At 43.3% G+C, this 72,089-nt stretch overlaps 3 protein-coding genes across 3 annotated transcripts; 2 read left to right on the top strand and 1 right to left on the bottom strand.

Moving 5' to 3' along the window:
* Positions 1–36,285: 36,285 nt before the first annotated feature.
* On the top strand, positions 36,286–45,368 carry LOC140371528 (alpha-tectorin-like). Its single transcript, XM_072458698.1, has 9 exons — positions 36,286–36,410; positions 36,526–36,588; positions 37,120–37,298; positions 37,899–38,027; positions 38,254–38,441; positions 39,264–39,412; positions 42,309–42,554; positions 42,736–42,889; positions 45,348–45,368. The coding sequence occupies exons 1-9, from the start codon at positions 36,286–36,288 to the stop codon at positions 45,366–45,368; spliced, it is 1,254 nt and encodes a 417-aa protein (XP_072314799.1).
* Positions 45,369–46,800: 1,432 nt separating this feature from the next.
* LOC140371527 (low affinity immunoglobulin gamma Fc region receptor III-A-like) lies at positions 46,801–51,504 on the bottom strand. The gene is made up of 5 exons (XM_072458697.1): positions 51,468–51,504; positions 50,943–51,227; positions 47,983–48,240; positions 46,983–47,120; positions 46,801–46,886 (listed from the first exon to the last, which is right to left on the bottom strand). Exons 1-5 carry the CDS (start codon positions 51,502–51,504, stop codon positions 46,801–46,803), a joined length of 804 nt encoding a protein of 267 aa, XP_072314798.1.
* Positions 51,505–52,107: 603 nt separating this feature from the next.
* Positions 52,108–53,052, top strand: LOC140371526 (uncharacterized; the record flags this gene model as incomplete). Its single annotated transcript, XM_072458696.1, has 1 exon — positions 52,108–53,052. A coding segment is annotated over one exon (945 nt), but the record flags the coding sequence as incomplete, so codon positions are not given.
* Positions 53,053–72,089: the final 19,037 nt, after the last annotated feature.

The raw sequence follows: 72,089 nt of genomic DNA, 5'->3' as shown, positions 1-72,089 counted from the left end.
TGGAAAAGACCGGGCAAGATGAGAGTAAAAAAGAAGCCTTTCAGGTGATAATCAGGTACTCGTCAGTGATGAGGGGGCTGCAGCAGCTAACAATAGGATTCATATGGCCCATCCCCAGGCTGTTGGGGGTAACAAAGAAAGGTCGTACAAATAGATAAACAGGACAGGAGGCTCTTACTCACACCCGTCTTGCATTTAGTCAATTACTGTATCGAGTCAGTAGTTTCAGTTGAATGAAAATAAGCCTAAACAACTAAAGTACATTTCAAACTTCATTTATGGAGATTTTTAAGGAGATTTTCTGCTTTTGTATCTCTAATTTGAGTTATTTTTCCACCATTGATCAAGGCAAGACACAAGTGGAGCTCGTTTAACACAAAATAATAATGTTTTTTGGTTTTGATGTTATTTTTCATAGAAAACATCTAAAAGGAGTAAGATATATGAATGACTGAAGGGCAAACCCTGCGAGAGTCAGACTGACCTTTGACCTTTGTGTAGAGCAGTACAGCAGCCACAGAGAGGATCACGACCGACAGAGCCACGATCAGAAGCACGTTTCTGAGAAAGACGCCTGAAACACCACGATGTGATGTATATTTATCAAATCAGACACTTATTATTGTCCCAGAGGAAAAGTGCAGAGCGTGAACAGCCCAAAGTAAAGGACAAACACACGAATCTCATCCTCGATAACGGCAGGAACTAAAACTGTGGAAACTTTACTAACAAACTTTACAACAAAAGTATCAGTGCGGCTTATGAACCAACTACAATTGTTCCTTTATAACTGTCTGAAAACATTTTAGTTTCAGTTCATAAATATAAAGTCACCGTGGATCAAAAAACAGATTTTAGATTTAATCAACTTAAAGGTCCCATAACATGCAAAATCGACTTTTCAGAGCTTTTAACCTTCTTACATTGCTATTTGTGCTTCATATATGTCCCCAGAGTGTTATTTTTGATTGATTCCTGCAGTTTTTAGCAATACAGACTATCTCCTTTCCTCGAATCTCTAAACTGACGGGGGGTGGATGCAAGACCGCGTCATACCCACAGGCACGCGTGACCATCCCCCCCCCTCCCCCTTCTCCACCCCCCTCCCCCTCCCACCTGCCGCCTCCCGCCCCCTTCCCCCCGGCTCCGCGCTGAGGGGGGAAGGGGGGGAAGGTTTATGTGGCAGTTGATGCAGAAACCGGGAAAATAAACGGAGAGAAGTTCTATCCGATACCGAGAAACCCGGAAATAAGAGCGCGATAGACATAGACTTTATTTTTATATTTATATTTATATATATATATATATATATATATATATATATATATATATATATATATATATATATATATATATATATATATATATATATATATATATATATATATATATATATATATATATATATATATATATATATATATATATATATATATATATATATATATATATATATATATATATATATATATATATATATATATATATATATATATATATATATATATATATATATATATATATATATATATATATATAGATATATCTGTTCTGCGCACACTGTAGAATTAACATCAGTTTTATTTAGGCTCATAGTAGACTCTTCTGTTGATCTGAAGCTCTATCGGTCACTCACTCGCACGGCAGGAGCGGCGCACGGCGGAGCTGACAGCTGTTCAGCCCGGTGGAGGTGACTGAACCCCGGGCATGCAGACTGACGCACCGCTGTCTGCGCTGGAGCTCCGGATATATAAGTCTATCTGTTCTGCGCACGCTGTAGAATTAACATCAGTTTAGTACACACTTTGTTGATCTGAAGTTTTATCGGTTGTCACTCACTCGCGCGCGGACGGAGCTGCTCGCGGCGCAGGGAGCTGACAGCTGTTCAGCCCGGTGTAGGTGACCGAACCCCGGGCATGCAGCCTCACGCACCGCCTGCCTGCGCTGGAGCTCCGGAGCATAAACGCTGTAGAATAATAAGTTTTATTCAGGCGTAGAGCTTTTGGTTAAGGTCCTATCTGGAAGACAGGAAGTACTTTGTTGAAATTGGTAGCTGTGTCTCAGACCACATGACCCTGACCTGTGGAGTGCCCCAAAGGTCAGTCCTGGGTCCCCTTCTGTTCAACCTCTACATGCTGCCGTTAGGTCAGTTGATACACAGTGAAAATGTGTCCTATCACAATGAAGCAGACGACACTCAGATCTATGTTTCACTATCGGCAGGTGAATATGGACCAGTAGATTCACTCTGTCACTGCATCCAACAGATCAGTTTGTGGATGCAAAACAACTTTCTCCAGCTGAACTCAGACAAGACTGAAATCATCGTTTTTGGCCCACAGAAACAAAGAGAAAGTGTTAGCGGTCACCTCCAGAGTCTCGCTCTAAAACCTACAAACCAAGTTAGAAATCTGGGGGTAATAATGGACTCAGACTTGAACTTTAATAGCCACGTCAAATCAATAACATCAGCAGCTTTTTACCATCTAAAAAACATTGCCAAAATCAAAAATATAGTGTCAAAACCAGATTTAGAGAGACTTATCCATGCGTTTGTCTCCAGTAGATTAGACTACTGTAACGGCCTGCTCACTGGTCTCTCCAAACGAGCTGTAAAACAGCTGCAGTACATCCAGAACGCTGCTGCTCGGGTCCTGACTAGAACCAGGAAGTATGATCACATTAGTCCTGTTCTCAGATCTCTGCACTGGCTCCCTGTGGCTCAGAGAATAGACTTTAAAGCAGCTCTGCTTGTGTACAAGTCTCTCCATGGCCTAGCACCAAAGTACATCTTGGATATGTTAGTGCCATATGAACCATCTCGGACTCTGAGGACCTCAGGGACCGGCCTCTTGCTGGTGCCAGAGTCAGGACTAAACATGGACCGGCCTCCTGCTGGTGCCAGAGTCAGGACTAAACATGGACCGGCCTCCTGCTGGTGCCAGAGTCAGGACTAAACATGGACCGGCCTCCTGCTGGTGCCCAGAGTCAGGACTAAACATGGACCGGCCTCCTGCTGGTGCCAGAGTCAGGACTAAACATGGACCGGCCTCCTGCTGGTTCCAGAGTCAGGACTAAACATGGACCGGCCTCCTGCTGGTGCCAGAGTCAGGACTAAACATGGACCGGCCTCCTGCTGGTGCCAGAGTCAGGACTAAACATGGACCGGCCTCCTGCTGGTGCCCAGAGTCAGGACTAAACATGGACCGGCCTCCTGCTGGTGCCAGAGTCAGGACTAAACATGGACCGGCCTCCTGCTGGTGCCAGAGTCAGGACTAAACATGGGGAATCTGCGTTTCAGTTTTATGCAGCTAAAATCTGGAACAGTCTTCCTGAAGATGTGAGACAGGCTTCTACTCTGACAATGTTCAAATCTAAGCTAAAAACAGTTTTGTTTAGCTGCGCATATGACTGAAACAATTTTTTCTTTGCACTCTTCTCTTTTGTTTGTGATTTTATTAGTTTAGAAAATCAGTTGGATTGATAATTTTTAATTGTTAATTTTATTGTATTTCTGTAATTTCTTTGTGATTTGAATGCATTTTTCCTGCTGTGAAGCACTTTGAATTGCCTTGTGTATGAAATGTGCTCTACAAATAAACTTGCCTTGCCTTGATCAAAATTGGGACTTGTGAACCATGGGACCAGTGGGCTTGGAGATATCTGGAAGAGTCGTGATTTAGGCATAAAATATGGATCTGAGTTGATCGCAGCTTTTCTAAATATTGACCTCTGTGTAGCTCATCCAAGGAGTTTGTGGACTCTGAAAGCTCTGGGGGCTCCATAATGTACGTTTGAGATCACTTTCCACGCTCTATCAGTGCAAAGAAACGCAACAAGTGACGGCCAAGGGGCGGCAACGTATGACAAGGGGACCGGCCCCGTCGTCTTTCACCGCCGCTAGAATCAAAAACGTGATTATTGAGTTAGTTTGTTTACACCCCCACCGTCTCCGGGTTGGGCGGGGCACACACGCTCTCGCTGAGACTACGTCACGGGTTGGGCTGGGGAGCCAGATCGCTCTTCGCAAGGGTGGGGGCGAATATCAAACCAAGCCGTCTGCATTTCCGGGTTGGTGAGGGGGTCCAAGGTCTGGGTGATATTTCTATTATGTTAAGGGTGTTGCACAACCCTTATTATTATCAATTATACACTTAGGATAGACTACGAAACGTGAAAAAAGGCATGTTATGGCACCTTTAAATAGTAGAGAGTACCTGCAGGTGCTCAGTGGGGGGCAGTAGAAACTACCTGCAGGTGATCAGTGGGGGGGCTCTAGAAAATGCCTGCAGGTGCTCAGTGGGGGGCAGTAGAGAGTACCTGCAGGTGCTCAGTGGGGGGCAGTAGAGACTGCTTTCAGGTGCTCAGTGGGGGCAGTAGAGAGTGCTTTCAGGTGCTCAGTGGGGGCAGTACAGACTGCTTTCAGGTGCTCAGTGGGGGCAGTAGAGAGTGCTTGCAGGTGATCAGTGGGGGCAGTAGAGAGTGCTTGCAGGTGCTCAGTGGGGGCAGTAGAGAGTACCTGCAGGTGCTCAGTGGGGGGCAGTAGAGAGTACCTGCAGGTGCTCAGTGGGGGGCAGTAGAGTGTACCTGCAGGTGCTCCAGTGGTTGGCGTCTCCGCTGATGGACCGTCTCTGTCTCTAGGTGGCGTTGTTGACAAACCTAAACATAAACCTTATTATTAAAGGTGCATTATTAGTTTTCTGGTGGAGGGTCCATCACCTGCTCGTCTCCTTTGTCTGTAATGTTCCGCAGTATGGCATTAAATACTTACACCATCTTGCATTTATTCAATTACTGACATTTTTATCTCTAGAAAAACTTGGCCCTGTGGCTCTGCCTGTGTGTCTCCATGGATACAGATGGATTTAATGCCATACTGTGGATCATTCCAGGAAAAACAATAACATTTCCATGGAGACAAGAAGGTTTTTTTTTTTTTTTTCCAAGACTGAAGCACATTTCCCCTATTTTTTCATATATTTCTTGTTGTGTTTCTTACATTAGTCTTTATCTTCCTGGTTTGGTTTTGCCGTCCCATCTCGTGCGTCAGAGCGAGCACGTTCCTCGCTCCGTTCTGCCGCCCCCTGCTGGCTCGCATGCTTAGGTAGCTTCTTGTTAGCTTTAGCTGTTGTTAGGCCTGGTGGGATCGGTGGTCCTATTTTCCTTTTCCTTCTGGCTTTAGGTAGGTTTTTTTGTACTTTTTCAATTAGAGGCATCGACACCGGCTCCTACGGCCCTGTACGGGGCCCGCTGTGGCTCCTGTTTGTTCTGTTTTCTTCTTTTGCAAGTGTTCTGTATTTGTGTTTTACTCCTGCTTCAATAAAAAGGAGGTGAAACCAGAAGTTAAATCAACCTTTATAAATATATTTGCTCTTTTTTGAATCATAACGAGGACAAAATAGATTGTTTTAAATAAGGCCGTAACTGGAGAGCCGCGGCGCGGTCAAATTGCCGCGCAGTTTCAGGGACCGCGGCATTTCCCTTATAGCCCGTTTAACCCTAACCCTAACCTTAACCTTAACCTTAACCCTAATCTTAACCCGGTGCAGTCTAAAACGGCGCTAAAACGCGGTCAAATAGCGGCGGACGGCCGGCACAAAAACAACATGGCAGTATCGGCCGCGCGCCGCGGCACTGCAGACACTCCTTTTAAATAAACAAACAAATGTATTCAAAAAGAAGACATGATGAATTTCCCAAATGCAGGTTTTGGACCCTTCACCAGAAAACGTTAATAACAAGTCACAAATCAGACAAATCAATATTTTTAGTCTCACCTGGAGATTGAGGGAGTAAAGTGAGGATCTGTGTGGCGTCTCTGACCTCACACTTCAGAGTCTGATAAAACTGAGGAAGAGGAAACTCGTCTTTGAAGGAGACAGAAGTCCAACATTCAGAGCCACATGACCCAGAGTGAGACATCTGCAGATCTTTGTGATCATCGGTCACTTCTTGGTCGTTGTTGAGCCATTTCACTAAATGAACACTGTTCGGAAAACCTCTTTTAACAGAGCAGTTAAAGGTCACTCTGTCCTCCTCTTTCCTCTGAGACACTGGAGAGAAAAATAACACAGAAAAAGAGAAGAACAAGCTTTAAACTGAATTAGGAAAAGGTTGTGAGTTCACAAACTCTTGAGAATTCATCTTGTTTGACTCCCACTGATTCTTTTGTTGTCCACACCAGTGGTAAACGAGCCAGTCACATGGCCTTTAGGGCCCGGAGGCGGGACTGGAGCCAATCACATGGCCTTTTGGGCCCGGAGGCGGGATTGGAGCCAATCACATGGCATTTAGGGCCCGGAGGCGGGACTGGAGCCAGTCACATGGCCTTTTGGGCCCGGAGGCGGGACTGGAGCCAATCACATGGCCTTTTGGGCCCGGAGGCGGGACTGGAGCCAATCACATGGCCTTTAGGGCCCGGAGGCGGGACTGGGACTGAGAGCCACACTTCAGCCAATTTTAGGAGAAATACATTATACTATTTGTGTTTCAAAATGGTGCACACAATAGCACTTTGTACATTTGTGGATGAGAAAGAGCTTTTCTGAACTTGATTTAACACAATTTAGATGTTTTTGCTTCTTCTGCTGTTGTGACGCTTCGACCAATCAGCATGAAGTATTTGTTTAACTTCTTGACAGCTTTCAGCGAGAGTCTTCCCAGACTGATTCATGTGAGGAACTGTAATAAAATGTAAATATATGATTATATTTCTGTGTATGTATATTATCTGCTACATTTACTACATTTGTGAAAGTGTAAAGATGGGGCAAAGGAATGTTTACCCCAGGGAGGGGTGTAGGACCCCAGGGGAGTTAGGTAAACATCCCCCAAGCTCTTATCTCTAAGGAAGAAAGACAGTTGTAAAAACAAGTGATGTGAAGTTAACCAATGAGAATGTGACCCGCCTATTATGTCTAAATCCATAATGTGAAATAAAACTACCTGCAAGAGAAAAAACGTCGTGAGACTGAGGAGGGTTGCCAGGCTACTTACAACAGCCTTGGCGACCCGGCCTGAGGTTTTCTCCCTTGCAAGCTGCACAAAGTCTGACGTTTCTGTATCGTTTTATATTCTAAGTTGAATTGTGTTCTCTGTGTAATAAGGAATAGCACTGGTTTATGTCTAATGTCTTGACAGGAACTCAAGAATCGCACTGCTTTCTGAACACTCTGAAACACTCAAACTGCATCTGGGGTAAAAAGTCCAGAAAGTAAAACGTCTGTATTCTCTGTTCTGTAAACTCTAAATTATTCTAATAAACTGGCAGTGACACAATACTCACAGAATGCGACTGACAGAAAGTTATAGTTGTCCTGTTCGGAGGCTCCATTGTAGTTTCTGCAGATGTACTCTCCGACCTGTTCCTCTGTGACGTTGTGTAAAAGCAGGGAGCAGTTCTGTAGGAGCCTCACAGATGGACTCAGTCCCTCCTCCCTCTGTCCTCCTCTGATCAGGACTGAGCGACCGCTCTGAGTAAAGGAGGTCCAGTTTGTGGATGGACACTGGCTCTGATCTTGACTCTCACAGGACAAAGTGACGTCGTCTCCTTCTTTCACAATAACAAGCAGATATGCCCCAGAGACTGAAATAAAACAATGGACATTTGGACATGAACATTTTAGGAAAAGTTATGTTAATTTGAACTGGACAGAAGTGATTTTGAGGCGTCTCATTCTGTAGCAAAAGAAGATTGAAATCTGAGCTGAGATTGGCCTTATGAAGAAAATGTATAATTAAGGTCAATTTCATGTTTTAAGAAAACATTGGTTATGTTTGGATGACGTCATCGGCAGCAGACCCCTGCGAGCCGGGCCGTTACCATGGAAACACACCTTTAACATGCTCTTGAGCACCTTTAGTTTGGCATCACATGTTTTAGAACAATATTTAAAGGTGCCATAACATGCTTTTTTCACGTTTCGTAGTCTATCCTAAGTGTATAATTGATAATAATAAGGGTTGTGCAACACCCTTAACATAATAGAAATATCACCCAGACCTTGGACCCCCTCACCAACCCGGAAATGCAGACGGCTTGGTTTGATATTCGCCCCCACCCTTGCGAAGAGCGATCTGGCTCCCCCGCCCAACCCGTGACGTAGTCTCAGAGCTGTGTGCTGCGCGCTGCGCTGCTCCTGCCGAGCGACTGAGTGAGAAACGATAGAACTTCTGATCAACACTACTTTGAGCCTAAATATATAAAGCCTAAAGAGCCTAAATATGGTGTTTATTCTACAGCTTGCGCAGAACAGATATATCTATAGATATATAAAAGTCTTACGTCCATCGCGCTCTTATTTCCTGGTTTTTCGGTATCGGATAGAACTTCTCTCGTTTATTTTCCTGCAACTGCCACATAAACCTTCACCACTGTGATAATAGTAAAGAGTGCAGTCATTAATGACGTTTTGGGCCTCTTTGAGCCGTGTTTCGTCGTAAGGGGGAGGGGGGATAATGACGCATGCCTGTGATTATGACGCGGTCTTGTAGACACCCCCCGTCAGTTTGGAGATTCAAGGAAAGGAGATAGTCTGTAATATAGCTAAACACTGCGGGAATAAATAAAAAAAACACTCTGGGTACATATATGAAGCACAAATAGCAATGTAAGAAGGTTAAAAGCTCTGAAAAGTCGATTTTGCATGTAATGGGACCTTTAAGGACTCTCTGACGTTTCCCACAGCCCTGAGTTTTGGCTCCATCTACTGGCTCAATGCCACATCACAGATAGAGAAAACGTCATGTGTCGGGGAAATGTGGCCGTGTCAGGGCACTGGACCCCCGGGGGTCCCAAAACATGAGCTGGGGGTCGCGAGATCATTTCATAATGTAATAGTGTCAGATAACATATGAAACTACTAAAATAAATACAAATACAGCACATTTCTTAAAAGACTTGTGAGGGCCCCGAGCCGGTTGTCTGGTTATTTGACGGGCCCCGCCCTGAAAATGTGGGAACTCCTGTGTTAGTGGTGTTTTTGACACTCGGAGGAGAGAAGATTTTCAAACTCGTGAGAAGGAAGTGAAATGTTTTAACAATGTTAGAACATGTGTAAACGCTCTAAAAACATAATATGTCCTTCAACAGAAGCGACCCGAGACGCCCCAAAGTGTTCTGGCCTTAAGGAACTCTCTCAGGAGGAACTAACGAGTAGTTAGTAGTAGTTTACAGTCACGTCCATTGAACCATGAAGTGTGAACTGTCCGATTCAACCTTCTTCTGTCACGTTCTGAAATGCAGTTTAAAGTTTATTACATTATTATGAAACTAGATATATTTTTCTCTCTCATATTAATGCATCTGTGGCTGTTCCACAAAAGTGTCTGATTGTACGCGTCAGGCATTTGTGGAGATGTTTGTCTTGTTTTGACCTTTCAGGAGATGTTTGTCTTGTTTTGACCTTTCAGGTCCAGACTGAGCTGCAACAGTTTTATCAGTGGCGGGCCGTGGGTCTGGGGCTTGGGCCTTCAGTCAGGTCATACACAGTCCCACCCGAATGAATCCACCTCTTATTACCATCATTATGACGCCCTGGCTCTAGACACTACACATTTAGACAGAAACGCAGTCTAACCAGGCGTTGTGACACCTTGAATTGCATGGGAAGAGTACAAAACAGTACAGTTCAACTAAGTTCAATATTTCCCTATTGTTCTTCACCTTTTCATTGTGCAGCTTCGTTGCCAGGGCAACGCCGCGCTTGTTCATTAAGATGTAGATCCACTCGTCCCCAAAACATTTCCAAAGCACCATTGCTTGTAAGTGCCCAGCCGTACTTTTGGAGTCTTGTTGACCAAATCGATCACTTGCTAAAGGCATTTCCAGCTGTGCAGTTTGGTGCTTCTTTGGTGATGGTACTTGTAGTTGGAACGTTGAAAGTGGTGAACGAACTCGCCTGTAACAGGCTTTGCAGTGTCGGCGTCAGACCACCTCTCCTCACAATGTCTCACTTTTCTTGAAAAGTTAGTTGTTATAATTAGATTAGAGAAAGCAGATTTTAGATCCCTGGCAACACATGATGGCTGAATATGATTGGATAAAAGATCTAACATAAAGACCAGCCTCCAAATCTCAACCTGGGGGAGAAGCAGTGCAACCAAGAGGAAAGCCATGAAATGAAGAGTAAAACTCTTTAAGTTAAAATGTAATAAATATTTGTGGAAAATGTATACATTAAAAAAAAAATTCTGATTATGTTTAGGCTAGCAGAGAAGGAATTGTGGCCCTGATGGCCCACTGAGTTTTATAACCCAGTTTAAACCAGAGCTGAACACATTTTAAGTGTTATTTACAGTATAACAACAAAAATATTACAATAGACAATCCTTTTAATACAACTTTATGCCACGGACAAAGCAATTGTAAAGCAGGACCTTTAGTTAGTTAGTCATTGTCTATAATGAGTCAAAAAAGTGATTCATTCAGCCTTAATATGACTCAAATCTTATTGTACGAATAAAAGACGAACATAAAGTCAGCTCTAGTGCCGTCTGTGGAGCACAAGAACATCACAGAACTGAAGAAGCTACTTTGACGAGGGAAGAAACGATTGAACTCTTTGTCCAGTTTAAAGAGCGTATTTTCTCCTGCTGAATCCAAATAAAGATGTTCGATCATTTACCAAACGGGCCGAGACTCACCTGAGAGAACCTGGAGGAGAACCATGAGGAGAACCATGAGGAGAACCAGAACCATCCTGGACCAGACCATCACTGCTGCTGCTGCTGCTGCTGCTTCTGCTGCTGCTCCGTCTTAAGATAAAAGAATTTGTTTTCATGCAACACTTCTTGCTCTTCTTCCTTCAAACACTTCCTCAAAATCCTTCCTGTTTAAAGCAGTTCCTGATACAGGTGAGCAACATTTCTCGTATTTAATTTTTTCACATACTTGGTAATTATTGTGAAATTCTGTGTATTATGTTGGACACTAAATTGTACAGGACTCATTTTATTTGGTAAATGTGCAATGGCTGAAGCCATTGCGAGTGTCTGCATTCTTGTGAAACGCGTCCTGCACAGTTACAACATCTTTGCTTCCCTCTGCAGATCGCTGCTGTATGCCCAAAACGCTGGCACTTAAAGCAACGTAGGGGCGGTGGAACATATGGCCTGACGCCATAGCTCACGTATCCAAGGAACACATTACTAGGCAGGCATTAGGCTTAGCATTAGCATTAGAAATTCACTTTTGCAAATACTGAAAAAAGTACAGTATGTACAAATGTCAAAAGCAATAGCCCTCCTAAGACGGTGAAAGCGATCGTATAGAGGTACAACTTGTTGAAATCGGTGAAAGTGTTAAGGAGGTGAAACGGGTCAAAAATCCAACAATCCTAAAATACAAGAACATAGTGTCTGCTTTATGACATAAGCAGACACTCAAAGGAACCACGTTTTCTGTTAGATGTTCATTAGGTTGATTCAGACTAGTGCAAAGTAAAACAGGCTGTGCTTCACAGACAGATTCAGTCAGATTCTTTGTACGATTCCTCACAGCTTTCACTGGCTCCTACTCATGTAAACATGATTGGCCCTGATCCGTTTCATCCATGGAAGAGTTCTCTGTGCTCAAATCTATGACAGAATTCACTTGTTCATCAACTGTATTTGTTTCTGAGGCACATGACTACACACCAACAGCTGAGGTCAGATTATAACCAAAATGAGCTGTTGTTGTTGTTTTATGGCGGTTGGTATCCAAGTGTTGCATTACCGCCAGACTTTATTCTTTAGACTTAATTTTTCAGAGTCCGACCGGCTTCATTCCAGGACTGATTCTTCTTCATCTTCCTCTCCTTTGATGTTCGGTGCTTTGTCGAAGTTTAGTCCATACAGACTGCGGGAGGCGAGGATCGTTCTCAAGTTCTTTATTTGATGAAAACATGGAAAAACAGGCAAAACAGTTGCGTGTTGTTCGTCTTGAGATTGAGATTCGACCCGTCACAAGAATTAGCTGTGTTTTATATAGCTGCTGCTTGGGTCTGATAAACTGGCCTGACGTTGATATGACGTCCGCTTTAAGATTGTTTAGACTAGTCCACAGATAATCAGAAAATACACAGAAAGTTCATCGTGACCCATATGCCGTAAGATCGTCGTGACTCATGATAAACAGGACACAGACATGACAATAATTTGATCAATATCCACAATTCCCCCTTTTGATCACATCCACATGTGATCACACTAAAGAGGCGCCAGAAGCAACCTCACAAAATAACAGAACGTAAACCCCCCAAAAACATACTAATTGTTTAAAAATCATATTAAATCATTGTATAATATTGCAACTCAATAAAAGAAAACATGTATTAAACATAACCCATCATGGACACAAAATGGTGTAAGACAAGGAGCATCCCCAGTTAGTGTAAACACATGGTGGGATGTAGTAATCAGATTCTGGAAAAAGTCTAGGAGTCTTGTCACTATCAGAGTTAGATTTGTGTTTGGCAGAGTAATAGCGTATGTAATCAGGGTCAAAAGATAAGCGGGTTGTCCAGTAAGAGCAGATGCAATCAAGCGTTCTATAAGTGATCTAAGACAGCATAGCATCCAATCATAATCAATACACAGGCAATAACAATAATGGTGAAAAACAGAAACAGTGCCAGCCCAAGGCCCAAAGATGTGGTATAACCAGGGAGACCACAAGGGGCAAGGGTGGTGGTAGATGATTCTGGCTTGACATGGGTTGACTTATATTCATCCTTTGCCGTCTTTGAAATTGGCCAGGTTGGTTTGGGGCCATTTGGTGTTGACCTCTTTGTGTTTGCCCTTGGGGGCAGTCTTGAGCCCAATGTCCAGTTCCAAAGCAGTTTAAGCACTGATCAGGAGTCACGCTGAACCTGTTTTGTCCTCTTCCAGCTCCTGCCCCACGTCCTCTTCCATGAGAGAATGAATTACGTTCACGTCCTTGATTGTAGATGATTTCTGAAGCAGGTGTGTTGTTCATTGGTCCTGTGGCGGATGGGACTGCCTGTGGTTGTGCCATAATGGGTTGTACTTGTCCCATGACCATTTTAACCGCCATAGCAATCTGTTGGGCACTGTCTGACACTGGATTATCTTCTGTTGCCACAGCCATTACCTTGGCAGACTTAATTTCCTTCTTTTTATCATTCACCTCTTCTTGGAGCTTTTTGAGTTGTAATTTGATCTTTGCCATTTTCATTTTTTCCATATCCTCATTCCGTCCTTTTTTTTCCTTCAGGTACTTAGCAACGTGATGTTGGCAGTTGGCATCAAACTCTTTTTCTGTCTTTGAGTAAAGACCAACAACGTCAGCCAAATGATCCTGGACACATTTGGGTAGTCCTTTCACCAGAGTAGAAAAGAACATGAGAGTGTTGCCAGTACCAGGTTGTATGGGCTCTCCAGTTGCATCATGGAACTGTGCTTTAGCTCTTTGCTTATATGTAAAGTAGTCTTCACCATTTTTCATTTCCAGAGCCAACAGTGCGTCAGGAAGGCAGGTGGGATACATTCCTTTAAGTACCTGAGTTAACTGAGGCTTTATGGTGGCAAATGATGTGGATGCTCTAACTGGAGCATGAATATGTTTGGATACTTCAGAACGGATCCTGGCCGCCGTATTCTCATCTGTTGCTCTTATAAGAATTGCAGATACATCTCCCCAGCAAAGTGTTTCTCCTGCAGTATTCGTGGTCAATGCTCTGAGGAAGGCCGGCGCACCTTGTGTCAGTTCGGGCAGTTTTAACATCAGCCCTTCTAGATCTTTCAGTGCGAATGGTTGGTACACTTCTTGGTTACTTGCAGTCATTCGGAGAGGTGCAACGAGAGGAGGAGCCTCTTCAGTGCTAGAAAATTCATCCTCTTCCTCCTTGGGACCCTTGTGGACGGGGAGCGGGTTAAGTTCTCCACTCAAGATAGCGTTGTCGTATCCATGCTCATCCACCATTCCTGTGTATGCTCCCACCACATATTGATGTGGTGTTGACACAAATGGGTCTGAACTCGTTTTCTTCTGTTGTTCCACTCCTCTTTGAATGTGGAGTTTCTGCTGTACTTGCTTCTTACTTTCAGCTTCTATTAGCCCAGTTCCTAGGACTGTTTCCCCCTTTTGTCCAAGTTTTTTTCCTTTTTGTTTCCTGCGTAGATCAGCCGCCACTTCCCGTTCCTTTTCTTCCAGTAGTCGTTGTAATCTTCTTTCTTCATCTGTGTCCGAAGCCAACCCAGGTGGTGACCATGCATTGGTGGCAAGTTGTTCTTTTTGAGCCACTGTTTGCTCGAGCATGAATTTGGAGATGTGATTTTGGCTGGAAACCAATGTTGTCAGAGCTAACACCTGTTCCTTCAAATCCTGCATCTGTCTTTGTTCTTGAGTGGGTTCTGACGGGACCATAGTTAGAGTACCCGAGACTACAGCATGTTTCGTTGGCAGCAGTGGTATGGTTCTGGTTGTACCTTTTATCATAGATGAATCCATGGATGAGCCCTGCAGGAGAGGAACCGCTGGAGTAGAAGTGTGGGGGGCTGTTTTTTCTTGTTCCGTTTCTGTCATAATTTTCTTCAGTTCTTTTGCTAGTTGTGCATATGCGCTATGATGTTCGTTTCCAGAGGAGGGGCACTGCAGTTCTCCTTTGGCCAGAGGTGGGGGGGCGCTATAGCTGTGACGTCGACCTTGTACCCCAGTCTGCTCGCTCTCTTCCTCTGTTCTAGAGTCTTCATCTTTGTTTTTCACGCCAAAAGGGATGCGCTTATTGGCTCTGTTTTTTTGTTTCATTTTGTTTTTTATGATTGTTTGATGCTCTTCTGGTTTCACCTGAATATTAGCCAAAAATAGTCTCTCTCTTCTGATTAAAATGTCTTTTGCCATTTTATGTAGTTTCACTGAAAATGATAATTTTTCTTCATGTTCTTTCAGTTTCTTTTTGTCAACAGTTTTTCCTTTCACTGTCCAAATTTGATGTGTTTTGTAATGCAGGACCTTAGATTGATGATATTCATGAATACAATTCCATTGTTGTTCTGTGGGAGGAGCCACAGCTTCATCACTGTAATTAATCAATTTTTTCTCAGCATATTTTTGGAAGAGGTTCTTCATTCGTGTAGTTTGCTTTTTTGCTTCCTTTGGGTTTTGTTCATTTGCACGGATTGTGTTTTCAAGATCCTTCAAAAATGTATTCATTTTGACTGGAATAAGGTTCATTTTATTTAATTTATCTGTATCTTAATTTAAAATGTTTGATTATTATTATTATTTGATAATAAAAAAGTGTGGCAGTCAGTGGTATTTCAAAAAGAAACAAAACAATACAACTAATAATAATAACTATTATTATTATAATTTGAACAATAATTATAAGAATAATAATGAAATGAAATATGTTTAGGGAAAAAATGATATTGAAATTAAAATTTAAAATTAAAGATTTAAAATAAAAATAAAAAATCGAACAAAAAAATAATTAAATTTAAAAAAAAATAAAATTTAAAATGTAAATAGAATGCAAACTTGAAAAAATAAAATTAACTAAATAAATAAAAATTCCACCTAGCCACAGAGGGTAGTTAATCTTGTCAGTAGAATGCTTTAAGCCAAGTAATAGCTTTCTTAGTTCCCTTTAGTTACCTACACGTCCCACGTTTTATTTTTATTTTTATTTTTTTTTCCGGAGTCCAACTCCCTTTTAAATCAGTCCAACTGATTGTACGTACTTTTACACGTCCAACGTGTTTTGGAGTCCCACTCCTCTTTAAATCAGTCCAACTGATTGTCTAAACTAATGAGCTAACATTCACTAAATTCATACTTCACAAAATTTAGGTCTAGTTTTGGCAAATTTAGCATTTTCAATGTGCAGATTTTTGTAATAAATACAAGAGGTTTCTGCCTTACTTTTGTTGAATGTCCCAGTCACAATTGTGAGTCAAAAATAAACTGGCAATCCACTCCTCTTGTCTCTCTTTCGGCTCGGTCCTTGTTCTCCCATAATTCCCAGCTGAACCGTTACTGGACGCTCTGCGTCGTCAGCCGACATCCAGAAGAGAATCGTTTAGAGCAAAATTCAGATGTTTCCTTTCCAAGCACGATGAGAGACCCGCATCCTCCACCAATTCTGTCGAAGTTTAGTCTATACAGACTGCGGGAGGCGAGGATCGTTCTCAAGTTCTTTATTTGATGAAAACATGGAAAAACAGGCAAAACAGTTGCGTGTTGTTCGTCTTGCAGCTGAGATTCGACCCGTCACAAGAATTAGCTGTGTTTTATATAGCTGCTGCTTGGGTCTGATAAACTGGCCTGACGTTGATATGACGTCCGCTTTAAGATTGTTTAGACTAGTCCACAGATAATCAGAAAATACACAGAAAGTTCATCGTGACCCATATGCCGTAAGATCGTCGTGACTCATGATAAACAGGACACAGACGTGACAATAATTTGATCAATATCCACAGCTTCAGCTTTATTCTTTAGGCTTTGATATTTCCACTGATGTCGTTGCTTGGCAGCCGTGCATCTACTAGACTGGGCGAGGACAGGAGACCACCCCCACCTCTAGTTCTTCACTCTGATCACACTGATTTCCCAAAAGTAGACTTCCGTCACTCTGACTCCCATTTGGTGCTTTTAGCCTGTTTTCTATTTCTGCCCATTCAAGCTCTTTTGTTCCAAGGAATCTTCCTGCAGCTTTAGCAATGAGCCTGATCCTTTCAGTTCTGCTTTGAGTTTGAGCAGCACAGTTTTTAACATCCACCATAAAGAGTACAAAATCCTCTCTATCCACAACCAAGGTATTCTCCTTAATTTTGGAATCTGCACACTTGGAACCTGCACACTTGAAATCTGCACACTTGGAACCTCCACACTTGGAACCTCCACACTTGGAACCTCCACACTTGGAACCTGCACACTTGGAACCTCCACACTTGGAACCTCCACACTTGGAACCTCCACACTTGGAACCTCCACACTTGGAACCTCCACACTTGGAACCTGCACACTTGAAATCTGCACACTTGGAACTTCCACACTTGGAACCTCCACACTTGGAACCTCCACACTTGGAACTTCCACACTTGAAACCTTCACACTTTGCGGGCTTCCCTCACTTCGCTCCGGCTGTGAGCAGCGCTGGCTCCTCTCTGTATTTACTTTAACCTCGTTACTTGACACTTTCTTGACTGCATCCGCATAGGATATACCTTGAGAGTCCTTCATTTTCTGCACCTCAGCAGCTCTTTTGCTAAACTTGCATCCCCCGTAGGCAAAGCTATGTTCTTCCCCACAGTTACAGCACTTGAGCTTCGCTCCTTCGTCACACTTCCCATACTCGTAATCTCCTGCACATTTAAGAATAAGATATTCCTTTAAGATAAGGTAAGATAAGATAATCCTTTATTGTCCCACATGGGGAAATTTCATTGATGCAACGCAGGTAGATACAGAGGAAAAGAACATATCACTTATAGGAAGTTTGAAAAACACTCTCAGTAGAAGATCTCCTATAAACAAAAACTCCCATAGACAAAACCTCCCATTACCCAACAAGGGATGGAGGGGAAAAAATAATAAAGATAAAATAAATAAATAAATAATTAAATACATAAATACCATTGCATGTCATCACGACAGTAATTGCACATGAATATGTGTTACGACGGCACATAGATTGCACATGAATTTCACAGTAATTGCACATGAATCACAACAGTAATTGCACATATGACAGAATTGCACATGGTTAGGTCAGTATTGCGAGTGTTCAGGACTAACAGTGTTTGTTATAAAGTCTGACAGCAGCAGAAGGAAAGACCTACGGAACGTCTCCTTCACACAGCGAGGGTGGATCAGTCTCTCACTGAAGCTGCTCTCCAGAGCGGAGGGAGTGTCCTGCAGGGGGTGAGACTCATGGTCCAGCATAGATGTGAATCTAGCCAGGACCCTTCTGTCCCCCACCTCCTGCACCGAGTCCAGAGCACAGCTCAGGACGGAGCTGGACTTCTTGATGACTTTGTCCAGCCTCTTCCTCTCCCTCTCTGTGATGCTGCTGCTCCAGCAGGCCACACCTACAGGAGCTGATGCCACCACAGAGTCATAGAAGGTCTTCAGGAGTGGCCCTGTCACTCCAAAAGACCTGAGTCTCCTCAGGAGGTAGAGCCGACTCTGGCTCTTCCTGTACAGTTCGTCTGTGTTATGAGTCCAGTCCAGTTTGTGGTTCAGATGAACACCCAGGTACTTGTATGAGTCACTCTCTCAATGTCCCTTCCCTGGATATTCACTGGTGAGGGGGCAGTGGGGTGGCGTCTGCGGAAGTCCACCAACATCTCCTTGGTCTTCCCCGCGTTGATGAGGAGGTGGTTCCGCTGACACCAGTCCACAAAGTCCTGCTCCAGTCCCTGTACTCCGCATCATCGTTGATGGAAGAGTCATCAGAGAACCTCTGCAGGACATATCTGTCCGTGTCGTGTCTGAAGTCTGCAGTGTAAAGGGCGCAAGGACAGTGCCCTGGGGCGCCCCCACACTGCAGGTCCGAGTGTCAGACACACAGTCCCGGGCTCTCACAAACTGGGGTCGGTCTGTGAGGTGGTCCAGGATCCACTCTGCCAGGTCATACTCCACACCAGCCGTCTCCAGCTTGTCCCTCAGGAGCAGCGGCTGGATGGTGTTGAAGGCGCTGGAAAGATCGAAGAACAGGATCCTCACAGAGCTGCCAGGCTTTTCCAGGTGAGAGAGAGAGCGGTGCAGCAGGGAGATGACGGCGTCCTCCACTCCGACGCCAGACCGATATGCAAACTGCAGCGGGTCTATGGCTGAGCTCACGGTGGAGCGGAGGTGGTCCAGGACCAGCCGCTCCAGTGTCTTCATCAGGTGGGACGTGAGAGCCACAGACCTGTGATACCACCCTCAGCCTCAGGCTCATGTTGAAGACATGCTCCATAACTCCACACAGTTCATCTGCGCAGGACTTAAGGAGCCTGGGGCTGATGCCATCAGGTCCTGCTGCCTTCCTCACTTTAATCCTCTTCAGCTCACTCCTCACCTGTGCTGCTGTGACAGTCAGTGGTTGGCAGGGGGACTGTGTGCTGGGGGGATGGGTGAGTCCAGGCGAGTGAGCATGCAGCTGTGCAGGGGGAGGGGCGGGTGACCGATCAAATCTCAAGAAGTGAGCATTTAAATCATTCACCCACTGTAGATCCCCCTCTGTCTGGGCAGGGGGGATTTTGAAGCCAGAGATGGTTTTCAGGCTCCTCCACACTCCCTGAATGTTCTTCTGCTGCTCCTCCATCCTCCTCTTGTAGCCGACCTCAGCCTGCCTGATCTTCCTCCTCAGCTCCCTCTGCACAGTCCTCAGCTCCTCCTTGTTCCCTGACCTGAAGGCTCTCTTCTTCTCCTTCAGCAGAGCCTTCAGTTCACGGTTAATCCATGGCTTGTTGTTTGGAAAACACTGCACCGTCCGGGAGGGAACAGTGTTCTCTAAACAGAAGTTGATGTAGTTCGTGATGCACTCTGTGATGGTGTTGATGTCCTCCCCATGTGGGTCATAAAGCTCAGTCCAGACAGTGGTGCTGAAGCAGTCCCTCAGAGCCTCCTCGCTCTCAGCAGACCACATCCTCACCTCACGGGACACCACAGGCTGCCTGCGCACGATGGGTTCATACACATGCCTCAGATGTACAAGGTTGTGGTCCGAGCTGCCCAGGGGAGGAAGGGGGGAAGAGGAATAAGCCTCCTTGGTGTTGGCAAAAAACAAGTCCAATGTTCTATTGTTTCTGGTGGGGCAGGTAACATACTGGGTGTATGTTGGTAGAACAGAAGAGGGAGAAGCGTGGTTAAAGTCACCAGAGATGAGGAAGAGAGCCTGTGGATGCTGTGTTTGCAGCCTACAAGTGCCTACAAGACATTTACCACAACTTTGCTTCTCTCTGCAGATCGCTGCTGTATGCCCAAAACGCTTGCACTTAAAGCAACGCAGGGGCGGTGGAACATTTGGCCTGAAGCCATAGCTCACGTATCCAAGGAACACATTACTAGGGAGGCATTAGGCTTAGCATTAGCGTTAGCAATTTACTTTTGCGAATACTGAAAAATATTCAGACATGTAAAAATGTGTGAAGCAATAGCCCTCCTAAGACGGTGAAATCGATCGCAAAGAGGTACGACTTGTTGAAATCGGTGAAAGTGTTAAGGAGGTGAAACAGGTCAAAAATCCAACAATCCTAAAAAGCTATAACATATAGTGTCTGCTTTATGACATCATAAGCAGACACTCAATAGTAAGATCATGTTTTAGGACCGGCTTAAGGTTTAATGAAATAAACCCATCAATGAGTTGTTTTGATTACTAAAAGACATTTTACATTTTTACTCACTTTGACTGAAGCTAAAGTGATGCTGCTTGAAGACATTTTTTACAGACACATTGGGGGTTTTTCATTAAAAACACAAAATGTTTGTTCTAAATGTTGTGTTTGAACTGCATTACACTACAAGAGGTCTAATGAGGTCTAAAACCAGGGATCAGCAGCCAACCTGGTCTGAAACTGGACTAAAACTGTGGATGATAATAAAATGTTTTTTTTAGATTTATTTTTATTTAATGCATTCATTATTATTTATTTATTCTTTTTATTCATGATATATGACTTTTTTTGTCCTCATATTTATTAATATACATTTTCAAACAAATTAAGGGTTATTAATATAAATTTCCTGTCAAACAAAACATACTTTTAATCAGTGCCATAAAATGTTCTCGACCTCTGCATTAAAAATACACAAACTGACGATTAGAATTTAATTAACCTTGAGCGTCACAGATGAAAACAAACTGTAAACTGCAAACACCGTATTTTCCGGACAATAAGTCGCACCAGCCAAAACATTTATAATAGAGAACAAAAAAACATATATAAGTCGCATTTTTGGGGGGAAATGTATTTGATAAAATCCAAGACCAAGAACAGACATTTCATCTTAAAATACAGTTTAAAATAATAACAGATGAGAGAACATGGTGAATAGGTGTACGTATGCTAACGCTAACACCTTCAGCTACATGAGGCACAGACAGAACTGTGGTAAGTGTCTGGTATGTTAACGTAACATATGAACAGTTATTCAGATAACTATAGCATAAAGTGACCACTGTCCTGTTGGATGTGTGCGAAACACAAAATGTGTTAAATCCAAATCAAGCATGCAAGCATTTCTGTCTGATCTGTTCTATAGTGACTTTGGTTTTATCACTAGTATTCCAGAACCCAACACAGCTCTGGACTTTTCCATTAAAACATTTAATTATATAACTGATAAACACGCCCCTCTTAAAAGAGTCTGGGTCAAAAATAAGAATAATCCCTGGTTCTGTCCAGACATTTCTGCATTATCTAGAGAGCGTGATAAAGCCTGGGCAGAAGCCAGGGCAACCAAACCAGCAGCAGATTGGCAGCAGTTTTGTCAAAAGTGCAATAAATATGTCTCTACTGTTCGTAAAGCTAAAACATCTTACTACGTCAAAACTATCACAGAATCACAGGACAATTCTCCAAAATTTTGGCAAACGGTTAAATCCTTATCGCAAAATTCTACTCCCTTTTTACCAAATGAAATGACTAAAGATTCAATCAGCTTGACAACAAAAAAATATATTTGTGATGCGTTTAATCAGCACTTTTCTGACTCTGTAAATATCTTTGATGCTGCTTCATCTGTTGTTGTTGCCCAAATACATGAGAACAGACCTGATGATCAAGTATTTTCCCTTAAGCCCTTTACACAGTGTGAAATATTAAATATGATGCTCTCTATAGATCCAGAAAAGTTCCAGATCCAGCCTAAGTCACTTTTGTTATCAGCCCCACTAATAGTAAATTGTTTAACTCATGTTTTTAATCTCACAATATAAACCGAAAGTATTCCATTACTATGGAAAAGCTTTCTTAACCAAACATTCAATTTAAAATAACTACCAGTCTGGATTTAGACCCGGGCATAGCACTATCACAGCTGCTACCAAAGTTATAAATGATATTACTATTGCATTGGATCATCATGAAGAATGTGCTGCTGTTTTTGTTGATTTATCAAAAGCCTTTGATCCAGTAGATCAATGGTTTCTCTTGGATCGTCTGGATGTTATTGGGTTTGATACAAATTCTAAAAAATGGTTTGCAGATGACCTCACAAATAGAGCTCAAGCTGTTTCTGTTGATGGCTTTCAATCTGAATTTTCTCACCTTAATAAAGGTGTTCCTCAAGGCTCCGTCCTTGGATCACTGTTATTTACAATTTATATAAACTTAATTGGGCATAATCTAAAACACAAAATATTCAAAAGGATTTTCACTCCATCCAACAAAACTGTGTTAATTTAAAATGATTAATGAATTCAAATAAAACAATAATCTGCTGTTTTCCAAAAGACACTCTAGAGACCCCAAAAATATATCTATTCTTACGCTTGATGGTAATAAGATTGAACTAGTACTCTATTACAAATACTTGGGCATCTGGATCGATGATAAACTCTCCTGTAACAAACACACGAGCTGACAAATAATCTTAAAGCCAGAGTGTCATTTTAGTTAAGAAATAAAACACGTTTTCCCCTTCACTGTTCATCCAGGCCACATTCCTCTCAATTCTAGATTATAGTGATATTATAACATAATATCACTATAATCTGTGTCAAAACCTCTGAACTCGGATTATCATTCAGCTTCAACTCTGAGGTTCAGCTCTGAGGTTCAGCTCTAAGGTTCAGCTCTAAGGTTCAGCTCTGAGGTTCAGCTCTAAGGTTCAGCTCTAAGGTTCAGCTCTAAGGTTCAGCTCTGAGGTTCAACTCTAAGGTTCAGCTCTAAGGTTCAGCTCTGAAGTTCAGCTCTGAGGTTCAGCTCTAAGGTTCAGCTCTGAGGTTCAACTCTAAGGTTCAGCTCTAAGGTTCAGCTCTGAAGTTCAGCTCTGAGGTTCAGCTCTAAGGTTCAGCTCTAAGGTTCAGCTCTAAGGTTCAGCTCTGAGGTTCAGCTCTGAGGTTCAGCTCTGAGGTTCAGCTCTGAGGTTCAGCTCTAAGGTTCAGCTCTGAGGTTCAGCTCTGAGGTTCAGCTCTAAGGTTCAGCTCTGAGGTTCAGCTCTCAGGTTCAGCTCTGAGGTTCAGCTCTGAGGTTCAGCTCTAAGGTTCAGCTCTGAGGTTCAGCTCTGAGGTTCAGCTCTGAGGTTCAGCTCTAAGGTTCAGCTCTGAGGTTCAGCTCTAAGGTTCAGCTCTAAGGTTCAGCTCTGAGGTTCAGCTCTAAGGTTCAGCTCTGAGGTTCAGCTCTGAGGTTCAGCTCTAAGGTTCAGCTCTGAAGTTCAGCTCTAAGGTTCAGCTCTGAGGTTCAACTCTAAGGTTCAGCTCTAAGGTTCAGCTCTAAGGTTCAGCTCTAAGGTTCAGCTCTGAGGTTCAGCTCTAAGGTTCAGCTCTAAGGTTCAGCTCTGAGGTTCAGCTCTAAGGTTCAGCTCTAAGGTTCAGCTCTAAGGTTCAGCTCTAAGGTTCAGCTCTAAGGTTCAGCTCTAAGGTTCAGCTCTGAGGTTCAGCTCTAAGGTTCAGCTCTAAGGTTCAGCTCTGAGGTTCAGCTCTAAGGTTCAGCTCTAAGGTTCAGCTCTAAGGTTCAGCTCTAAGGTTCAGCTCTGAGGTTCAGCTCTAAGGTTCAGCTCTAAGGTTCAGCTCTGAGGTTCAGCTCTAAGGTTCAGCTGTATGGTTCAGCTCTAAGGTTCAGCTCTGAGGTTCAGCTCTGAGGTTCAGCTCTGAGGTTCAGCTCTGAGGTTCAGCTCTACAGGAGAAAGAGACAGAACTCACCACTGTGATTTATACTCTAGTAGAACGTGATCATTGGATGCAAGACAAGAACAGCTCTGCCTTCTGTTTGTGTTTGATGCCTCGTACAAACTGCTGCGGCTGAATCGCGCCCGACGCAGAATTTGAGCGCGTGTACATTTGAAAGTCGTCTGCACATGCTCAGTGGAGTCGAGTCGTCTGCACATGCTCAGTGGAGTCGAGTCGTCTGCACATGCTCAGTGGAGTCGAGTCGTCTGCACATGCTCAGTGGAGTCGAGTCGTCTGCACATGCTCAGTGGAGTCGAGTCGTCTGCACATGTTCAGTGGAGTCGAGTCGTCTGCACATGCTCAGTGGAGTTGAGTCGTCTGCACATGCTCAGTGGAGGAATTGTGCTGTGTTGCTTTTCTCGTGGTGTAAATGGAGTTTAATGTTGGACCATGGCTTCGGTTTATTAACTTTACAAAGTCCAAAAGTGGAGGCGATGGGCCCCGGGGCACGTCTGGGACCCGCATATACTTCAGAGCTGAGCAGAGTTTAGTCAATATCATTATTTGCTCCAAGAGCTGCGTTTTAAGGATTTTTTTTTATCTTGCGAAGTTTGTTTTGTGTCTTTTTCCGAGTCGTGCGTAGCACGTCATCTCTGATTGGCTGCTGCGGCGCATCTGCTGCAGAAACCTGAACAAATCTGAACATGTCGCGCCGGCCGCTTTGGGCGCCTCGGTCGTCTCATACGCGCGCTCAAAGCGTCGAGAGTGTAAGAAAACGCACCGATCACGCCGCAAAAACAAAGAAATCGCACCGCGGGAAACGCACTACGCGCTCAACGCGCGTTTACATAGACTTTGAATGTAAACTGGACGCTTCGGCCGCCGCGGTGTGGAAGCCCCTTAAAGACTCTACTTTGCATTTTGCCTGATTATTTATCCAGTTTATTGCACATCAGTTCAAGTATTCACCGTTTGAAGTCTCAGGACATTTTTATCTTACAATCACATCGTGTCAATACAGAGACAGGAAAAAAGTATTTCAACAACTTTGCTCCTGTGGAAGAAAACACAGAGACTTTTTGAACTAAATCATGAAAGATTTTAAAGCACTGGTCAAGGACGACCCACAGATGCACTTGTTTTACACAATAGTATCTCATATTGTATGTGTCAATGTGTTTTTATGTATCGGTTAATTTTGTTTTATTTGTGTTTTAGTGTCCTGTCTTTGTTGTGTATTTTGCGTTGTGTTTTAACAGGGACCATGAAAAACAGAACTTTTCTCATTGGGTTTTCCCTGTATAATTAAATAAAATGAATGAATGAAATGAATCTGTGTGTATTTCAAACCTGTTTATTGCACCAAACAGCATCATGAAAACTACACGTGTGAGCCCCAAATGTCTAATATCGGTCCTTTACTGTGTAGGGTCTCAAACTACATGTATTCAGTTTATGATTAAGGAAGATTTCTTAGCAGAAACGAGACAAGACGGGGCACCAGGGTTAAACCCAAAGAGCTAGGATACGGTCCTTAATCGCGCTCGTTAAAAAGGTCTGAAGGGTGTTTCACGATTCAGGGACTTACACATAGTCTAATCAAACAAACAATAGTCAATAACTCTTTCGTGTAGTTTATTTATCAAAAAGGGTAATCAAAACACCGGAGCAGAAATGCGCACAGGTAAATCACAGGTGACGTTATATCAGATTTAACAGCAGATTTCATGCAGATAATGTTAAACCAGGGTTTTGCCTTTGATAATCAAACGGGTCTATGCTAATCTATATCAAAAAGAGGGAAAGTGAGAAGCTAAAGGGAGGAGGAACAGCTGAGCTCTACCCAAATCACGCCACAAGCGAACCGCACAATGGACTCGGCTTACGGTTCTGTAGAGACTCGGTCCGACTGGTCCTTGTCCGCGGACGAGGTCCGTAGCGAGGCGTCGCGTGGAGCGGTGTGGCGGCGAAGGTTCGTGAAGCGGGCGGCGGCCGTGGAGCTGGCGGCGGGCGGGGAGCGAGGCGTCGCGTGGAGCGGAGGAGGCTGTGACGTGCTGTAGGGTCCTTGGCGCCGGGGAGCGGAGGAGGCTGCGCCGGGGAGCGAGGGGTCGCGTGGAGCGGTGTGCTGCGACCTCCTTGAAGCGGCGGCGGCAACGGAGGCAATATCCGAGAGTTCCTTAGAGGTAGAACGCTTTAGCGGCGTGTTAGCTCCTCACGCGGCCTTTACTCAGATGAGGACGTAGCGCTGATCCACGTAAACGGCGTAGATTACTTCAAAAAGAAAAGAAACAAAGTAGCAAAGAAAGTCTCTGTCCGGTTTAGCGCTTAAGCGTAGTTCCGCGTAGTTCCAGGTAGTTCCAGGTGGTTTCAGAGTCCAGGGCTGGCATGGCCTTGTCGACCACGTGACGGACGGATTTTGTTGAGACAAAGGAAAAGTGAAAGGCCTGTCCGTGGAGACAGCTTTCAGAGAGAGGACAAAGGGGATGAGAAGAAAAAAAACAAGAGGAGAACAAAAAGAGCGTTTCTAGCTTGGAGCGTCCTTTTGATACCTGGCCCGCAGGGCATGCTGGGAGCGAAAGGGGCGGGCGCTACTGCGAAAACTTCCTGTTTAACATTTTCCTGACCGAGAAAATAAAACTGGAGTAACGTAAATAATAATGGCAAAAACATTGAACCCTGTTTTAACATTTACACGTTAAACACTTTTGGCAGTTTGTGCACATTATTTCTTGAGGTAGACACATTTTACATCTTCTTTCACCTGTGATGGGCGCTCGAGTTAAAGCATTGGGAATATAAAACCTTAAACAGTGGAAAAATACGTAACACAAGGTGAAACATGCGGTGTAGGGAGTTGATTCGGACAAACATTCATGGCATAATCACATAAAACAGTTTTCATCGGGGCGTCTTCCTGTAAGACTGTGGGGAGAAGAAGATCTGTTATCAAAAAGGTCACAGCGGCTCCCCTGCGGTGAGGGAGACCGGGAGAACGAAAAACCCCCAATGTTCAAAGAGAGATTTTCTGTTATCTGGCCGTGGAATGTCCATCTCCATTCCCCTACAACTGTAGTCACCTTATTCCAAAAGCGCCGCCATCTGACACGTAATCCTTCTTCCGGTTGTATTAGTGAACGTAGAGCAGCCGACCTCAAGAGAAGATACGTTTTACACAGACTAAAAAGCCGTTTTCGGGCCAATGGAATCGCTGCGTTGTTGACTTGTTGGTCACGTGAATGTTTGAGCTGTGAGACTTTTCCCTCGTTCTCAGGGCGGAATAAAGTGACGTACGATATTTCCCCTCAGGACATTCCAGACAATGCCTTTGCAGACGATTTTAGCTTAAATGTCAGCGACTGTGTAAAATTGAGCGAGTTTCCGGTGTGAATTTACACGTCGGAACTCAAACCATCCGACCTCCGAGGACGTCTTACTTTTGCTCTGGACATGACTTTTTTTTGGGCCTTTTTTTGGGTGAAACGTACCAGGCAAAACAGTAACTTTACGTACTTTCCACCAGAGAAGCTAAGCTAACATAAGCTAAGTGTATGTATAGAGGGCGTGTTTTCTCATGTTAGACCTGCCCGGTAGTGATCTGTGCACTGTCCTTGTTTTAAAGACATGAATAAGTTGCACTATAGGCTAATTGTGTGGCTTTGCGAATCAAGTCTGTCCTCTCTACTGATTACTTCACGCCTCATCATCGTCGAGGTGCGATATTGCGCGCCCTCGGGTTTGCTGATGTGGCAGAGTGTTCAAATTTACTGATTGAAGCTCTGTGTATTTCAAGTCAATTCAATTCATTTTCGCAACCCCCAAAATCACAACGGCAGATACTAGACAGTGAAAAACAGATAAAATAATGTTCATAGGAAGCTGGCAATGTCCCCGCATCCCCGTGTCCTTAGACCCTCCTTCTTGGCCAGGAAAATCTACAACACCTCCTTGGGAAAAAGTAGAAACCTGGAGGAGTTCCAGAGTAAAGGAGAGATCCGACTCTCACAGACGGACGGGAGAGAGAGAGTGGAGCTGGAGCCACTATTTCAAACCTTTTCTTTATTGCACCAAACAGCATCATTGGTCGTCAACGCACCGTGAAAGGTACATGGGAAAGAAAAGAAAGGAAACACACACTGGCCTTGCAAAATGAGAATGCTAACAGCACATACGCTAGTCAAATTGTACTCGACTCTAAACTTGCACAAAGTAGAATTAAGTGCACGAATATCGCAAACAAAAATGTCCGGACGTATAAATCAAACACATGTACCACGTTTCGCTTTCCGAGGGCGGCGAGTGGATTATTTTGAGGGTTTTCCTTAGAAGTCCAGCGTGGTGCAAGCGTGCCTTACTTTTTTCTGATAAGCGCCGTGAACGTTGCGCATTTCCGTTCATGAGTGGCAGAAGGAGTTGATATGGGTCTTGGTGAAGGTGTTTGGAGCAACAGATTGGACTGTGCCTCGGTGATGTACGTCTAAGCTGACTGGAGGGAGCTTTAGGGTCAGTCGCATAAGTCACAGCAGCCAAAAGAATGCATAATAGAGAAGAAAAAAAAAAAAAAAAAAACATATGTAAGTCGCACTGGAGTATAAGTCGCATTTTTGGGGGAAATTTATTTGATAAAATCCAAGACCAAGAACAGACATTTCATCTTGAAATGCAGTTTAAAATAATAACAGATGAGAGAACATGGTGAATAGGTGTACGCATGCTAACGCTAACACCTTCAGCTACATGAGGCACATGTAGCTGACAGAACTGTGGTAAGTGTCTGGTATGTTAACGTAACATATGAACAGTTATTCAGATAACTATAGCATAAAGAACATGCTAACAAGTTTACCAAAGCATCAGTTTTACCCCAAATCACTAAATCCACTGAATTCTTCTTCCTCTGTGTCACTTCTAAACAACTCCACAAACTCCAGAGGTAGAGGAAGTGCAGATTCTTCTTCTGCTTCGCTTAGAGCCTAGAGCGCCCTCTTGTGGTTGCTAATGTGAAAATAACAAATAATATCACATAAGTTGCACTCCGGCAGCACTATTCCGACTTATAGTCCGGAAAATACTGTAATATCGGTACTTTACTGTATTGTCTATTCACTTTATTCCAGAAGCCTGCTATCTGGTGTAATCCTTCTTCCGGTTGTATTAGTGAACTTAGAGCAGTCGACCTCGAGAGAAAATAAGTTTTACACAGACTAAAAAGACGTTTTTGGGCCCAGGGAATCGCTGCATTGTTGACTTGTTGGTCTACTTCAAAGCATGTTTGAGCTGTGAGACTTTTCCCTCGTTCTCAGGGCAGAATAAGGTCACGCAAGGATGATAAATCAGCAGAGAATTTGAACATACATACTTGACGTACAGTATTTCCCCTCAGGACATTCCAGACAATGCCTTTGCAGACAATTTCAGCTTGAATGTCAGCAGCAGAATCCGCCCCAGGTTCACCGCATTTGATATATCTCACCAGACTTGTTTCTAACCTGGACATTCCTCACATACGGGGACCCGCTCTCATGTCATGCTCAAAGCTCATTCAAAGCCACTGAACACGCAAATATTCTCAGAGAATTCTTCAGATCAGCCAAACCCAGTGATCTTAAAGAGCTTCACTAAATCATCGCTCAAATAAAAGGACAAATAAACGTTATAACTCCATGTCTTTGTCGCATTTTTCTCCACAATTCACTGTTGCGCAGGTCACAAAGCAGCACTATTACCGTTCTTCTTTTCTGAATCGTCTCACAACTCTGACAAAACGATATGACTCTTTGTAAAAACTATTCACTTCAGCGGCAAAACAGGTTCAGAATGTTTGACGAATTCAACTACATCTTTGCGGTTAAAACATGAACAAAATCGTCAGACGTATTCAGTTATTTCACCATCACAGCGTGCGTCTCTGTCACATCGTAATGTTCTGTGATGTGAACTATAATGTGCAGGTTTGAAATACATGGATCGATCGACTGAGATTCGGTTCTGGTTCAGTCCTAGTTTAGTCCATTTTTACTGCTTTTTCATGTGGTGCATGATCGTGGTGATGGGGGGGGGGTCTTGTGAACTGAGGGGGGGCGTGGGGGGGGGCAGTGACCTTTCCTGACGTCCACGATCACCGCCACTGTCACTGCGTTGAGCTCCGTGTTGTTACCACGGCACCGGGACACCATCATTTGCCAGCCCGGACCGTGTAATTACATCTTTGAATCACAACCCTTTTGCTTTCGTTGTCATCAGCTCCGTGTAGACGTTAGCAACGTTAGCGCAGCGACGCGTTTCTAACCGCGGAGGCTCTACGGCGGCACGGACGCAGCTCCACAGGCAGCAGGGGGGAGCAGAGAGCAAACAAAAGACACGTACCATCAATATTTTAACTGTCGGATGTTGAACTTTATCACAGGAAGCGGCCATGTTGGATCGGCCAACTCGGATAAACTCTGGGTTTATATAATTATTTATTTATTATGACTTTATTTGAGGTTCTGAAATGTTGCCCGAGTTTACAAACGAGAGAGTTTTCCGGTGTGAATTTCCGTGTCGGAACTCAGATCATCCGACCTCGGAGGGCGCGTTATTAGCACGTTAACGGATATTAGCATGCTAACGGCGCACGTCCACTGCTTCGCTGAGAATGCTTCGTATTCAGACGCAGAGCAATTGCTACGGTCTCATTTTGGCTCGAATAGTTGCTCTTACAATATAATATAATGAATAAACAGATTTTACTTAATGTCACAGAGAAAAATCTGGTAAATGAACAAGCTTTGTTTTTTTTACGTTTCAAAACAGGAAAAAATCTGCCATCGGCACATTTCACAAACTGTCTGTTGAATTATGCATTATATTTGAGTTGTGCCGTCTGTATATTGTGTTTGGAATGTGTGATTGTTGTGTGTCCTGTTAAATGGTGTTTATTTTAAATGTATCTTATCTTATCTTAAAACTATAACTAAGCAATACTTTCCATGATTCATTTATTTTGACATACACTGTTTTATATTCTTATAAACTGCATTGTGTTTTTTTTTTTTTTTTTAAATGTGTCTTAACATTGTAAAGCACTTTGAATTGCTCTTTGTACGAATTGTGCTCTATAAATACATTTGATTGATTGATTTGAGTGTTTAAGAGTTTTGTGATTAAAAAAAATTAAAAAAACGCCGCCCAATTAATACACATACATCTGTCACAATAATTAATTATTATGGGCTTATTCAATAAATGACCAATCCTTTTTTGGGGTCAATATTTATTTTAAAAAAGCATTATTTTTGTACTTTATTGTGTCTTTCTGAATGGCAGCAACATTTGAGCCGTATTAAGATAAGATAAAATAATCCTTTATCTTAAAATAATGCTTTTATAAAATAAATATTGACCCCAAAAAAGGATTGGTCATTTATTGAATAAGCCCATAATAATTAATTATTGTCACAGATGTATGTGTATTAATTGGGTGGCGTTTTTCAATTTTTTTGTATTGAGTTAATATAAGTAACATATAAATATCATTAATATAAGTAACATATAAATATCATTAATATAAGTAACATATAAATATCATGAATATAAGTAACATATAAACATAAATACATTGTGTGTCTTTATGCTATTCATTAATAATAGCTCAAAAAATAGTTTACTGTGAGTTTAATTCTTTAGAGTTAAAGTCTCGGCCTTCAATAGTCTCGATTATGGTGATTTATTTCATGGTTATTGTGACAGTCCTTCATATGAGTCACAATGCATTGCTCTTATCTTACATTGTTTCCAGTTTGCCGTCAGTCATTACCTTAAAGCAGAATACTTCGTAATTATCAGCTCTCACGGGCCCAACTTATTTTTAACCTGAACATTCCTCACATGCTCTTGGGTAAAAAACTCCTCCCTTTGGAAATATTCTCTGCAAGGTGCATAAAAAGCTCCGCTCGCATCTTCGGACCAGCCACAGCCAACGACCTTCAAGAGCTTCGCCAAACCTCTCAAGGTAAAGCATCACTCCTGCATCGTAGCCCTGATCTGTTCTAATCTCTCTCTGTGTGTTTGAAGTGCACATATGTTAAGTTTGTATGTGTATCTAATGCTTTGTTTGGTGAGTTTGTAAATTTGTTAATATTTATCATGGTTTTAAATCAGTTACCGTATTTTCCGGACTATAGGTCGCACTTTTTTTCATAGTTTTGGCCGACTTATACTTTAACAATTTATGCTCATAGACTTATACTCCGGAGCGACTTATATGTGATATTATTTCTTATTTTCACACTTGCAACCGAATTTCATACTCCAGTGCAACTTATATATGTTTTTTTCTTCTTTATTATGCATTTTTTGGCTGGTGCGACTTATACTCCGGTGCGACTTATAGTCCAGAAAGTACGGTAAGTCATATTTATAGCATCCATGAGTGAAAATATGTTCTTATTTTGGGATTTTTTTTGGCCCATGATCGGACCCACAGCCCGAATAAAAGTAAAGAATATGTTGTTTTCCATGATCAGGGATTTAACATCATTCATGCTCTAGACGTCGTCGACTTTAACACACATTTTTGACATGTTGTGCGTGTGCGTTGTAGCTGTGAACGGCGATCCTTCAACATGCTCCGCCTCCTGCTCCTGAGTCTGATGTCCGCTCATCTGGTCACGGCGGCGTCTGGTTTGTACTCACTTTTATCTGAGGGACATTTTCTATCAAGAGATTGAACTTCCCAGGGTAGTTTTATGACATCATACTACAATCAGAGAGGGGGGGGGAGAGAGGGGGGAGAGAGGGGGGGAGAGAGGGGAGAGTAAATGCAGAGAAAGAGAGGGAGGGAGAGAAAGAGAGCGACAGAAAGGGAGAGAGAGAGGGGGAGATTGTGGGAGAAAAAAGAGAGAAATAGGGATAGACAGAGAAGGAGAGAGAAAGAAGAAAGAGAGAGAGAGAGATAGGGGGAGAGAGGGGGAGAGAAAAGGCAGAGAACGAGTGAGAGGGAGGGAGAGAAAGAGTGGGAAGAGAGAGACAGAAAGGGAGAGAGAGAAAGACAGAGAGAGAAATACAGCGGGAGAGACAGAAAGGGTGAGAGAGAGAGAGAGAGAGAGAGAGAGAGAGAAAGAGAAAGAGTGAGAGAGATAGAGAGAAAGAGAGGGGGAGATGGAGGGAGACAGAGAAAGGGAGAGAGAGGGGGGGAGCTGGAGGGAGAAAAAGAGAGACAGAGAGAGACAGAGGAAGGGAGAGAGAAAGAGAGAGGGGGAGATGGAAGGAGAATAGATAGAAAGAGGGATAGACAGAGAAGGAGAGAGAAAGAAGAAAGAGAGAGAGATAGGGGGAGAGAGGGGGAGAGAAAAGGCAGAGAACGAGTGAGAGGGAGCGAGAGAAAGAGTGGGAAGAGAGAGACAGAAAGGGAGAGAGAGAAATACAGCGGGAGAGACAGAAAGGGTGAGAGAGAGAGAGAGAGAGAGAGAGAGAGATGGAGGGAGAGAAAGAGAGGGAGAGACAGAGAAAGGGAGAGAGAGAGAGCGAGAGAGAGAGAGAGGGGGAGAGAGATGGAGAGAGAAAAAGAGAGATATATTCCCTTGTTTTGTAGCGACTCAAAGCACGTAAACGCACAGGTCTGACCCGCTCGCTCAGTCTCTTCACCTTTAGCACAGGTTTGGCAGCTCAGGGGAGCCGGCGGCGGAAGAGTGGACCAAACCATTATGGGGGAGGGGCGACTGAAACATTTGTCACACACATGAAGAAAGGAAATATAACCCGCATATGCCCCATACGCTGTAGTGAATACTGTGCCCACGACGAGGCAAGTGCCCATAGCGCAGAGTGAAGTGACCCTGACCCCGCCCCTTTGTGACCGCGACAACTCAGTGACAGCAGGAAGAATTTAGAGTCCATAGAGATGATACGAGGCCAAAACAGTTAGTTACTCGTCATTTTTTAATAATCCGCCTCATATTGTAGTAGTGCATAACCTTTATACACATATGAAACACTTATATGTCACTTATATACGCTTATTATATGAAGTGTATGACGTCCAGGTGTCCTAACTTTGGGGTTTGAGTGTTGTAGTCTGGCCTCTGAAGACTCTGTCCACGATCAAGTGCGAGGCTCCAGCTCACAGACAGGGGGCGCTATAGCTGGCCGGGGGCAGAGGGCCGGGGGCAGAGGGCCGGGGGCAGAGGGGCCGGGGCAGAGGGGCCGGGGCAGAGGGCCGGGGCAGAGGGCCGGGGCAGAGGGTTTCCAGGCACCACTGACACAGAAGCTGAACACATGTGATCAACAGCATGTACAACGCACGTGCAGTTGTGTGTCCAGAACAACAAGTAAAGCTTTGAGAGGTTTGGATTGATTCATCTGAAATACACAAGAGCACAGGAAGTGGAACTCTCCTGGAGGGGGCGCTCTCTCCCACACTTCCTGTCATAAAGACTTATCCAGCATTTGACTTTTAAGACAAAACATACAACAAAGTGTCCCAGAACAGCTAAAGATCGATTGATGTTCCTGTTCAGTAGTCTATATACTATATATTTAACCTATAGACTATGGTACTAACCTATATACTATATGGTACTAACCTATAAACGATATGGTACTAACCTATATACTGTATGGTACTAACCAATATACTATGGTACTAACCTATATACTATATGGTACTTACCTATATGGTACTTACCTATATACTATATGGTACTTACCTATATACTATATGGTACTAACCTATATACTATATGGTACTAACCAATATACTATGGTACTAACCTATATACTATATGGTACTAACCAATATACTTTGGTACTAACCTATATACTATATTGTACTAACCAATATACTATGGTACTAACCAATATAATATATGGTACTAACCTATGTACTATGGTACTAACCAATATACTATATAGTACTTACCTATATACTATGGTCCTAACCTATATACTATATGGTCCTAACCTATATACTATATGGTCCTAACCTATATACTATAAGGTCCTAACCTATATACTATATTGTGCTAACCAATATACTATATGGTAGTATATAGGTTATATGGTATACCTATAACCTATATACTACATACGTTAGTACCATTTTGTAAGGTGGTAGGCCTGTGTTACATTCTTGTACATGATTGGCTGTTACATCCACACACGCCCCTGATGTGCAGTTGTTGACTCTCTGTTGCTCTTGCGGCTGAAGACTGCGTCGTGTCTGGAAGAACCATCATCGACGCAGAAGGAAAGACTCTTCACGTTGAGAACTTCTGCGGGCACAAGCTGCTGGACAACGCTCTGTTTTCAGTGGAAACCTCGTACGATGAGCGCCGCCTCAGCGACGTCCCGCTGGTGGAGCAGGTTCTCGTCAAAGTGCCGTCTCTACAAGTGGACTTGGCTCTGGCCCAAGGGGGAAAGATCGCTGTAAGTTCCTTCAAACACAAAACCGTAAAATGCTCGGACGTGACAGGACCGCGTTTAAAAGTATAGAAACTGAATGTAAAAACGTCTTGTTCTGAACAGAAACATGGCTTATAAGAGCAACGGCGCAAAGTCACTGAATACTACAAAAATACATAATCAGAATACTCGTGCACACGCTACGGTACAGCGTAAAACACATACTTTGAAGACATACAACTACAGAAGACGTACAACTACAGAAGACGTACAACTACAGAAGACGTACAACTACAGGAGACGTACAACTACAGAAGACGTACAACTACAGAAGACGTACAACTACAGAAGACGTACAACTACAGAAGACGTACAACTACAGGAGACGTACAACTACAGAAGACGTGCACCTACAGAAGATGGCGGTAAATGCGCCTTTTCATTTGGCTGCCAACTGCCATTAAAAACAACAACAACAACAATATTAATTTAGAATAACTTTATTATGGCAAAGTTACTCAGAATTCAGAAAACAGTTACTTTTCTAAAATCAAACGAATACATAGTCGTGTTTGAGCACAAATTAGACTCAAAACTGGACAATTTTTTTGACAAAAACAGATGTCGCCTCTGCTGACTGTAAATCAGCACAATGAAAAAAATGTGCATGAAATATGTTTAATTTAAGTACGTTTAATCAACTAGATTATTGTATGTGGTACTTTTAGATTAGTACTCTTAGCTGCTGTGTCTGTGCTTTCTCAGAAGTGACGAGAACGATTGCTACGCCCTGTCGAGGACTCAAATCCGCAGCGCTAAACGTCGGCAGATACACAACATTTTTACACACAACGAGATTAGCTTCAAACCCATTAAAGTGTTTCGTCTTCTTCTCACTAACGTTTGATTTTGCGTGAACAAATCCATCCCGTGTTTACTTTCCAAACAGAACCAGAGCGGCTTCCTCTTCGCCGCCACAGAGAACGGCACGGCGGTCGGAGCGGCAGAGGCCCTCAAGGTTCCGGGAGGGGTTCTGGTCAAAGTGGCGAAAGGGGACTTGACCGTGCAAGTGTTTTTCGATGGCACGACCGTACACGTCCGCTATGAGGGTAAGACGACTTTAACGTGACTCAAGGAGATGTTACACTGTCCAAACGTGTCCTTCGCCAGTAAAATAACGACTTTTTCATCAGCCGTTCAAAATGACACGGGGATTTGCTCAAACGCTTCCAACGTCAGCCCAGCCGACGGCAACGCTGCGGGGTAAGATCCTGCTTCATTCACATTGTGCAAATACATCTTCTCCTCTGTTGCTGCTGCTGTACAGCTGTGAGTGGTTTCCCCGGCAACCGAATGAACGGTTTTGTTCTTGCCTCAGGTGTGACACAGTGGTCGACGATCCTCGAGGAGACGGGATCAACTGTGACGCCGTCAAACAGAGGTACGACAACATCGATGCCCACAATATGTGTATGTCAGTGGAAACACACTGGAGTCAATGGAAACACACTGTAGCCAATGGAAACACACTGTAGTCAATGGAAACACACTGTAGTCAATGGAAACACACTGTAGTCAATGGAAACACACTGTAGTCAATGGAAACACACTGTAGTCAATGGAAACACACTGTAGTCAATGGAAACACATTGTAGTTGATGGAAACACACTGTAAAACATTCTGTAGTCCATGGAAACACACTGTAGTCAATGGAAACACACTGTAGTCAATGGAAACACACTGTAGTCAATGAAAACACACTGTAGTCAATGAAAACACACTGTAGTCAATGGAAACACACTGCAGTCAATGGAAACACACACTTTAAAAAATATATATATTGATATTTTGAAAATGGGTCGTGGTCCGGATCAATCACTTGGAGGGCCTGTTGTGGCCCCTGGGCCGTATGTTGAATATCCCTGCAGGAGGATGAAGAGCATTAAACCCAAACATACTGTGTGTTTTCAGGTGTGACACACTGAAGAAAGAGCCCTTTGCTAGCTGCAGAGTAGACGTAGCGCCCTACATCTCGGCCTGCTCCCGCCTCCTGTGCAACTACACGGACACAGACGGCCTCTTCTGCCACCTGCTGGACGCCTACGCACGCGTCTGTCGGCTCAAAGACTGGATGGACACTGTGGGCTGCTGTGAGAACATGATTCACTATAACTATTGAATTTACTTTATCTTGTTATTGACCTCAAAGGTTCTTGGGGTTTTTTTGGTGCCTGAAAAGTGCTTGCTGTATAAAATAGACATGTCACAATATCAAATTCCTGTGCTACACAACAGTAAAATGTATATTATTTGTTTATTGACATGATGTAAAGCTCACCACTCGTCTAGTGTGTAAACGGCTAAATCAGCCTGAATGATTTTCAATTTTCTTTTAAAAAAACGTCTATTATTTAGCTTTACCTTTTGGGCTTCGGTGTCGTTCTGAGAATTGTATTGTGATTGGAGTAATTACGATTATCAATGAACCAATTTACCCTGTTTATGCTTGCAATCTTACTTCAAGGTATTGAAATATACTCAAAACAACATAAATACTACTTATTTCAAGCACTTATTGACTTTGACCTCTTAGACATGGATTTGTCTGGGGTTTGGCCTGGTTTAGTTCTATGCAGCCTTTAATTAAAAATGGAAAATACAGAAAAAATGAACTGTTTTATGAACTGTGTGTTGAAATTGGTGCCGTGTCGTGGCACCAATTTCCAAGAAACTGTTCTTTTGTTTTTCAGCCGCCTCTGGATGTCATGAACATAAATGCATTGACGGTAATGAGTTCTGCGGTTTGTCTGTTGGCGGAGAACCCAAGTGTTTCTGTCGCAGCTCGTATGCCGCCCCCTTCAGGGCCCAAAACACACTGGGTATGTTTCCTCCAACTAAAAATACTTGAGAAGAAACAGTAGAAATGAATTAAAAAGGATCAAGGCCATCACACTGGACACTGAAATGTACTGTTGTTATTGCTTTGGGGGCGGGTCCACAGCCCAGTTAAAGCCGTCTCGTGACATGAAGTGCTTTCAGCTGGAAACACTGGCCCCTGTGCAAGAATAATATCCTTAGTTACTAAATATGTGCTCTGATCCCCAGGAGACAACACCATGTGTGCTTCTAAAAGTGCCTCTGTTTCTCTGGTTGGATGTCTCCTGGAGGAAAGGGGCGTCGACATCTCCAGTCTGCACCTGAACGACCCGAGCTGCTCCGGAGTCCACGACCCCAACACCAACCGGGTCACCTTCACCTTCAGCGACACAGACAACTGTGCAGCCAACGTGTCGGTAAGACCAGGACTGAACCGAACCGGGACTGGACCGCGACTGAAAAAGGACTGGACCGAGACGGGACCGCGACTGAAAAAGGACTGGACCGAGACGGGACCGCGACTGAAAAAGGACTGGACCGAGACGGGACCGCGACTGAAAAAGGACTGGACCGAGACGGGACCGCGACTGAAAAAGGACTGGACCGGGACTGAAAAAGGACTGGACCGCGACTGAAAAAGGACTGGACCGCGACTGAAAAAGGACTGGACCGCGACTGAAAAAGGACTGGACCGGGACTGAAAAAGGACTGGACCGCGACTGAAAAAGGACTGGACCGCGACTGAAAAAGGACTGGACCGCGACTGAAAAAGGACTGGACCGGGACTGAAAACGGACTGGACCGGGACTGAAAAAGGACTGGACCGGGACTGAAAAAGGACTGGACCGCGACTGAAAAAGGACTGGACCGCGACTGAAAAAGGACTGGACCACGACTGAAAAAGTATTGGACCACGACTGAAAAAGTATTGGACCACGACTGAAATAGGACTGGACCACGACTGAAAAAGTATTGGACCGTGACTGAAAAAGGACTGGACCTCGACTGAAAAAGGACTGGACCGGGACTGAAAAAGGACTGGACCGCGACTGAAATAAGACTGGACCAGCACTGAAAAAGGACTGGACCTCGACTGAAAAAGGACTGGACCGGGACTGAAAAAGGACTGGACCTCGACTGAAAAAGGACTGGACCGCGACTGAAAAAGGACTGGACCGGGACTGAAAAACAGGGCTTGAGACAGGACGCACCGTATAAACTGTTACCTTCACTTGCAGATAAATGGCAACAAGATCGTTTACTCCAACACCATCATGTCGAACGAAAGCAGTGGCATCATCTCCCGTGACGACCAGCTGTACATCGAGTTCTCCTGCGCCTACGTCCAGCCTCAAGTCCAGACCATGTCCTTCAAGATCCTGGACAGGTACTTTACAGCAAACTTTACGGCAAACTTTACAGCAAACTACAGCAAAAGTTACAGTAAACATTTCAGTAAAACAACAACGAACATTACAGCAAAACTTTACAACTAACTTTACAGCAAACGTTACAGCAAACTTTACGACAAAACTGTACAACAGAACTTTACAGTAAACTTTACAGCAAACTACAGCAAAACTTTATAGTAAACATTACGGCAAACTTTACAACAAACTTTACAACAAACCTTACAGCAAACGTTACAGCAAACCTTACAGCAAACTTTACAGCAAACTACAGCAAACTTTACAGCAAACTACAGCAAACGTTACAGCAAACTTTACAGCAAACTTAACAACAAAACCTTACTGAAAACTACAGCAAAAAATTACAGTAAACATTACAGCAAACTTTACAACAAACTTTACAACAAACTTTAAAACAAACTTTACAGCAAAACTTTACAGCAAAACTTTACAGTAATTGTTACAGCAAACGTTACAGCTAAAAACTACAGCAAACTTTAAAGCAAACTGTACAACAAACTTTACAACAAACTTTACAACAAACATTACAGCAAACTTTACAGCAAACTTTACAACAAACATTACAACAAACTTTACAGCAAACTTTACAACAAACATTACAACAAACTTTACAGCAAACTTTACAACAAACATAACAACAAACTTTACAGCAAACTTTACAACAAACATTACAACAAATGTTACAGCAAACTTTACAACAAACTTTACAACAAATATTACAACAAACATTACAACAAACGTTACAGCAAACTTTACAACAAACATAACAACAAACTGTACAGCAAACTTTACAACAAACATAACAACAAACTGTACAGCAAACTTTACAACAAACATAACAACAAACTTTACAGCAAACTTTACAACAAACTTTACAACAAACTTTACAACAAACTTTACAGCAAAACTTTACAGCAAAACTTTACAGTAATTGTTACAGCAAACGTTACAGCTAAAAACTACAGCAAACTTTAAAGCAAACTGTACAACAAACTTTACAACAAACTTTACAACAAACATTACAGCAAACTTTACAGCAAACTTTACAACAAACATTACAACAAACTTTACAGCAAACTTTACAACAAACATTACAACAAACTTTACAGCAAACTTTACAACAAACATAACAACAAACTTTACAGCAAACTTTACAACAAACATTACAACAAATGTTACAGCAAACTTTACAACAAACTTTACAACAAATATTACAACAAATATTACAACAAACGTTACAGCAAACTTTACAACAAACATAACAACAAACTGTACAGCAAACTTTACAACAAACATAACAACAAACTGTACAGCAAACTTTACAACAAACATAACAACAAACTGTACAGCAAACTTTACAACAAACATAACAACAAACTGTACAGCAAACTTTACAACAAACATAACAACAAACTGTACAGCAAACTTTACAACAAACATTACAGCAAACTTTACAACAAACATAACAACAAACTTTACAGCAAACTTTACAACAAACATTACAACAAACGTTACAGCAAACTTTACAACAAACATTACAACAAACTTTACAGCAAACTTTACAACAAACATTACAACAAACTTTACAACAAACTTTACAACAAACATTACAACAAACTTTACAACAAACATTACAACAAACTTTACAACAAACTTTACAACAAACTTTACAACAAACTTTACAACAAACTTTACAGCAAAACTTTACAGCAAAACTTTACAGTAATTGTTACAGCAAACGTTACAGCTAAAAACTACAGCAAACTTTAAAGCAAACTGTACAACAAACTTTACAACAAACTTTACAACAAACATTACAGCAAACTTTACAGCAAACTTTACAACAAACATTACAACAAACTTTACAGCAAACTTTACAACAAACATTACAACAAACTTTACAGCAAACTTTACAACAAACATAACAACAAACTTTACAGCAAACTTTACAACAAACATTACAACAAATGTTACAGCAAACTTTACAACAAACTTTACAACAAATATTACAACAAATATTACAACAAACGTTACAGCAAACTTTACAACAAACATAACAACAAACTGTACAGCAAACTTTACAACAAACATAACAACAAACTGTACAGCAAACTTTACAACAAACATAACAACAAACTGTACAGCAAACTTTACAACAAACATAACAACAAACTGTACAGCAAACTTTACAACAAACATAACAACAAACTGTACAGCAAACTTTACAACAAACATTACAGCAAACTTTACAACAAACATAACAACAAACTTTACAGCAAACTTTACAACAAACATTACAACAAACGTTACAGCAAACTTTACAACAAACATTACAACAAACTTTACAGCAAACTTTACAACAAACATTACAACAAACTTTACAACAAACTTTACAACAAACATTACAACAAACTTTACAACAAACATTACAACAAACTTTACAACAAACTTTACAACAAACTTTACAACAAACATTACAACAAACTTTACAACAAACTTTACAACAAACATTACAACAAACTTTACAACAAACTTTACAACAAACATTACAACAAACTTTACAACAAACTTTACAACAAACATTACAACAAACTTTACAACAAACATTACAACAAACTTTACAACAAACTTTACAACAAACTTTACAACAAACTTTACAACAAACATTACAACAAACTTTACAACAAACTTTACAACAAACATTACAACAAACTTTACAACAAACTTTACAACAAACATTACAACAAACTTTACAACAAACTTTACAACAAACATTACAACAAACTTTACAACAAACGTTACAGCAAACTTTACACATATCAGGATTGCAGTAACGGCCTGACTCTCCTGCAGCTCTGTGGTGAAGGTGATCGACGCTGGAGAGTGGACCTACGTCTTCAACATGATGGCCTTCACGGACGGGGCCCTGACCTCTGCCGTGGACTCTAGCTCCGAGCTGACCCTGGACCAGGAGGTCTGGGTCCAGGCGAAGGCCTCGGACGTGGACGAGAAGCTCATGGCCCTGGTCATCGACAGGTGCTGGGCCACTCCGGAGAATAACCCCAACGCAAATATGAAGTATAACCTCATCAAGAACGGGTGAGTATTCCTGTTTTTTTTTTTTACAATTCAATACTAACCACAAAAGAAAACAGTGAACATGATGTATTTTGCCCTCAGAGCCGCCTGAACAGAAAACAACAGCTTATTTGTGATTTTTTGAATAGAATTATGGCCAAAATGATGATGCATTTCTAAACGTGAGGGCTTGTGTCTTCAGCTGTCCTGGCGATGACACCGTGGCAGTGGTTTCAAACGGAGCGAGTCTGAAGAGCGTCTTCTCCTTCAGAGTGTTCCAGTTCGTGGGCAGCGAAGCAGACGTGTTCCTGCACTGTGACACCAAACTCTGCCTCAAGTCTGACGGCTGCACCAAGGTTTGTTTACACCTGGTTTAGACCTGTTTTAGACCTGTTTTAGACCTGTTTTAGACTCGGAGAAATCCCGCTTTAAACCAGGTTTAAACCTGTTTTAGTCCATTCAATTGCATTATATTATTATTATTATTAACACAAACTTTTGTCCTGCTTTTTATAGGCGTGTGGAAGCTCTTAAGATTGAGCAGGTGAGCTGATATTATACTATATATGTGTGTGTGTGTGTGTGTGTGTGTGTGTGTGTCTGTGTGTGTGTGCGTGTGTGTGTGTGTGTGTTATGTGTGTGTGTGTTATGTGTGTGTGTGTCATGTGTGTGTGTGTGTATGTGTGTGTGTGTGTTTGTGTGTCATGTTTGTTTGTGTGTGTGCGTGCGTGCGTGCGTGCGTGCGTGTGTGTGTCATTTGTGTGTGTGTCATGTGTTTGTGTGTTATGTGTGTCATGTGTGTGTGTGTGTGTGTATGTGTGTGTGTGTGTTTCGTGTGTGTGTGTCATGTGTGTGTGTGTGTGTGTGTGAGTGCGTGCGTGCGTGCGTGTGTGTGTGTGTGTTATGTGTGTGTGTTATGTGTGTGTGTGTCATGTGTGTGTGTGTGTATGTGTGTGTGTGTGTGTTTGTGTGTCATGTTTGTGTGTGTGTGCGTGCGTGTGTGTGTGTGTCATTTGTGTGTGTGTCATGTGTGTGTGTGTCATGTGTGTGTGTATGTGTGTGTGTGTGTTTCGTGTGTGTGTGTCATGTGTGTGTGTGTGTGTGTGTGTATCTGTGTGTGTGTGTGTGTGTGCGTGTGTGTGTGTGCGTGTGTATCTGTGTGTGTCTGTGTATCAGTGTGTGTGCGTGTCTGTGTGTATCTGTGTGTGTGTGTGTGTGTGTGTGTCATGTTTGTGTGTGTGTGTGTGTGTGTGCGTGTGTGTGTGTGTTTGTTTGTGTGTCATGTTTGTGTGTGTGTGTGTGTGCGTGCGTGCGTGTGTGTGTGTGTGTGTTATGTGTGTGTGTGTTATGTGTGTGTGTGTCATGTGTGTGTGTGTGTATGTGTGTGTGTGTTTGTGTGTCATGTTTGTTTGTGTGTGTGTGTGTGTGTGTGCGTGCGTGTGTGTGTGCGTGCGTGCGTGTCATTTGTGTGTGTGTCATGTGTGTGTGTGTGTATGTGTGTGTGTGTCATGTGTGTGTGTGTGTGTTTCATGTGTGTGTGTGTGTGTGTTTCGTGTGTGTGTGTCATGTGTGCGTGCGCGCGTGCGTGTGTGTGTGTCATGTGTGCGTGCGCGCGTGCGTGTGTGTGTGTGTGTGTGTATGTGTGTGCGTGTCATGTTTGTGTCATTTTATTCTCTCTCTTACAGGTCTGTGGAGCGTTGCACAGTTTTCATGGCTTATGTATTTCAAGAGTTGTGGAAATGTGGGGCAGATTCTGGTGAAGGAACTGAACAAAAGCATGACATATTTTTTCTATCTTCTTTTCAAACGTCCCACAAATATAATCCAATCATATTTACGCACATATTGAGTGAGGACTGTTTCGTTTGTTGTTGTTGTTTTTTTAAATTCACGACATATTACAAGCAGCAGTAATATAATCACAGGTTCTGGTAAAACAAGAACTTAACGAGTTGCAGGGGATTCATTTAACTATAAGAACAGTTCCAGGCCTCACCACCAGGGGGCTGTGTTTTTGTGTTTAAAGGGGATGTATGTATGTCTTCTTCTTCTTCTTGCTGCGTTCCATTTGTACTCGGAGGTCAGAGCTCGAAACGACGCAAATCAAATCATGAAAACCAGGAAAGTGCTCAAATTAACCAAAATGTGGATTCAATGATGTATTTATTGAATATATTGTCACAATTTTGGCTTTTATTGTTGACAGTAAGGAACATTAGCGCACATATAGCGACAATATGAAAGAGTAGATAAAGGGAACATAACACAAGTATAACACAAGTCGGATATCAAACTGTCGGCCATGTTGGATTGTCCAGGTTTGTCTGAAATTTGAGTTCAAGTGTGAATTTTTCTAGTCGGAATTCAGAAAATCCGCCCTCCAAGGACGACGTGAACGCAGCATTATTTCGTCCTCGCCCTCTTCCACGTTTCTCTGCCGGCTCCATCAAATTGATCAAACTGTGGAGCGGCGAAGTGATGAAGTATATACATATGTTTACATTAGAGTACATTTAAACGACACATATTACATGAGTTTTATGCTATACTGTGGGACATTGCACGCAAACAACAGGCAATAACATCTCCACGGAGACAAGCGCACCTTTGACAACACTTCTTTGCGAATTCAAGACTGGGACGATATTTATGGTGTGCATATGGAAAAAAAATAAAAAAATATTAAAATCAAACAAAAAGTGATGTGTGTGTTTTCCATTTCCAACAGACAATAAGTAACTTGCCAATGTTGTGAAAATAAAGGTAAAAAATGCCATCACTGCTTTGTGTTCTGCCTGTTTTATTGTGTTTTAGGGCCGTAAATGTCGCAACTGAAACAGGTTGAGAACCACCGACCTTTAAAAAGCCTTTAACTGTTAAATGATACTAAACAGAGGTCGTTTTATTGATTTGTACACAGGCGGGGTGTCGAGATTATTGGATTTATTGATTATTGTCATTTTTTCAGGGCACAATATAATAGTAAAAACTAAACTGTAAAAAAGGTGATAATTTCAGCAGCAAAATACAGTAATTTCCTTTCAATCTGTACTCCAGTGGCGTGCGGTCAGGGCAATCAAGGCAAGCAGTGATTGGACAATAAAATCTAAAACTAGATCATGTGCAATGACTGAAGCCAGTGCGAGTGTCTGCATTCTTGCGTAAAAGTACTACATGTGTGTAGTAAAGACTTTATTCTTGTAAGGCTCGAGCACTGGAATGGAATGTTCGTCCATCTTTTTTCAAAATCGTACTTGTCCTAGGTTTTTCGTCCGATCGAGCGCAAAACAACACTTTTTGCATCTAGAAACATTGAAAATTCATAAAAATCCCTCAAAATTTAAATATTCCTTATATCCTTCCATATATTCCCATTCATTTCAATTGGGGAAAATACTGATACTTTTGCAAATACTGCAAAAGTACAAGTTGTACAAATGTCAAAAGTAATAGCCTCCCTAAGACGGTGAAAGCCATCGTAAAGAGGTATAACTTGAAATCGGTGTCAAGGAGTTGAAACGCGCCAAAAATCAGGACAATCCTGGAAAAATACAAGAAAATATAGTGTCTGCTTTATGACATAAGCAGACACTCAATGACCGTGTGTCACAACTATACGTAAATCTTTCTCAAATATATCCAAATAAGACCATTTTCCCCCTCACTTCTGCTGCTGGTGTCGTTTAGTGACTTCTACAGGCCGCTGAGCAGTACTGCGCAGGAAGCTTGGTTCTTCTTCTCCCGTCGCTGCTCAGTATGTGACCGTGTTCAGAGGCTCGTTCACGCTCCGCTCTCTAACATGAGCTTTTAGAACCAGAGCGGACAGCAGCTTCTTTTAGAGCTCTGCAAAAGCGCTCTGAGGACCACACGGACTCAAACCCCTGAATCTGAGCATGTGCAGAGGAGAAGCGAAGCAACAGCAGCGCCGAGTTTCAACAAACAAACGTAAAAACTATCTTTTGGAGACAAGTCTGTGTTTGTAGCTAAGGCTCTGTTCACGTTTCCAGTGATTAGTTCGAAATACAGGCAGTTATTTAACAACATAGAACGCTAATTTGTGTAATTCATTGTTTTTTCCCCGACTTTTTCGATTGATGGAACACCGCACGCCACTGCTGTACTCCGAAAGTACACCTAAATGTATATTGCGTTTCATGGGCCCGTTCATATCACATTCGTAAAACTCAGGACTTCTCTTTTATTATATTTGTGTATAATCACGAAAAACCGTTAAACCGTAACGTCTCTTCGCATAATAATGGTCACGCTAAAATTCCACAGCGGGACGTCCTGTGTTTGCAACCCTCCTGAGTTTGCACGCATCTGCCCCTCGTCGCTTGGCTTCGGCTCGGGCTGAAACGCATGAAACACACATAAAACAAATAAAACAATATTAATAACGTGTCATGTTCATTTCATCGGGGCATGTGTCGTTTCCAAAGCCTGCACCTTTAGCCAGATGGCGGCAGATGCAGACGCCGACGCAGAAGATGCTGGTGTAGAGGAGGAAGAGCAGGCCGAAGAGCAGAAGAGACACCGTGATTGGTTGCGTGGGCGGGGTCTCGGTGATCCAGGCGGTGTCACGAACTGAGTGAGAGACATCGCTGCACAGTCAGAGACCAAATGCCCCTTTACGTTGTGTTGTGATGACGTAAAGTCATGTCGTATAGCCTGGTTTAGCCGGACAGTAACTGGACACACACAGGACTTCTGCACAGAGTCTGGTCAGAGTTTTCTTGATCGTTTATCCATCTATAAAGATCCTATTGAGATAAACAGCCTTTTTATTTCTTTTTCAAATGGATCCGGGCCACGACACTGCACCAATTTCAACACACAGTTAATTTTTTCTGCATTTTACATTTTTAATTAAAGGCTGCAAAGAACTAAACCAGGCTAAACCCAAGACAAATCCATGTCTAAGAGGTCAAAGTCAATAAGTGCTTGAAATAAGTAGTATTTATGTTGTTTTGAGTATATTTCAACACCTTAAAGTAAGATTGCAAGCATAAAATATCTGAATTTACTCCAAATAACGAAATGTGAAAAAAAGAAAAATGCTACTACACTTAAATATAACAAAACTCACTTGTTCTATTGTATCTAAATATACTAAAGTCAAGATGAATACTGCTTATATCGATCGCTTTTTTAACTCATCGTCTTTTTCTAGCGTGCCAATCGCTGAAAACCCCAGAGAAAGAGGCCGACTATGCACAGAACGGCCCCGAGAGTCGAACCTGTGACCTCCGTGAGACAGTTTTGTTGTCTTCCCCAACTGTCTGCTTTGTCTGTCGTGTCCCCCCCTTTTAAAACGAGGCTGAACGCACACTAGGGGGCACCAGCATGTGTGTGGGGGGCGTAGAGACGTCAGGTCAGTGGACACGCGCCTGACATCGCTGAAGAGAAGAGGCGAACGAACGAAAACCCGCGAGAGAGTGCGACGTACCACTATGGTTTGAGACCCTGAGCGGCACCGGGCGGGAGCTCCCCCCGGTGGGGCACTCGCAGCGGTACAGCCCCTGGTGTTCCGGCGTGACGGCGGAGAGCGTCAGGACGGCAGGAAACACTTTCCCGACGAACAATCCGTCTTTGAAGAAACGGGCCTCGAACTCGGTGCCGTTCCGCTCTTTGGACAGGCACGCCAGAGACACCGGCGCCCCCTGGAGGACGGGGTGAACCGGGACACTCAGGAGCACGAGGGCTGCTGCAGGATGAACAGAGGTAAACGGGTATGAGTCATGTGACTAAGGGGGAACTGTGTATTATATAACATACTGTTCAAAAGAAAGTCACGCTACGTTCTATTTGGTCTTTATTAAATATTAAATATAGTCAATATTAAAGGTCTCATTTCCGACCAGTGTGTCATTGTTCATCACACAGATCTTCAGTGTGTCATTGTTCCTCTGATCTTCAGTGTGTCATTGTTCATCACACAGATCTTCAGTGTGTCATTGTTCCTCTGATCTTCAGTGTGTCATTGTTCCTCACACAGATCTTCAGTGTGTCATTGTTCCTCACACAGATCTTCAGAGTGTCATTGTTCCTCACACAGATCTTCAGTGTGTCATTGTTCCTCACACAGATCTTCAGTGTGTCATTGTTCCTCACACAGATCTTCAGTGTGTCATTGTTCCTCACACAGATCTTCAGTGTGTCATTGTTCCTCACACAGATCTTCCATGTGTCATTGTTCCTCACACAGATCTTCAGTGTGTCATTGTTCCTCACACAGATCTTCCATGTGTCATTGTTCCTCACACAGATCTTCAGTGTGTCGTTGTTCCTCACACAGATCTTCAGCGTGTCATTGTTCCTCACACAGATCTTCAGCGTGTCATTGTTCCTCACACAGATCTTCAGCGTGTCATTGTTCCATTGTGTCATTGTTCCTCACACAGATCTTCAGTGTGTCATTGTTCCTCACACAGATCTTCAGTGTGTCGTTGTTCCTCACACAGATCTTCAGCGTGTCATTGTTCCTCACACAGATCTTCAGCGTGTCATTGTTCCTCACACAGATCTTCAGCGTGTCATTGTTCCTCACACAGATCTTCAGCGTGTCATTGTTCCTCACACAGATCTTCAGCGTGTCATTGTTCCTCACACAGATCTTCAGCGTGTCATTGTTCCTCACACAGATCTTCAGCGTGTCATTGTTCCTCACACAGATCTTCAGCGTGTCATTGTTCCATTGTGTCATTGTTCCTCACACAGATTTTCAGAGTGTCATTGTTCCTCACACAGATCTTCAGCGTGTCATTGTTCCTCACACAGATCTTCAGCGTGTCATTGTTCCTCACACAGATCTTCAGTGTGTCATTGTTCCTCACACAGATCTTCCATGTGTCATTGTTCCTCACACAGATCTTCCATGTGTCATTGTTCCTCACACAGATCTTCCATGTGTCATTGTTCCTCACACAGATCTTCAGCGTGTCATTGTTCCTCACACAGATCTTCAGCGTGTCATTGTTCCTCACACAGATCTTCAGCGTGTCATTGTTCCTCACACAGATCTTCAGCGTATCATTGTTCCTCACACAGATCTTCAGTGTGTCATTGTTCCTCACACAGATCTTCAGTGTGTCATTGTTCCTCACACAGATCTTCAGTGTGTCGTTGTTCCTTACACAGATCTTCAGCGTGTCATTGTTCCTCACACAGATCTTCAGTGTGTCGTTGTTCCTCACACAGATCTTCAGTGTGTCATTGTTCCTCACACAGATCTTCAGTGTGTCATTGTTCCTCACACAGATCTTCAGCGTGTCATTGTTCCTCACACAGATCCTCAGTGTGTCATTGTTCCTCACACAGATCTTGTATTGTATCCCAAACACTCTCACTTGGGTTCAGATCTGCAGTACATCAGTTTCTGCTTCTCCTTTAGATGTTTTCTCTGCTCGATGCCAATGATATGACTCTTCTCAAACACAATGACATCGTCTCCATGACCGCGGGATTCGTCTTTCCACACGGTTGTTTCAGAAATGAGAATCCGCTCACTGCATCAGTTGGGTTTAAATACTGAAAGATCATCACTTGCAGCAGTTCTCCAGCAGGGGGAGAAGGACCTACTTACTGTATTTGCTTAGTTGAATCCAATTGGTGATTTTTTTTGTACAGGCAGCAAGACTTTCCCCTCGTTTCTCCACTTAACGGAACAGAATAACTGCTCAACCAGAAATGCCCAACAACAAAAGAGCAAACCTACGGCAGAGGAAGGCAAAAGAGGCCTACAGCGAGTACTACAACAAGTCTAGGAAAAAACCAATAAAGAAGATATGTACGTTCTCCATGCTTTCTTATATGTAGTAACTTAAAATAACTTTCTACGGTGAATCGGCTTCTCGATTCAACCAATGAACAGGTTTCTATACTTTCGCTGTTTTAGATCAATATTGCAATTTGTGTAAGTGTAAAATAAAAAAGCAGCACTGGTGCTACTTCATTTATTGAATACCGTATTTTCTGGACTATAAGTCGCACCAGCCAAAAAATGCATCATAGAGAAGAAAAAACATATATAAGTCGCACTGGAGTATAAGTACATAAGTATAAATATAAGTATAAGTTGCAATGGAGTATGAAATGCGGTTGCAAATGTGAAAATAACAAATAATATCACATATAAGTCGCTCCGGAGTATAAGTATATATGTATAAATATAAGTATAAGTTGCACTGGAGTATGAAATGCGGTTGCAAATGTGAAAATAACAAATAATATCACATATAAGTCGCTCCGGAGTATAAGTATATAAGTATAAATATAAGTATAAGTCGCACCCCGGGCCAAAACTACGAAAAAAGGTGCGACTTATAGTCCAGAAAATACAGTATACATAATCTATAGAGATTTTGCATATCTACAAAACAGCTGTAATATGAACGTTTCCACACGTACAGGTGACCGTGATGTCGATGCGGTCGCTCGCCCCGCTCTGGTCAGTTTCACACCAGTAAACGCCGCTGTCCAACGTGAAGAGCCCCTCCACGACGCAGGCCGCTCCGTCCGCCACGCCCCAGCCGTCGTCGCAGGGGGTGGAGTGTCGGAAGGTGTTCCTCAGGACCCGCGTCGCCCGGCCCGCTCGCCCGTCCGAGCAGCTGAAGGAGACGTTTTCGTAGCGGAAGAAGTGAGACCTGTCCGGATGAACGAGCAGGCGCCCGGCGCACAGGCACAAAATGGCCGCTGCGGACAGACGAGGAGACACATGTTACCGCAGAGGAATCGTGCCGCTTCGGTGAATGTTTCTGAGCGTACACACGGCGGGGACTAACTAATAAACGAGCAAACACGTGCGCTAAGCTACACCGCAGTTTTTGAGATCTAGCTCTGGTTAAAATGTTCGAGCGCTTACATTTAGTAGAATAATTTCACATTTCTCAGATACCTAATATTGAAATGAGAAGAGAATTTTGAAGGGAAGACGTAAGAAACACCTTGAAACAAATAGATCCAGGAACATAAAGCTAAAATAGTCAATTCTACAGTTAAAAACAAAGAGTTAACTGCTTCAAATCAGAGCGTTGCTGTGCTGCAATAATATTGAGAGTAATGTTGTGCCGGGGATTCCAGTGCAGGCCTTACTGGCAGATGACAAACGCTTGAGTCGTTTGGAGGGAGTTAAGAATCCCTGGGTAAAATCTGTGTTTACAACATGAAGAGAGCTGATCAAAACATACTAGACAAAGATGTTAAAATCTTAAACTGGTCAGGCTTCGGGTCAGAAGAAGAAGATAAGATAAGATAAGATAATCCTTTATTGTCCCACATGGGGAAATTTCATTGGTGCAACGCAGGTAGATACAGAGGTAGATACAGAAGAACAGATCACTTATAGGAAGTCTGAAAGAAGAAGGAGAAGAGGAAGGAAGAAGAAGATGAAGAAGAAGAGGAAGGAAGAAGAAGAAGGTGAGGAAGAAGAAGGAGAAGAAGAAGAGGAAGAAGAGGAAGGACGAAGAAGAAGAAGAGGAAGGAAGAAGAAGAAGGAGAAGAAGGAGAAGAAGAGGAAGAAGAAGAAGACGAAGGAGAAGAAGAAGGAGAAGAAGAAGAAGAGGAATAAGAAGAAAAAGAGGAAGAAGAAGAAGAAGAAGAAGAAGAAGAAGAAGAAGAAGAAGAAGAAGAAGAAGAAGAAGAAGAAGAAGAAGAAGAAGAAGAAGAAGAAGAGGAAGGAAGAAGAAGAAGAAGAAGAAGAAGAAGAAGAAGAAGAAGAAGAAGAAGAAGAAGAAGAAGAAGAAGAAGAAGAAGAAGAAGAAGAGGAAGGAAGAAGAAGAAGAAGAAGAAGAAGAAGAAGAAGAAGAAGAAGAAGAAGAAGAAGAAGAGGAAGAAGAAGAAGAGGAAGAAGAGGAAGAGGAAGAGGAAGAGGAAGAAGAAGAAGAAGAAGAAGAAGAAGAGGAAGAAGAAGAAGAAGAGGAAGGAAGAAGAAGAAGAAGAAGAAGAAGAAGAAGAAGAAGAAGAAGAAGAAGAAGAAGAAGAAGAAGAAGAAGAAGAAGAGGAAGAAGAGGAAGAGGAAGAGGAAGAGGAAGAAGAAGAAGAAGAAGAAGAAGAAGAGGAAGAAGAAGAAGAAGAAGAAGAGGAAGGAAGAAGAAGAAGAAGAAGAAGAAGAAGAAGAAGAAGAAGAAGAAGAAGAAGAAGAAGAAGAAGAAGAAGAAGAAGAAGAAGAAGAAGAAGAGGAAGGAAGAAGAAGAAGAAGAAGAAGAAGAAGAAGAAGAAGAAGAAGAAGAAGAAGAGGAAGAAGAAGAAGAGGAAGAAGAGGAAGAGGAAGAGGAAGAGGAAGAAGAAGAAGAAGAAGAAGAAGAAGAGGAAGAAGAAGAAGAAGAAGAAGAGGAAGGAAGAAGAAGAAGAAGAAGAAGAAGAAGAAGAAGAAGAAGAAGAAGAAGAAGAAGAAGAAGAAGAAGAAGAGGAAGAAGAGGAAGAAGAAGAAGAAGAAGAAGAAGAAGAAGAAGAAGAAGAAGAAGAAGAAGAAGAGGAAGAAGAAGAAGAAGAAGGAGAAGAAGAAGCCCTCTCTCACTGAGCTACTGCCCCTCCCACTGGTGCTCTTTGTCAGAGGAAGTCAGAGCTGTGGGTTTCAGACCACTGACTTCCTGCCGACAAAGACGTAAACACCAAACAAAACACTTTTATTCACGTTTTATCCACTCACAAAAATCTCTTTAGCACATGCACAGCAACACAAACAACCCAAAATGAGAATAATACAATTTTAAAAATGAACAGGAAGAAGCACAAACAATGGGAAGCTGCTCAAATATATAAACCAGGTCAAAACCAAGACTAAATAAGGTCTAAGAAAGAACTAAACTAAGTCTAACCATTAAAGATAAGCCCACACAATGCAGTCTCGTAGTCCTTTTTAGACCCGTCGTAGACCTGCTTGGTTCTCTGATGCTTCTCAAATACTAGCGTAGGTGTAAAGTTAGAGATACCAAATACTTAAACCTATCAAACTGCCATTTCACATTCACATTCTCCAAGACATGCAGAAGAATAAGTAAATAAATAAATGAGAGAATAAATAAATAAAGAATGAAAAGCACTTACAGAGGACGGGGACAGGCCGTGTCAGCCGCATGTTGCATCTGTTTAGTCCGACAAAAAACATAAGCATTTTATTCTTCAACCACCTCCGGGACTTTCGTGCTACAAACAGACCACAACATGTTTCACTCTTTCTTTCTCACTGACTCAGGGTCCAACCTGCTGTCACTCGTCACATACAGGTTCTCACTGAGCTACAACACGTTCAGTCAGACTTTGAACATTCAATATGAAGGTTTATTCAGGTTATGATGGTAGAAATACTCCGATTTACAATGAAAAGTACTACATATGATCACATGGGCCAATCCAGCTGGAGGTCTGAGGCCAGTTAAAAAGGATGGAGCGATAAACTGATGAATTAAAAATATGCGGAATCAATAAAAATACTATAATAATAGAGCTCAAGTTGAAAAATGACAATAAAATAAAGCACGCGGTGATTTAACAAAAGTAAATGTTTTTGTTTTTCATTTGTATCGATCAATTCATATTTTCAATTCAGTTTCATTTTGTCTTTTAAAACTGATAAAACTGCTTTTACGTTCCCTGAGCATAATCAGAATAAATCTTTAATAAGTACAATTTAATAAGTACAAAAAAAGACACTTTTCATCAATGGTTAAAAGTGATGGATTTTCTGGCATTTTAAGTTTTACATTTACGTTTTACATTGAGTAAGAGAATTATTAGGTGTTTTAGCGTAAAACAAGAACAACTGGTTATTTTTTCAATCAATCAAAACTATTAACTATTTTTTTTTCTCTATTTTTTTTTCCTTTTTTTTTTCTTCTTCTTTCTCTTTTTTTTCTTTTTTGACAATGTCACTGGACTGTATCTTTATTTACACACAAGTTTTGATTGGTATGTGTTTATTCTGGATGACACTTAACTACCTGCTTCTTAACCCTGAAAAAACCGAGGTCATTGTGCTTGGCCCTAAGCATCTACGAGACTCTCTATCTGAGCAGATAGTCACACTGGACAATGTTAGTGTAGCCTCCAGTTCTACTGTAAGAAACCTTGGAGTCTTATTTGACCAGGAGCTCTCATTTAAAGCTCATATAAATCAAGCTTGTAAAACAGCCTATTTCCATTTGCGCAACAAGAGCCAAAATCAGAAGAATCCGGCCTAAAAGTGATGCCGAAAAACTTATCCATGCATTTGTAACGTCTAGATTAGACTACTGTAACTCCCTGCTTGCAGCGTGTCCTAAAAGCTCCATAAAAAGCTTTCAACTGGTTCAAAATGCAGCAGCAAGATTACTAACAGGAACAAAAAGAAGAGAGCACATTACGCCAGTGCTGAAGTCTCTTCACTGGCTCCCCGTCGAGTTTAGAATCAAATTCAAAATTCTACTCTTGACCTACAAAGCCATAAATGACATGGCCCCATCCTACCTCAAAGATGCTATAGAACCATAGACTTTATTCCAGAGCTGACAGAGCTAGTCTCCGGTCTGGAGAGACGGGAGATGGCGGAGGAGAGTGGATCGGTGGTCGAAGACGTTCTGGACGGCGTGGAGGAGCAGCCTTTTCTGGCTGCACGTGCCCGGAAACGTAAAAAGTCCCTAAGCTCGTCCGAGGGTTCTGGGAATGAGCAGCAGGATGAGGCTGAAGCTATTGATATCCGGAGTGAGAGCAGAGACTGTAAGGTGATCATAAAGCTTGCACAGGATAGTGCATCCTTTAAGGAGTGGAATTCAGTGGCATTGTCAAAGAGCCTAACTGTAGCTGTGGGAGTGATCAAGAGTGCGAGTGTCCTTAGAGATGGCTCGCTGCTGGTCGTGTGCAAGGACGCGGCTCAGCAACGGAAGGCGATTGGAACTAAACGTCTGGGTGGAAAGGACATTCTTGTGTCTGATGCTGAAAGAAACACGGTCAGAGGAGTTATCGTAGGTGTCCCTACGGCGACGTCTGTGGATGAAGTTAAGGAGAATTTGACTGGAGCTAAGGTGGTGGACGCTAGGCGGTTGAAGGTGACCCGGTCTGGGGTAAGATGTGACAGCTTGTCGGTAATGGTAACACTTGAAGGGAGGTGCCTGCCTAGTAAGGTGTTCATTGGGTTCATGTGCCATGACGTTAGGCCATATGTTCCACCGCCCCTGCGTTGCTTTAAGTGCCAGCGCTTTGGGCATATTGCAGCGGTCTGTAGAGGGAGGCAAAGATGTGGTAAATGTGCAGGAGATCATGAGTATGGGAAGTGTGACGTGGGTGCAAAACTGAAGTGCTGTAACTGTGGGGAAGAACATAGCTCTGCCTATGGGGGATGCAGGTTTAGCAAAAGAGCTGCTGAGGTGCAGAAAATAAAGGTCTCTCAAGATATATCCTATGCAGATGCAGTCAAGAAAGTTTCAAGTAACGAGTTTAGAGTAAATACAGAGAGAGGAGCCAGCGCTGCTCCCAGCCAGGGCAAAATGAGAAAGGCCAGCGTGGCTCCCAAGAAGTGTGAAGGTTTCAAGAGTGGAGGTCCCAAGTGTGCAGGTTCCAGAATTAATGAGAATACCCTGGTTGTGGAAAGAGAGGATTTTGTACTCTTTATGGTGGATGTTGTAAACTGTGCTGCTCAGACTCAAAGCAGAACTGAAAGGATCAGGATCATTGCTAAAGCTGCAGGGAGATTCCTTGGAACAAAGGAGCTTGATTGGGCAGATATAGAAAACAGGCTAAAGGCGCTAAATGGGAGTCGGAGTGATGGGGGTCTGCTTTTGGGGAGTCAGAGTGATCAGAGTGACGAGATGGGGGTGGGGGTGGTCTCCTGTCCTCGTCCAGTCTCGTAGACGCACGGCTACCAAGCAGCGACATCAGTGGAAATATTAAAGCCTATAGAATGAAGCCTAAAGAATAAAGCTGTACGGTGGAAGCACCGAACGTCAAAGAAGGAGAGGAAGATGAAGAAGAGTTTCCCTGGAATAAAGCCGGTCGGTCTCTGAAACAACAACTATTCTAGTCACAAAGACATATCATGACCTCATGGGCTTTGTAACACCAAAGCAATGGAAGGAGTTCTTTTACGGACTACGACAGTCTGAGGACTACGAAAAGTCTGAGGAATAAAGTCTGGCGGTAATGCAACAATTGGACATGCTCTCTCATTTGACTGATGACACGCTTGGGCTAGTCCTGGGTCTTTTCAACCGTGTTTGGGATTCAGGTTGTGTTCCATCTGCGTGGAAACAGTCTACGGTGGTGCCGGTTCTGAAGCCGGGTAGGCCAGCGTCTGACCCTTCAAGTTATAGGCCGATTGCCTTGACGTCGCAGCTCGGGAAAACGATGGAGCGCATGGTTACCGAGCGGTTGGATTACTTCTTGGAGAGTCAGGGTTTGCTTCCCGCGCACCAGAGTGGTTTCCGTAGGGGCAGGAACACCATGGATTCCGTGTTGTGTTTGGAATCTGATATCCAGCTGGCCAGGGCTCAGAAAGAAAAGGTTATTGCGGTGCTCTTTGATGTGGAGAAGGCGTACGATATGGTTTGGAAGGATGGGCTCCTCATTAAGCTGCGGAAGTGTGGTGTGAAGGGTAAACTGTTTAACTGGGTCCGGAGCTTTCTGTCTGGCCGGCGTATCCAAACCAGAGTGGGCGCTGCTTACTCTGGGGTCTATGAGGTAGAGAATGGGATCCCGCAGGGGAGTGTGTGTAGCCCTATCTTGTTCAATGTTATGATTAAGGACATCTTTGACGACGTGGATGGGTCTGTTGGGAGGAGCCTTTATGCTGACGATGGCGCTCTATGGGTGAGAGGGAGGAATCTCCGGTTTTACGAGGCAAAACTGCAAAGGGCAATACAGCAGGTGGAGCAGTGGACCCTGAAGTGGGGGTTTAAACTGTCCGTACGGAAGTCTCAAGTGATCTGTTTCTTCAATGGGCATAGGGACGTCTCCCTTCGACTGCATGGGCAGGTGCTCGAACAGGTCAGGGAGGTGAGGTTCTTGGGGGTCACCTTTGACGAGAGGCTTAGTTGGCGTCAGCACATTGATGAGGTCAGTGGTAAATGCAAAAGGGTGAATAACTTGCTTCGTTGTCTATCCGGCCAGGACTGGGGGGCCAGCAGAAGGTCGCTCCTGGGTATTTATCGGGCCGTCATGAGGGCGGCTATTGATTATGGCTGTATAGCCTACATGTCTGCGGCTGAGACTAACTTAAAGAAGCTTGATGTGGAGCAAGCCCAGGCCTTGCGCATCTGCTGTAGGGCTTTTAGGACCTCCCCTGTCTCGGCGCTGCAGGTTGAGTTGGGGGAATTGCCGTTACGGCTCCGGAGGCTAGAACTTCTGTTGGCTTACTGGGTGAATGTGCAAGGTCATACGAGCTCTCACCCGGTGAGGGACTTTCTCAGGGTTGATGGGGGGCAGAGTGAGGCTGGCGGTATGATTTTCAGCCAGGTAGGAAATGCGAAGGCGCGGCTTGCGGGGGTTGGTGATCTGCGTGTGAGCCCGTCGGTGGCTTTGTCTGCTATAGCTCCGTGGAAGTTTGTCCCGGCTCCTGTTGATGTTAGCTTGCATGGCAAGCTTAGAGGAGTCGCTGGGAGGGCACCGCAGTTTGCCGTTCAAGCGCTCATCGATAAGCACTCAGGTGATGTGTTTATTTATACCGACGGGTCTAGGGATCCTGAGAGTGGGCGTACTGGCGCCGCTTATTTTGTGCCTGACCTGGGGCTAGCGGTCAAGAAGAGGTTGACAGATCGCCTTTCTGTTTTCACGTCGGAACTTATAGCGATACGGTTGGCATTGGAATGGGCGGAATCTGCTTTGCAGTGTTGCGGCATTGTGGTGGCCTCTGACAGCCTTTCTGCATTGCAAAGCATTAAATCTGGGAAATCGGATTGCAGACAGGATGTGTTGAATGGCATCTTCTGTCTGATGCTCTCCCTGTCCAGGAAGGATGTGAGGGTTTCCTTCATTTGGGTCCCTGCGCATGTGGGGGTGGATGGTAACGAAATGGCTGATGCACTGGCTAAACGTTCCCTTCGGCGGCCATCAATTGATGTGGCGGTTGAGTTAAGCAAATCTGAAATCAAGCCTGTTATCAAGAGTCATGTGGTCGGCCTTTGGCAGGAATTTTGGAGCCACTGTGTTACTGGACGGCATCTCTATCACATACAGGGTAGTGTGGGTCCTTGCGGGTCTATGGGCAGGAACGCGTGGGAGGAAAGGGCCTTCGCCCGCATGAGGATTGGCCATACTGGACTCAATTGGTCACTGAGTAGGATAGGCAAACATCCGACCGGTCTGTGTGGTCACTGTCGGGTGCCAGAGACTGTCGAGCATGTGCTGATTTGCTGTGAGGCTTATGATAGGGAAAGGGCCGGGTTGGCCTTGTGGTTTCGGAATAATGGGCGGGAGTTCAATCTGCGGAACGTTCTGGCGATCCAGTCACAGGGTTTGTGTCAGGCTGTGGTTGCTTACTTATGTAGCACAGGGCTGGGTAAACGTTTATAGAGGTGGGGGGTGTTGGAGACTGAGCCGAGGATGAGGAGCAAGAGGATGTTCTAACGCGCTTGGACTTCATGGGCCTAGAAACGCCAAAGTGATGGAAGAAGGACTTCTAAAGGATAAAACAACAAAGACGTCCCATGACCTCATGGGCTTTGTACTACAAAGACATATCATGATCTCATGGGCTTTGTACTTCCAAAGCACCGAACGTCAGAGAGGGCGAGGAGGGTGAAGAGGAGTCTCCCTGGAGTGGGGCCGGTTGGTCTCTGACACAACGGCTATTCTGGTCACGGGGACACATCGTGACCTCATGGGCTTTGTGGCGCCAGGGCAGTGGGAGGAGTGCTTTTGCGGACTACGACAGAGTCTGAGGACTACGAAACGTCTGAGGAATAAAGTCTGGCGGTAATGCAACACTCGGATGCCAACCGCCATAAAACAACAACAACAACAACAACAACAACAACAACAACTATTCTAGTCACAAAGACATATCATGACCTCATGGGCTTTGTAACACCAAAGCAATGGAAGGAGTACTTTTACGGACTACGACAAAGTCTGAGGAATAAAGTCTGGCGGTAATGCAACACTTGGATGCCAACCGCCATAAAACAACAACAACAACAACAACAACAACAACAATTGGATGCCAACCGCCATAAAACAACAACAACAACAACAACAACAACAACATATCATCCAAACAGAGCTCTTCGCTCTCAGAATGCCGGCCTTCTGGTGGTGCCAAGAGTCTCTAAAAGTACTGTAGGAGGTAGAGCGTTTAGCTACCAAGCTCCTGTGTTATGGAATCAGCTCCCGACCCATGTTAAATATGCTGACACAGTCTCTTCATTTAAGTCCAGGCTTAAAACGTTCCTCTTCGAAATCGCTTATGGTCAGAGTAGTTAGGAACAGAAACATAAACCCACAGCTTTAGCTACGCTGCCCTAGGAGTAATTATGCTGGGGGAAGTATGACAGCTTGAGCACTATCCTCTTCTTCTGACTACTTATGCTATCAAACAATATTTATTTTTTAATTCCACTTGCAAACTGTTCACCGCCTTCTTTTTCTTTCTTTCACCCCTGAGGACCTGTGGACCCAGATGCCCCTCCCCTGGTGAAGTGGTCCCTGCCCTGTGTGGACGGTCCCTCATCTGCCTGAGGAGCGGGTCCAGCTCGCCCCCGACGGTCCCTCATCTGCCTGAAGAGTGGGTCCAGTTCGCCTCAGTCGGTCCCTCATCTGCCTGAAGAGTGGGTCCAGCTCGACTCAGACGGTCCCTCATCTGCCTGAAGAGTGGGTCCAGCTCGACTCCGACGGTCCCTCATCTGCCTGAAGAGTGGGTCCAGTTCGCCTCAGTCGGTCCCTCATCTGCCTGAAGAGTGGCTCCAGCTCGACTCAGATGGTCCCTCATCTGCCTGAAGAGTGGGTCCAGCTCGACTCAGACGGTCCCTCATCTGCCTGAAGAGTGGGTCCAGTTCGCCCCCGACGGTCCCTCATCTGCCTGAAGAGTGGGTCCAGTTCGCCTCAGTCGGTCCCTCATCTGCCTGAAGAGTGGGTCCAGTTCGCCTCAGTCGGTCCCTCATCTGCCTGAAGAGTGGGTCCAGTTCGCCTCAGTCGGTCCCTCATCTGCCTGAAGAGTGGGTCCAGTTCGCCTCAGTCGGTCCCTCATCTGCCTGAAGAGTGGCTCCAGCTCGACTCAGATGGTCCCTCATCTGCCTGAAGAGTGGGTCCAGCTCGACTCAGACGGTCCCTCATCTGCCTGAAGAGTGGGTCCAGTTCGCCTCAGTTGGTCCCTCATCTGCCTGAAGAGTGGGTCCAGTTCCCCTCAGTTGGTCCCTCATCTGCCTGAAGAGTGGGTCCAGTTCGCCTCAGTCGGTCCCTCATCTGCCTGAAGAGTGGGTCCAGTTTGCCTCAGTCGGCCCCTCATCTGCCTGAAGAGTGGGTCCAGCTCGCCTCCGACGGTCCCTCTTCTGCCTGAAGAGTGGGTCCAGCTCGACTCAGACGGTCCCTCTTCTGCCTGAAGAGTGGGTCCAGCTCGACTCAGACGGTCCCTCATCTGCCTGAAGAGTGGGTCCAGCTCGACTCAGACGGTCCCTCTTCTGCCTGAAGAGTGGGTCCAGCTCCAGTCTCCTTGTGTCCGTCTGTCCGTCTGTGAGAGTCGGATCTCTCCTTCACTGGAACTCCTCCAGGTTTCTACGCTTTTTTCCCAAAGAGGTTTTTTTTGTAGTTTTTCCTGGCCGAGAAGGAGAGTCTAAGGACAGAGGACCCTGGGACATCGTCCCTCGCCACCACAGACATTGTCTGACTCCCTCGCCACCACAGACATTGTCTGACTTCATCTCCACCACAGACATTGTCTGACTTCATCTCCACCACAGACATTGTTGATTCATTTCTCCCTGTGGCCCTCAGAGGCAACTGTTGTTGTGATTTTGGGCCTTACAAAAATAAGTTGATTTGATTTGATAAATAAAAAATAAATTAAAAATAGTTACCCAAAAACGAACAAAATAAAAGTCAGTCAGGCATTTGCCCCCCTAAAAAAAAAAAAAAAAAAAAAAGAAATGTATACATAAAACTGACCAAAACATTCTGATTTCAAGTAATAGAAGAAGAAAAAGAATGTTTCGCTTTTTTGCAGTGCCGTGTATCTATGGTTCAGCAATCTATACCTTCTCAAAAATGTAGTCTGTCAAACCGTACAAACCTGCTCAGACTTTCCCAATTTTACTGGAATGTGACAAACTATATGACGATGGAAACGACAAGTGCAGGTTCTACCAACATGGACACGCTGTTTTTGTTGCTTTTTGGGTTTATTTTTCACACTTCAGAGGCTTCTCCATATCTGGGCATGACTTTAACCTACTACCCAAAAGACACTGGGAGCACGGTATGTATTGTATATTTTCATTCATTATTGTCAAGCTGAAAAATAACACGTATGCAATATTCTTACACCGTACAATGTCGTGATTTACTAGCGCTCTGAGTTTAGGTTTAAACATTCGAGCAGTGCTTAGTCCTGGTTTAGTGCTGGTGTTTAGTCTTGGTTTAGTCCAGATTTGGGTCTAGTTCAGGTTGAGTTTAGGTTTAAACATTAACAGCATAAACAGCAGCTCTTAGTCCTGGTTTAGTGCTGGTGTTTAGTCTTGGTTTAGTCCAGATTTGGGTCTAGTTCAGGTCGAGTTTAGGTTTAAACATTAACAGCATAAACAGCAGCTCTTAGTCCTGGTTTAGTGCTGGTGTTTAGTCTTGGTTTAGTCCAGATTTGGGTCTAGTTCAGGTTGAGTTTAGGTTTAAACATTAACAGCATAAACAGCAGCTCTTAGTCCTGGTTTAGTGCTGGTGTTTAGTCTTGGTTTAGTCCAGATTTAGGTCTAGTTCAGGTCGAGTTTAGTCCTAGTTTAAGCCTTTTGTCGTCGTTTGCTTTCTTGTATTGCACACGTCAAAAGTGACTGTGCAAAATATAGTTCAAAAAGACTAAATTGATTAATATTGAGGGTAACGTTTTATAATAAGGGGACGTCCATTCTACTGCTGAGATATTCACGCATCAGTTCACACTTGTTTATCGGGAATGAGAATGACTTAATTCACAAATGAAACCGTTAACTATGGTAATGAACTAGCATCATCGCGATCTTTAAACCTCCTGTGAATACTTTACAGCTAAAGTGGTGCTTTTAATGGCTTTAAACAAAGATTCACACACACGTTTTAAGTTATTTAGAGGGTAGAATTACACACAATACAGTTCTTACTCATTTTGGAACGTTAACACCAAAAGTCAAACATGTTGAACAGTTATTTTGATCAATTATTAAAAAAAAATCGTCACAAAACACGACTACACCAAGCACGTCCAAACTACGGCCCGGGGGCAAAATGCAACCTTCAGACGTATATATGATGGTCCTCGGCTCCTGCTAAGTTGGTCCAAACATCAAAAAATTGTACTTTTTACTGTAAAATTGGGGGGGGAAAAGCATTTTGATGTTAAACCAACCTAATAGTAATGTTCCAAGTCTGAGGTGTGGATGCTCATCGAAACAATGTCAAATGCAACATTTTGAATTATTGTTGTTTGTGGTTTCAAAATGCGTCCCTCTGTGAAAAAGGTTTGGACACCCCTGCACGACACGCTGTGCACTCAAACATGCAGATGGAATCACAGGTCCAAGCTGCCGGCCAGATCTGTGGAGAGTCGATACTGTTGTTAGAATGCACATTTTTCCATAGTAATTCTGGGCCATAAAACAATGACTGCTGGGTATTTTTAATGCCATACTTTGGGAGACAAAAGGGTGGCACCAAAATCCTGAGGAACGAATCATTTTTGTTCAAAAGTCAGTTTAAAGATCATTAACTATTTCCATGTTAGTTCTTTAATGGTTTAATTCAGCTGTCCTTTTCCCCCGAAAGGACCGGTACAATCAGATTGTTTTGCCCAGGGACCGGTTGAAGGGGGCTGGGCCAGTAACACCAGCGTAGAATGTGTACAAATCCTTGTTCATAATATTTTGTCTTATTACTGATATTTGATGTTTACCGTGTTTTCCGGAGTATAAGTCGCACCAGCCCAAAAAATACATAATAGAGAAGAAAAAAATAATAAAAACACATATGTCACACTGGAGTATAAGTCACATTTTCGGGGGAAATGTATTTGATAAAATCCAAGAACATATATTTCATCCTGAAGTTTGACCTGCAGTTTAAAATAATAACAGATGAGAGAACATGGTGAATAGGTGTACGCATGCTAACGCTAACACCTTCAGCTACATGAGGCACAGACAGAACTGTGGTAAGTGTCTGGTATGTTAACGTAACATATGAACAGTTATTCAGATAACTATAGCATAAAGAACATGCTAACAAGTTTACCAAAGCATCAGTTTTACCCCAAATCACTAAATCCACTGAATTCTTCTTCCTCTGTGTCACTTCTAAACAACTCCACAAACTCTATTTCCCTTGTTGTCTTCTTTGCTGCAGATTGAAATGCGTTACAAGATCACCGCTTTACTGTGCGATGTTCACCATTTCAAATGCTTCAGCGGCGACTGTGGCAAAGAGACCGCCGCGCGTTCCGAGTTTGTGGACCGAACCTCGAATGTGAAAGGTCAGATGTGTCAATACGAGACCGTCAAAACTCTGGAGTCTCAGAACAATGCGCCGTACAAGATGTGGTAAGTTCTTGAACAATAAAAAAGTGGTCTAATGAAGACAGAGAAAAGCATGGTTATCCACGTCCAAAAAAGAGAGGACAAATAAACATCTGCTGAATCATGCAGGCTCTGATAGAGACACAAACTTTTCAGTTGGACGATCCGAAACGATTAAAAAAAACTAATTGAAGTGACCACCCAGGGATGAGCGCCAGGGGCAGAGCAGCAGTGTAAGACGCTCCTCTGTCGCTGAACTCTCGCCCGCTCTGTCACATGTGAAGTGTTCAGATGCAAGACAGATAGAGACTGTGTCCCCTCGTGTCCCTCGTGCAAATAATGCCAAAAAGTGTCATCTCAGAAAAACTATTTCAGGCGTCAGACCAAATAACTTAAGAAAAATAACACTCACAAATGATACAAATAAACAAATAAATAAAAACTGTGGACTGCTAAAGATTACGTCAATTTCATCTAAATCGCTTTTAGTTAATGAAATAATTAGTGACTATAACATAGATCTTCTAACTAACTGAAACTTGGCTTCAACAAGATGATTATGTCAGACTAAATGAGTCCACCCCACCCACCCATGTTAACTCCACCCACCCATGTTAACCCCACCCACCCATGTTAACTCCACCCACCCATGTTAACCCCACCCACCCATGTTAACTCCACCCACCCATGTTAACCCCACCCACCCATGTTAACTCCACCCACCCATGTTAACGTCACCCACCCATGTTAACCCCACCCACCCATGTTAACCCTACCCACCCATATTAACTTTCAGAGCTCCCGGAGCACAGGCCGAGGTGGTGGTGTGGCAGTGATCTCACACTCAAGCCGACTCACGAGTCCTAAAATTAACAATGCATTTCACTCATTTGAAAGCCTCATGTGTCAATCACGTGTCCAAATATGAGAAACCAAAAAGGAGTTTTGTTCATAGTTAAGACCTCCTGGTCCCTATTCAGAGTTTAATACTACGAACTAAATTTTGTGTTAGCCTGGGACAGAGTGGTCATAGCTGGAGACTTTAATATCCACGTGAACGTGAGTGATGACTCTCTCAGTAATGCCTTCAGTGCCCTGTTGGACAGCATCGGTTTTGCTCAAAAAGTAAATAAAGCGACTCACACTCATAAGAACACTCTGGATCTTGTCCTAACGTATGGAATAGAGATTAGTGACCTCATTGTCCTCCCTCAAAACCCTATATTGTCAGATCATTTCCTAATTACCTTTCAGTTTATTCTTAAAGATTATCCAGCCCCACAGAATAAAGTTATAATGAAAAGGACAATATCTGAAAAATCTATCTCAAAATTCAAATGAATAATATTCAGTGACATGTCATGTGATCCTGCTGAGAACAGTTTTAGTCCCAGTTTAAGTGATCAATTTGTCAACTTGACCATGAATTCCCTGAAGTCTGCTCTTGATGCTGCAGCTCCGTTAAAACAGGTCATTGGGCCAAAGCGCGCCTCCCCATGGTACAACCAAGAACTGCGTTCACATAAACAAAGAGTCTTCCCACATGGAATAATCCCTAAAAGCGTGGAAAAGCTGCCTACTGTCCTATAAGCAGGCTCTGCCTAAGGCCCAAACAAGATAATATTCAAATTTAATAGATGTTCAATTCAATTTATTTTTGTAACGCCCAAAATCCCAACAGTAGTCGCCCTGGGGGACGACAATGAAAAACAGATTAAACAATGTTCATAGGGACTTGGAAATGTCATAGCTAATAAGTTAATAAAAATAAGACTAGATCTCAGCACTGTAGCCAGGCTAACAAACTGTCACAGCGCAGTAGAGCCCTCACTCCCAGCTACACTCAGCTCTGACGACTTGACTAGCCCTGAACTAGTCCAAGCTGTAAATCTAACGTCCCATATAAATCCACCTGTAAACTTAGAAAGGTTCACAGCTGTTGATCAAGCAGAGATAACTTCAGCCATTATGTCCTCTAAAAGCTCAACCTGTGTCCTAGACCCCATTCCAAGCAGACTCCTCAAAGACATTCTCCCCCTAATTATAGACCCTATTCTTAATATAATAAATACTTCACTCGAAAGTGGCTATGTTCCACAGTCCTTCAAACATGCAGTCATTAAACCTCTTCTGAAAAAGCCTAATCTAGATCCCGACCTATTGGTAAACTACAGACCTATTTCAAATCTTCCCTTTGTCTCTAAAATCCTCGAAACGGTTGTAGAAAAACAGCTTTGTCGCCACCTACAGGACAATCACTTATTTGAAGTTTTCCAGTCAGGGTTCAGAGCCCACCACAGCAGCCACAGCAGGGTTTAGAGCCCACCACAGCAGCCACAGCAGGGTTTAGAGCCCACCACAGCAGGGTTCAGAGCCCACCACAGCAGGGTTCAGAGCCCACCACAGCAGGGTTCAGAGCCCACCACAGCAGGGTTCAGAGCCCACCACAGGTTCAGAGCCCACCACAGCAGGGTTCAGAGCCCACCACAGCAGGGTTCAGAGCCCACCACAGCAGGGTTCAGAGCCCACCATAGCACTGAAACTGCACCAGTTAAAGTCACAAATGATTTGTTATTAGCTGCTGATGATGGACTGGTCTCAGTCCTGGTTCTGTTGGACCTCAGCGCAGCGTTTGACTACAATATGTATTCGATTATACCAAGGTTATATAGGCATTAGAATATCTCAGACATCATAATCTCCATGTGACACCTCCACTTGAAACGAACATGGCCCACATTTGCAGTGAGCCTGACTGTTGTTATATTTAGTTGAATTTGTTTGCAGGATCACAGACCGCTCAGACGACTGGGCGAGCAGCCCATACGGCAGCGGTAACGTGCCCATAGAGGCCATCACTGAGGTGGAGCTGAGACAGCCCATCGACACGGGACGAGTCGACGTCCCCCCGTGGGCCACCATCATGTCCCCTCTGAGGTGAGACACAACGCTCGACATAAAAGATAAACAATCAAACGTCATCAGGGTGGCACGCATCCTTCTGATGCCTTTGGTTTAGTCTGAAGCCAGCTGAGGCACACATCGTAGCTCTCTGAAGCCAACTCCATGTCTCCCTGATAACAAACCACAAAACGTCACAAGGTAAGTCAAGTATGTAAAGCAAAAACCTTACTTAAAGTCAGAGAACAAAGAGTGGCAGTCTGTACCTGCAGTAGCGTGCCTTGAACCAGTAGACACGCGCCACGATATCAATCCAGTCATCTTCAAACAGGTCCTTTTGGGGCCAGAATGAACAAATCCCCATGAAACTCCATCCCCATGTCCGCAGCTTCACCGCTACCACTGAGAGTACTTCTTCTTGGTGAGACTAGGAACAAACAAACAAAAAGATACAAAACACACTGTGTGGACACAACTAAATATATATTTTGGTGTCAATAAGCAACAACTGACATCATTAGTCCATCATTTGAAAGGCATTGCTTTCTTTGTAAAAGCAATGGATTCATCTTTTGGGGGGTTTAAATTGCTCCATCCCAGTGTATTTGAGAGAAAGATTTCAAAGAAGAAATGCTTTTGTAGTGCTTCATAACCTGATGAACCAGTATCTTTAGACTACATCACGAAAGTTTACATATTGACTTAGGTAAAGATAAAACCACTTTGTACAATGTATAACTGTTGTGTGTACGTCTCCCGTGGTTCATTTGGACACACCAACCACTCAGTGAGCAGAAGGCAGGTAAATGTGAAAGCAGCAGCAAAGTGAAATCTCAGGGAGGTCTACCTGGGATCAAAACATTGTCAATATGTCTGAACAAATACATTTTTAAAGCTCACTGCAGTATCCTAGCACCTGATGATGTGTGGAAATGGCTGCGATTTTTCTCCTTGTTATGAGCCATTTGCAGTTCAGTGCCGCTCTCAACTACTATTTGATGTGTCGAGGACTTATAATCCCAAATGTTCAATGTTCCCTGATGTGTTGGTTACTGCAGTCCCGGAGCAGGCGGGTTGGGGAGACCTCCAGGTCTGATGCACCTCTAGCACCACAGAAGTCCAGCCACGAGGCCAGTTCTGCACAAACGTTCGACCAGCAGCTTTTAGATAGCGCATTAACAGGTCAAGGATACCTCCATTGCTCATGCTGTTCAGAAGGAAGTCATGGACATCCTTTTTTTCTATAGTTGCTGTCACACTGCTTACCAGATTCCATGTAAGAAATGCAATCCATGACAATGACAAACGTCCATGTGGAAAGTTTCTGTAATGGGTATAAATATCTACCTCAGTGTTACATTTAGTTTAATTTGTTTGCAGGATCACAGAGCGCTTGGTCGAGTGGACGGACGGTCCGTACGGCAGCGGTAACGTGCCCATAAAGGCCTTCGCTGAGGAGGAGCTGAGAAAGCGATTTGACCCCGTGTCGCGTCGCTTTCTCAGAGTCAACTCCCCCCCGCATGTCCATCATGTCCCCTCTGAGGTGAGGCACAACGCTCGACAGAGAAACGATCGAACGTCATCATTCCATTCACTTTCTGTGCACCAAGTAGCCAATGATCACAATCAACTACAAAAGAACCGTTTCCCTGATCCAAAACGGCCTATGTGCAAATGCTCGAGCTGCACATTTAGATCTTACTTGGCTCAGGCACCTTTTTTCCTCAGAGTTGCGTCAAACTGCGGGGCGGACGTTCACCCGTTGACCTTTGACCTGGACGGAGATGAGGTGGTGTGCAGATACGGCAAACCTCCGTACGAGTGTGACCCCTGTGACCCCCCACTTTTCCTCAAGGTCACTCAGGTGGGAAACGCACTTAAAAGGCGCTGTGCTTGAGTGAGTCTTAAAGAGGTGAAAAACAAGTTACTTTTTTGTGCGCTCAGAACTGCGATTTAAGATTCTACAACGAAGCAGAAGAAGGGCTGTACGTGGTGGAGCTGATGATGGAGGATCACCCCAGAAATAACCTTGTTTTAAGCCAGAACGATGGAAAAACGGTGGAGAAAAAGGGCCCCAGTGACCACATCAGCTCCGTGCCCTTCCAATTCGCTATATTGGGTAAGATGGAACCACTGATAATGCTGGTCTGTCTGAGGTGGTAATAGTCTTTTTGCTTTTTGCATTTAAGTGTTGCCAGCTTTACCGTCCTGCAGTGAAGGAGTTTTCATTCCGCGCTTTGTCAGACCAACTCCCGAACCCGGAAAGCGGTTCCACGTGAAAGCCCTGTCCACTTCTACAATCTTCACCGTCCACGCAGAAGCGTCTCGAGTCACGTAAGGCACACGTTTATAAAGCCTACTGCAAGCTACACGATAATGATGTTTGGAAATCAAGATTCCTTTCCCTGTGCGCATATTAAACCAAGTCCGAGAAACGACAAATTGACATCTTCTCTATGACCACGGGATTTGTCTTTCCACATTGTTCAGATATGAGAAGCTAGTAGAACGCTCAGACTTATTGTGTTTGCTTAATTGAATCCCAGTGTGACTTTTTTGACTGAAAGTGTATCTATTTTTTCCAATTTCACCATTTCTGTAACAAAACTTGCTTTGAAGATCATTGTAGTGACGCATTTAAAACCTCTGACTTGTTCGTTTTGAAGGGTTTCAGGTCTGCTGTTCAGTGGTCCATCCGGAGTTTATACGGAAACGGATTTGATAGCCAAGGGACGCTTCAAACTGATGTGGAACCCCAAAGCTTCAGACGACAAGGCGACCTACCCTTTGTGCTTTGTGGCCCGAGCATTCATAAAGTAAATACTATTTTTCGTCTTTATTATTTTTCAATTTAGTATGAATATGTGAGTGGTACGAATGTTTTTTTCATCCACACTGTCTGTGTGTGTGTATATATGTATGTGTGTGTATGTGTGTGTGTGTGTGTGTGTATGTGTGTGTATGTGTGTGTGTGTGTGGTTCTGTAAACAAAACAGATAAACATACATTTAGAAACAATTCCCACACATAATAATGGACTAACAACAATACAAGCAGAGCGACAATAATCATCATCAGCTGTGATTATGTTGATAACAATGTATAAACAAACATAGTTCCAATAGGACATAAAGCTAACACTCCGCAGCCAGTTATTATCACTTGAATATGAGTAAGTATGATAAATGTTGCGCTTCAGCAGACACAGTAGGTCACATGGTAACCAGCCCTGCATGAAGTCTGACGCTTTCCTACGAGAGTCAAAGGGCGGTCCAGTAGAACAGGCGTCAGTGAATGTACAGTTTGACAAACATCACTTCTGGAGCTTTGACATTCACCCTGGTCTGGTCTGACCTTCCTCCAGTCGTTTGCAAGAATAAAGAAGCAATCTGGGGGTGAAAGTGGACCCAGACCTTAAACTGGACAGCCAGATAAAAGCTGTGGTGAAGTCAAGCTTCTTCCAGTTGAGGCAGCTGGCAAAAATAAAACCAGTCCTTCAGAGACAACATTTTGAAACCGTAATCCAGGCCTTTGTCACCACTCGGCTGGATTACTGCAATGCTCTCTACATGGGGGTTAGTGGGTCTATCTGGGGGTTAGTGGGTCTATATGGGGGTTAGTGGGTCTATATTGGGGTTAGTGGGTCCTCAATTGCTCGTCTCCAACTGGTCCAAAATGCTGCTGCCCGTCTTTTAACTGAAACAAGAAAATATGAGCATGTTTCGCCTATTTTAGCTTCACTCCACTGGCTGCCCGTTCATTTTAGGATTAATTTTGAAACTCTTTTATTTACTTTTAAAGCCTTAAATGGTCTTGCCCCTCCTTACCTCTCCGAGCTGCTACACCCCTACACTCCCAGCCGTTCCCTCAGGTCAGCTGACCAGCTACTCCTGGCAGTGCCACGGGCTAAAGGTCAGAGGTGAACGAGCCTTTGCAGTGGCAGCTCCAAACCTGTGGAACAAACTGCCACTCCCCATAAGAAAAGCCTCCTCACTGCCTCTTTTTAAATCGCTTCTTAAAACCATCTGTTTTCTCTGGCTTTTAACTCCATGTAGTGTGTTGATTGTATGTTTTATATGTGTTGGGAGGGCAGCACCTTATATTTATTTTATTTTTATTCCATTGATTTTGGTGTGTTTGTCTGATTTAATTTTCTATTTGATTTTGTTTTTATATCTTATTTTATTACTTTTTTCCTATTTATGCCTCTGTAGTCTTTTACCTTGCTGTGAAGCACTTTGGAACCCTCTGGTTGTATAAATCGTGCTATATAAATAAAGTAGATTGGATTGGATTGGAAGAACTTATCGCTTTTTTGCTATTCTTAATTATAGCCTAAATGGTCAAAAACTAGTTTAGCTAAATTGTCTCACCATTTATGTGTTTACTTCCACAGATCTATTGAATACCACTCAGTAGTTCGATGTGTGCTGTTGATAGTGGGAGACGGTAACTCAGATCATGTGTTGTAGATTAGACGTGGATTTTAATTGGTTAATAATACTGTTTGTCTTTTTGTTGACAGCTTATATAGCCACTATGTCAACTACTACTACTACTACTACTACTACTACTACTACTACTACTACTGCTACTACTCCTACTACTACCACTGCCACTCCTACTACTACCACTGCTACTCCTACTACTACTACTACTACTACTGCTACTACTCCTACTACTACTCCTACTACTACTACCACTGCTACTCCTACTCCTACCACTACTACTCCTTCTACTACCACTACTACTCCTACCATTACTACTCCTACCACTACTACTCCTACCACTACTCCTACCACTACTACTCCTACCACTACTACTCCTACTACTACTACTCCTACTACTACCACTACTACTCCTACTGCTACTCCTACTACCACTACTATTCCTACTACTACCACTACTACTCCTATTCCTACTACTACCACTACTACTCCTACTACTACTACTCCTACTACTACCACTGCTACTCCTACTACTACCACTACTACTCCTACCA

This window comes from Eucyclogobius newberryi, unplaced genomic scaffold (assembly GCF_026437365.1).
Source record: "Eucyclogobius newberryi isolate DKJ021-1_F unplaced genomic scaffold, fEucNew1.0.hap1 SCAF_22, whole genome shotgun sequence".
Lineage (NCBI taxonomy): Eukaryota > Metazoa > Chordata > Actinopteri > Gobiiformes > Gobiidae > Eucyclogobius > Eucyclogobius newberryi.
The sequence above is the reverse complement of the archived record's forward strand: the minus strand, read 5'-3'. Positions and strand labels throughout refer to the sequence as shown.

Coding starts and splice junctions, on each gene's coding strand:
- LOC140371528 (XM_072458698.1), top strand. CDS start 36,286: ATGTTACACTGTCCAAACGTGTCCTTCGCCAGTAAAATAACGACTTTT. Junction 36,411..36,525: donor GCCGACGGCAACGCTGCGGG/GTAAGATCCTGC, acceptor TTCTTGCCTCAG/GTGTGACACAGTGGTCGACG. Junction 37,299..37,898: donor GATGGACACTGTGGGCTGCT/GTGAGAACATGA, acceptor TTTGTTTTTCAG/CCGCCTCTGGATGTCATGAA.
- LOC140371527 (XM_072458697.1), bottom strand. CDS start 51,504: ATGTTCCTGGATCTATTTGTTTCAAGGTGTTTCTTAC. Junction 51,228..51,467: donor TGTTTCAAGGTGTTTCTTAC/GTCTTCCCTTCA, acceptor GTCTGTCCGCAG/CGGCCATTTTGTGCCTGTGC. Junction 46,887..46,982: donor CTGCCGCCATCTGGCTAAAG/GTGCAGGCTTTG, acceptor CATGCGTTTCAG/CCCGAGCCGAAGCCAAGCGA.